General features: G+C 39.4%; 1 protein-coding gene and 1 long non-coding RNA gene across 2 annotated transcripts in view; both read right to left on the bottom strand.

The window, feature by feature from the left end:
* The window catches only part of LOC121976085 (protein SMAX1-LIKE 4-like), a 3,261-nt gene extending 716 nt beyond the window's left edge, over nt 1-2,545 (bottom strand). Inside the window, exons 1-3 of the mRNA XM_042528083.1 lie at nt 1,162-2,545; nt 839-1,067; nt 1-774 (exon numbers count right to left, since the gene is read on the bottom strand). The exon at nt 1-774 is cut by the window's left edge and continues 716 nt beyond it. Coding sequence (XP_042384017.1) covers nt 1-774; nt 839-1,067; nt 1,162-2,351 — 2,193 coding nt within the window. The 5' untranslated portion in view covers nt 2,352-2,545. The remainder of the gene's footprint in view (nt 775-838; nt 1,068-1,161) is intronic.
* A 49,516-nt stretch (nt 2,546-52,061) lies between these two features.
* LOC121977860 lies at nt 52,062-54,795 on the bottom strand. Its single transcript, XR_006111068.1, has 2 exons — nt 54,531-54,795; nt 52,062-52,323 (listed from the first exon to the last, which is right to left on the bottom strand). It is a non-coding gene; the product is annotated as an uncharacterized LOC121977860 (long non-coding RNA).
* Between the last annotated feature and the right edge of the window lie 17,294 nt (nt 54,796-72,089).

Raw genomic sequence — 72,089 nt, 5'->3', positions numbered from 1 at the left:
TCCGTAGTTTGATGTGGTCATGATGACGATGACGCCTTTGCCTTCCATCTTCAACACATCCGTGAGATATCTTGTGAAGCTCGAATCTGCTCGCTCAATTTCCTCAATGAGAATCACAACCTTTGCGCCCTTTTCTAAGGCTTCGACATTCGCCCATTTTCTCGAATTAATTTCTACTTTGGATCCCCCAAAATGCTCCAGAATTACTTGGGCGAGTCTCCTCTTAGAAATGCGATCGCTGCCTTCTAAAAGTATGCAGAGGCTCTTGTTTTGACATGATGAAGTATCAGTGAGTGATTCCACGATTGAGGGAATGATTTCTGACTGCCAAGGCATGTTTTCTTGCAGTTTCGAGCTTAGGCCTTCTTCTTGGTCCGCTGACACATCATCCTTGCTGGATGTAGCAGAATCTGCGAGCAAAGCACCACTGCCAAGGGAAAGAGTGATGTTGACATCTTCATTTCGAGGAGTTTTGAGTGAATTCAAGCCGACTTCAGAAAATCTTTGCTTTGTTTCATCTCTCCCAAGCCAGTTACAGATTCCAAACATTGGATCATGCTTCGCAGTGGCTTCAGAGGAGGACGAGGAGAAATGCGGTTGCCGCGAGTGTTTGCTTTGCTTGCTGTTAGACCACCATGAATATGAAGAACACAAGTTGCTGTCATTGGCAAAGGCGATCCCGTTCAAGAACGGGAGATATAGTTGATTCTGCCTAGAGCGATGGAGATTTCGGCACAGGCTATTCCATTTGCTTCTCAATTCCGACAGAGAATCCTGAAAGCATCATGAAGTTTTAGTCTAAATTAGGTAGAAATAATAACTCCCTTATTAGTTTTACCTTGTGATCATCTGGTCTGAGTTTTTGCAGCCACAGAGGTAACTGTGTTGAGCCATGGTGGGGCTCATTCTTCTCGAATTCGAAAACCGAAGCTTCTTTCTCAAAATTTGAAGTGCACTCGGAACAGCAGCTGAGCTTTTCATCATCCATGGAGCTGTAATTCTTTGAACCAAGAAATTGAAGTGGGTAATCAAAGAGTTTTGTCAATCTGGGTGGTTCCAGCCCATCACTGCAGAACATGCATGAAGGAAAACAATACAATCAACATCAAGCAATGCAGAATCCAGAGCAGCATAAAAAAGCCATGGCGGCCGCGAGCTCACCTGGTAGCTCGGAGGCTCAATGTAAGGCCGCCTGAAGGCACCACCACAGCTTGAAGACCCCACAGGGTCTCTAGAGATGGCTGCCTCGTCTGGCATCTCACGTAAGTCTGGTAGCTTGCAGTGGCCAACAGCCACACCTTGCCATTGCTGCTCCTGAGCGGAGACAGCAACCTGCCCAGCTCTTCAGCCATGTAGTCCACTGGCTTGAACCCACACCCGTCTCTTGCTTCCTCATCATCCACTGCCCACCTCAAGTCGCCTGCATGGATGATGACACCACGGCCGCCCTTGTCGGCTGCCAAAGCAGTAATCTTTTTCCTCAGGTGAGAAACCTTCGTGTCCACATCACTCTTGCCCATGAGCCGGAGGTGAACGTGGGAGAGGTGAAGCTTGACGAATTGAGCGTCCTTGATATCGTCAGGGACGTCGCCCCTCTCCACCTTCACCATGAGGTCAGCCACGAGGCCATCTGTTATGGTGACAGAGTCCCCCACCACCACCGCGTTGCTCCGCCTCCCTTGCTTTCTCAGCATCACCTCCATGACCGCGCTCAAGTCCTCTTTTTGGGAAGAAGAACGAGGTGGGGCTTGCCAGGAAGACAACTTGAAGAAGGGGTTGATAATGTCGTTGTGGGTGAGGGAGGAGGCACTAGCAGAGGTTTCCTCTTCGAGGTTGTTCTTGACGCAGGTGCTGGAGAAGCCGGCCTCGCGCATCACGCGACTCACGCTGGGGTCGTCCAAGATGGAGATGATGAGCTGCTCGAGCTCGACCTTGATGGCCAGAAGCGGCGAAGGCTGTTGGTGCAGGTTCTGGTGCTGCTGGATCTCCACGCAGCCGCGACGCTGATGGGCCTGAGCGCGCTTGAGGGCGGCGATCAAGGCGTTGGACAGGGAGGGGTGGAGAGAGGCGGAGCAAGGGGAGGCGGGCAGGCGGTTCAGGGCGACGTTGAAGCAGAGGTCTAGAGCGCGGCATTGGAGCGGGTGGGAAGCCGGGTGGCGAGGCTGCGATTTGACGCAGGCGCGGCGGAGAAGGGAGGAGGAAGTGGCGGTGGAGGACAGCAGGGTAGTGGCGACGTGCAGAGGGGTGACCTGGGCATGACCTCGTCGGCGTGCCAAGGCCAGGGAGAGCTTCAGGACGGTGGCGGCCTCGGCGGTGAGCGCCTGCTGTAGCGTGCAAGCTCCTGTTCGCATTACTTGAACCCCAACACCAACCCCCACACACCTTCTTCTTCTTCTTCTTCAAAACTCAAGATCTTCTTCTTCTTCTTCTTCAGCTGGTTATTTCATGCCTCTTTTAATCTTTGTTCTGCTCTACTTTTTAGCGCAGCCAGTGTTTGTGCCGCCTTTCACTTGGGCAAGCTTTATCGGGCTCACATTATTAATATCTAATACTCAAAACTTTCGCTTTGTTTGAATATGTTTTGAATCATAAAGTGTGATGGATAGGGACTAAACGAAATGATTGCTTCATGCAACTCATCCAACAATTGAAATACACACTCAAAAAGAAACAATCTTTATTATTCTCTTAATTAGCGTATAGATGTCTTCTCTCCACTTAACCAGAAGAGATCATCGTGATCATCATGCCTTGCATGTATGTTTCATGGAATTGTTCTCATGCGTATTTCAGAAAGACAGCAAGCAAAAGCAGAAGAACAAGGCAGGCAGCCATGAATGAAAAACTTTCAAGAAGAAGATAAATTAGTAGAGAATAAAAAAGAGGAAGGTGCGATAAAAGCATCATAGCAGTGCTAGGTGTACATTTAACTTTGTATGTATCACTTTTCTTTTTTGCTTTTGTAGAGGTACAGCCACATTGTGATGCATCTACTTGCCTCAAAAGAGAGAAAAGAAAAGGAAAAGATGGAGGAAAAAAGAAGAGAGAGATGATTCTTGCTTTCACCAATCCTGATGAAGACTGAGTGTTAATATTCCTTGCCTCCAAGTACATAAAAAAGCATGTTCGTGTCTGCACTCTTGTATAAAATCACTTCAGAAATTATCATTTAGTACTTAAGTCGCTGTAATACATTTGTGAATTCATTGGGTGCAACAAGCAGTAGTCTGCCAGTGGATATGCAGAACTTGTAGTGGAGCTTGTGTTGTGCTTCATCAATTAAAACTGATGAAGAAGAAAGCAGTCATAATGTAGGTTGGCACTACTTTATAATAAATATTAATTTCGTTAATTAAACAGTTCGGATGGATTGGATTATGCTTTTTATTTGTTTAATGGATTCTTTTCCTCAATCTCATGGCAGATCTTTTAGAATTTTTTGACCAGTCTTTAAGATCATGACCATATTGGAAGCTGTGAAGAGTAACCTCCTCCTTTTCTCTCTCTTCTCAGGCCTTTTTTTCCCATTGCTTTCGGCCTTTTAAGGATTCACCACCCCATCATATTCCACAAGCCATTATTCCTCTCACCCTTACATGCTAATGCAACCAAAATTTACAACCTCACCTAACATCGCTACAAAGCTTCCTCTACCCCCAGGGCATGGTGCGGTGACAAATAGTTTGATATTTCTTTTAAAGTGAGGAGGGTTCGATTCTCATGTAAGGTTCATTTATGACTATCAAATTTCTAATGATGCATGAGTGTCACATCGGAGCTATACCGCTTTCTGAATTTACTAGGTAGGTGAAATATGAGGATGAATCATTTATCCAGGATTAATCGGAATCTGAATGCTTTACATATATATAAAAAAATCTACAAAGCTTCCTCTCGCTCTTCCCATATATATAAAAAAAAAATGATAAATCTAATATCTAATTAGTCTAGATGACCGCTCTTCAAATGCTTAAGTTTCTAAGGGAGAGAAATTTTGAGAGAAAATGAAATGAAGAGAAAGAACTATAGAGAGAAAATGAGAGACCTCTCTTTATTATATCTATTTGTAGTTTTTTTTATATGATTACGATACAACAAATAAGATAGTGATTATTTTATGAATTATTGAATCGGTTAATTCTACAAAATAAGAAATAAACAGTACTATAAAAATATTATTAAATAAAAAACTTCACGTTACATCAACTCAAACTATTATTTATGGAAAAATTTACATGCAGTCCCCATTGGTAAACAAATCTTTGCATGCAGTCCTCATCCATTAAAATCTTTGTTTTCACTCCCCAGTCAAATATATTTACCTAATTGCCCATGATATTTTTAGGTACAAAAAGTCCAAAAATCAATATAAATCCTCTTAAATTCAGTATATTAAATTATAATCTAGTATATTTTCTATCAAATTGAGTACGCTTCTTTTTTCACCTCAAAATATACTCAATTTTAATTTAATGTGTTGAATTTAATAGGAATTATACTCATTTTTAGACTATTGTACCGAAAAATATGAGGATTAATTTCGATAGAAAATATACTAGATTCTAGTATAGAATACTAGATTATAGTGTAAAATGCTGAATTTAACAAGAATTATACTTATTTTTAGACTTTTTATACCTAAAAAATAAGAGGGACAATTTTGATAGAAAATATACTCGATTTTTAATATAAAATACTGACTTTAAGAAGAATTATACTTGTTTTTGGACTTTTTGTACTCAATTTTAGACTTTTTGTACCTAAAAAATTTGAGGGGCAATTTAGGTATCAATATTTGCATGAGGGAGTTGAAACGAATAATACTTTGCATGCACGGAGTGGAAACAAAGTTTTTTGGACATGGGGATTGTATACAAAGTTAACATTATGATTAGAGATTTTTCTCTAATTTACCGATTGTTTATATACACTCCAAAACTTAAAACACAAAGAAAGAAACATAATTTCTAACTTGTAAAAAAATAAAAAAATATCTTAACAGACGTACATTCTAAAATCCCTAAACGATTCAAAATCTAAAAATACAAAAAGATAAAAATAATAAAAAATATCCTAAATATCAAAAATATCTTAAATATTAAAAAAACTCAAAAATACTAAAAATAATATATTTTCTGTATTAATCCCCTATGTTGTAAAAACTCGTCATCGATTTTAAAATAGTGTCGGACAATAGTCTAGGAGGAAGATGCATCGATTTGACAATTATTTGTTGTGGACATGTAGATGCCTGCTAGCTAGATATAATCTATCACGTTTGACTACATATTCGCTTCAACATTGCTTAACTTGGGTTGTCTATCTGTTACGATGGAACACCTACTACACTCAACGTGATAACTTTAATTTGTTTTACAAAGGACGTGCGTCTTGGCAGTTAGATGATCCGTCACCAGAATCTGGCAAATCCTGTGAAGAAACCAATGACGGTTTAACCTCAACAACACAAGATATATCTGATCTGATCTCTGTCGGGATACACATGAGACTGACTATTCAACAATCCACATATCACCGATAGACTTACCACTCGGTACAACATCATCTACTTTGACACTAATCTCTGTTAGTTAGAATCCTAGAGTCAATCATTTGATGATTGTATTATGAACTTGTTATATCATATTCTTATATAAATAAAGACATTTGTTTTGGTTATTATACTTACTTGTATTGGTGCCAAATAAACTAAGTATAATAGCATCCTTGAGTAGAAGGTTCTCACCTATATCAATCGGTTAGTTGAACCGATAGTGAGATGATATAGAGAACACTACTCTTAATCATTCTTAGTCGAGTATTAACATTCAGGGATAATGTTAATGCAATAAAACTAGCATGTAGGTCAACTCGATGACTTGATCTCACAAGTCAAGGATATAGAGATATCAAGTTGACACATGGGTATGCATTGGAGAATGTATACTGAATGACCCGCCATGAGAAAGTATCATGGATCGTTATATGAGTGTCATATACTTTCTCATGTGGCTATTAGTATGACTACTAGTCCTTGGACCTGAAGTCACCATGGATCCCTACATAAGGAGTTATGTACTTTGGTTTCGTCAAACGTCACCCATAACTGGGTGGACTATAAAGGCGATTACTGGGTATATAACGAATTATGCAGAGAGATGTGAGTGATGTAGATGGGATCTATCCCTCCTATATGACGGGAGCGACATCGATATTCTTGATAGAGTGAGACCACGAAGTGCATGACCATGCCCAAATGAGTCAATATGAGATATTGAGCTCATTTGATTTAGTGAGTCTACTTGGAGATCAAGATTTAGATTGGTCAGAGGATGACACGGTCTATGCCTCACATTGATCAATCTAGATGTCTAGGATAGAAGGACACTTGTCATATTTTGTGAGGAGTCACAATTAATAGTCACAAGGTGATGTTGGATCTCAACATTCTTGTAACTTGGGTAGTAATGATGTGTTGCTAGATACCGCTCATTACTTATGCTCCTAAATGGGTTTAGGGCATTGCCAACGTTACAAGAACCTATAAGGTCACACACTAAGGACAATTAGATGGAGATTAGGTTCATATGATGAACCAAGAGGATTAGATTCATGTGATGAATCAAATTGGATTAAGAGTAATCCTAATTGGGCTAATTGAGTTGGACTCAAGTTGATTCATATGTTCAATGAGTCTAATTTAAATTATGACTCATTGAATCAATTTAATTAAATGAATTAGATTCATTATATTAAATTGACTTGAATTAAATGGTTGGATTAGATCAACCATGAGAGAGATTAAGTCAAGTTTGACTTGACTTGAGAGGAAGAGGAAGAGTCAAGTTTGACTTGACTTTATGCCACATCATTTGTGACTTGACATTAAGTGGCCAATGATGATGTGCCACATCATCATAGTTGACACATGTGTATGCCACCTAATGGAAGTTACAAATTCTCTTTGCTTTAATGTGGCCAGCCACATTAATGAGAGGAGTTACACTTGGTGTGGCCGACCACTAAGGGAATGAATGGTATTCATTTTCATTCAAGTGAATTTTGATTCCATCTTCTTCCTTGCTCTCTCTTCTTTCTCTTCCTCTCCTCATCTTGCCGAGACCTTCTTGGAGTGCTAGCACACTCTAAGGTTCTCCCTCCATCGAGTTGTTCGTGTGGATACGCATAGAGAGTTGTCTACCTTGACAACTTGAGATCCGACACCTTGGACGAGCGGGATTCACGAAAGGCACGCATCAAGGGTAAAAACTCGTACTCTAATGTAGATCTAGAGTTTATAAACTTGTACTCGTAAGTTTTTCGAAAGTTTTATTGTTCGCACGGATCCGGTGGCGGGGCTTTCGGGGTTTCCGCGACGCGAAAAAGCGATTTTCGCGGCCCGAAAAATCCAACAGTGATATCAGAGCCACGTGCGAAGCTTGTACGAGTTTAGTTTTTGTTTTTATAACAAAAATTCAGTACTATATTTTTCTATAAATTTCTGATTTTTATGGGTATTTTTCTCGTAGAAGCGAAGCACAAGTGTTTCGACACTTGTAGGCTTCGACTACCGAGAAGATTTTTTCGAAACGGCAAGGTTTCGCCCCAAAACTTTTTGGGACAGCGGACTAAGGCGCTGTAGGATCGCTTAGGGACACTCGCGATGGTTAGATCGCGGGTAGGGGCGTTGCCCTTGGCCCCACAAGGGGATTCGTTCCGTGATTACGCCCGAAAACCGCTAAACGGGACCGCTGGGAAATTTTACTCGTAAAAATTGTAAAAATTAGTATTAAAATTACAGAAAATTATGAAAATTACATAATTTAGAATTATGTATATTTTGTGCTAGTCATGGCCCAAAAAGACCCAATCTGATTGGATTTGTGTTGTCATTCATATTACGGCCTGCGCGCCGTCATTTGTGTTGTGTGTGTTGTATATTTGATACGCGACCTGCGCGTCGTGCCTTTCTCCATTTATTCTTGTTGTAAATTAGTTTAGACTTAAATGTAACTCGAGTTTCAAAATTATAATGTACAAAATTGGAGCCGTGGAAGGTCCACTCGAGACGGAGTTACGAGGAGGGCGCGAGCAACACAAGGTGGTCAAAGGGAGGAGCTTGAGAAGCTGTTGACCCTAGGTTGACCATCCGATCTTCTCATTGGCTTGAGAAGATCGTAGTAGGGCCATGACTAATCACAAATTAATTTAATTAATTTCTTGTGTGTATGTGATGTATGATTAGTAATTAATTAGTGCCTAACGATTAGATTAGATCTAAATCGTGTACAAGATGTACCCTCTCGATTAGATTAGATCTTAATCGCATCAACTCTAATGCCTACCGTGCCGTGATACCTATCATTACCTCGATCACATGTGTTGTTGAATCTGCCAAAGTAGATCAACACATATTATCTTGGTAGGGTACGGAGGGACAATCTTGGTCCCGCTTATCAACGCATGAGCGAGTACAAATTCAATTAGATTGAGTATTCCTAATTAACTCGGTTGGATCGAGTACAACTATAGGCATTCTTCCAACGGTTGGAAAGATAGGACATAAATCACATTTATATTAATTCTTGGGCATATTAGCCAAAGCTAACTCAAGTTTTAATATAACTGCGGATAATGATCCTATAAACAAGAGTTGCATAGAGATGTAATTAGTAAATCATTACCTACCGATCATACTAAGTCTTGGGCGATTTAGCCAAAGCTAACTCAAGGCGTAGTATGATGTGGATCTTGTCCTGCATGAATTATAGAATTTATTGGGAGCATCATTTAGTTAAAGACCTAATTAAATGATTTAAAAGAATATGATATTTATTTTCTGCATTTTTCTGTTGTAGATAACCATGACATCAAATACAAACTCTTTCTCCCTGCGTTCTGTCCTTGAGAAGGACAAACTCAATGGAGCAAATTTCCTGGACTGGTACAGGAACTTGAGAATAGTTCTCACCCAGGAACGTAAACTGTACGTTCTGGAGTAGCCCATTCCGGAGGCTCCTCTTGCCAATGCCCCGCGAGCTGACAAAGATGCTTATAAGAAGCATCAAGATGACGCATTAGATGTGTCCTATCTAATGCTCGCGACCATGAACTCTGGGCTTCAGAAGCAACACGAGTTGATGGGCACTTACGATATGGTTGAACATCTTCGTCAACTGTATCAAGGACAAGCGTGGAATGAGAGATTTGAGATCTCAAGGGCACTATTTCAGTGCAAGATGTCAGATGGGGCTCCCGTAGGCCCATATGTACTCAAAATGATTGGGTACATAGAAAACCTACAGAGGTTAGGATTCCCGCTTGGCCAAGAGTTGGCCACTGACCTGATCTTGCAATCCTTGCCGGATAGCTATAGTCAATTCGTTCTAAACTACAATATGAACGAAATTGACAAGCCACTGCCCGAGCTGCTTAGCATGTTAAGAACTGCTGAGCTGAACCTTAAGAAGGTTAAGCCCCACTCTGTTCTGATGGTTCAGAAACACAAGGGCAAGGGAAAGCCCAAAGCCAAGGGAAAGTCCCAAGCCAAGGGCAAAGGCAAGGCACTGAAGCCTAAAGGAGGGGTCGCCAAGGATGCTACCTGCTTCCACTGCGGTCAGACCGGGCACTGGAAGAGGAACTGCAAGGTGTACCTGGAAGATCTTAAGAAGAAACGAAGTGAGACTTCCACTTCAGGTATATATGTTATAGAAGTCAATCTATCTATTTCTTCATCATGGGTATTAGATACCGGATGTGCATCTCACATTTGTACTAATGTGCAGGCGTTGAGAAATAGCAGGGCATTGGCGAAGGGCGAGGTGGATCTACGCGTAGGCAATGGAGCACGGGTTGCTTCTGTTGCTGTAGGGACTTATTTTCTATCTCTGTCCTCTGGGCTTGTATTAGAGTTAGATGATTGTTGTTATGTGCCTGCATTAACTAAGAACATAATTTCAGTTTCTTGTTTGGACAAGAAAGGTTTCTCTTTTATAATTAAGGACAAATGTTGTTATGTTTATTTAAAAGATATGTTCTATTGTAGTGCACCTCTGATGAACGGACTATATATTCTAGACCTTGAGAGCCCTATCTATAACATAAATACCAAGAGGTTCAAGTCAAATGACATGAACCAAACCTACCTCTGGCACTGTCGCTTAGGTCATATAAATGACAAGCGCTTATCCCAGTTCCACAAGGATGGTTTGCTGGACTCATTTGATTTTGAATCATATGAGATATGCGAGTCATGCCTACGAGGCAAGATGACCAAGACTCCCTTTAGTGGGCACAGCGAGAGAGCGACTGATTTGTTAGGACTTATACATAGTGATGTATGTGGCCCTTTCAATGTCGCTGCTAGAGGTGGTTATAGGTACTTCATCACATTTACTGATGACTTCAGTAGATATGGTTATGTGTACTTGATGACACATAAGTCTGAATCCTTTGAAAAGTTCAAAGAATTCAAGAATGAAGTACAGAACCAGCTTGGCAAGAGTATTAAGATACTTCGATCAGATCGAGGTGGAGAATACCTTAGCCATGAGTTTCGTGAATATCTAGATGAGTGTGGGATTCTATCCCAACTCACTCCTCCTGGAACTCCACAGTGGAATGGTGTATCCAAAAGGAGGAATCGTACCCTATTAGATATGGTACGATCTATGATGAGTCACACAGATCTTCCGTCATTCCTTTGGGGCTATGCTCTAGATACGGCAGCTTTTATACTCAATCGAGTTCCATCCAAGGTCGTGATAAAGACACCATATAGGATATGGACTGGGAGAGATGCCCAGGTGTCTTTTATGAGGATTTGGGGTTGTGAGGCTTACGTTAGACATCAAGTCTCAGACAAATTAGGACCCAAATCCGACAAGTGCTACTTTATTGGATATCCCAAGGAAACTAAGGGATATTACTTCTACATTCCCAGTCAACACAAGGTAGTTGTGGCAAAGACTGGGGTCTTTCTAGAAAGGGACTTTGTTTCTAGAAAGACTAGTGGGAGTACGTTCGATCTTGAAGAAGTTCAAGATGCGAACCATAGCATTGAAGCCTCGATAGAAGTTGAACTGGAACCACAAAGTGTTGTGGATGATGTTGTTCCGCAAAGAGTTGAGGAACAACAACCAGTTCAAGTAGACATACCTCTTCGCAGGTCTGATAGGGTATGTCGTCAGCCTGAGAGATATTTATTTCTCTTGTCTGACCATGATGACGTTGTGCTCATAGAGGACGAGCCTACCACCTATCAGGAAGCTGTGATGAGACCAGATTCTGAGAAATGGCTAGAGGCTATGAGATCCGAAATGGAATCCATGTACACCAACCAAGTTTGGACTTTGGTTGATCCACCTGAAGGGGTAAAATCCATTGGGTGTAAGTGGGTCTTTAAGAGAAAGACTGACATGGATAGACTTATCTATAAGAGTCTCTTGGTAGCTAAAGGTTTCAAGAAGATTCATGGTATTGACTATGATGAAACATTTTCTCCAGTAGCGATGTTTAAGTCCATTCGGATCATGCTTGCTATTGCAGCATACCATGACTATGAGATATGACAGATGGATGTCAAAACCGCGTTTCTGAATGAAAACCTGCTCGAGGATGTGTACATGACACAACCTGAGGGTTTTGTAGATCCACAACATACTAGCAGAGTATGCAAGCTGTATAGGTCCATTTATGGACTAAAGCAAGCTTCTCGGAGCTGGAATCTTCGATTCGACGATGCGATCAAATATTTTGGTTTCATCAAGAATGAAGATGAACCTTGTGTCTACAAGAAGGTTGTAGAGGACATAGTTATCTTCCTCATATTGTATGTGGATGACATACTACTCATTGGGAAGGACATCCCTTTGCTTCAGTCTGTCAAGACCTGTCTAGGGAGTTGTTTCTCAATGAAGGACTTAGGTGAAGCATCTCGCATTCTAGGCATATAGATCTATAGAGATATATCTAAGAGATTGCTTGGCCTAAGTCAGAGTACATACATTGACAAGGTACTCCTTCGGTTTGCCATGTAGAACTCCAAGAAGGGATTTCTGCCGATGTCACATGGCGTGAGTGTTTCGAAGACTCAAGGTCCCTCTTCTAGAGAGGAGAGAGACCGCATGGATCAGATCCCTTATGCCTCAGCCATAGGATCTATCATGTACGCCATGCTATGTACTCATCTTGATGTCTCGTATGCTTTGAGCATGACGAGTAGATACCAGTCAGATCCAGGTGAAAGTCACTGGATAGCGGTCAAGAATATTCTTAAGTACTTAAGAAGGACTAAAGAATATTTCTTGATATATGGAGGCAATGATGAGCTAGCTGTAAAGGGTTACAGTGATGCCGACTTCCAGACCGACCAGGATGATTTTCGATTACAATCAGGGTTCATGTTTTACATTAATGGTGGTGCTATGAGCTGGAAGAGTTCGAAGCAGGACACAGTCGCTGATTCTACAACAGAGGCCGAGTACATTGCTGCATTAGAGGCAGCAAAGGAAATAGTTTGGATCCGCAAGTTCATCACTGAACTTGGGGTGGTTCCCAGTATCGCTGACCCTATTGAGATCTATTGTGACAACAATGGAGCTATAGCACAGGCGAAGGAACCTCGCTCATACCAGCGGAACAAACACATACTACGGCGCTTACATCTCATTCGAGAGATTATCGAGAGAGGAGATGTGAAGATTTGCAGAGTACCTACAGAGGCTAACATCGCAGATCCCTTGACCAAGGCTTTGGCACAGAGGAAGCATGATGGTCACACTAGGTCATTGGGGCTTAGAGCCTACACTGATTGGCACTAGTGCTAGTGGGAGATTGTTAGTTAGAGCCCTAGAGCCAATCATTTGATGATTGCATTATGGACTTGTTGTATCATATTCTTATATAAATAAAGGCATTTGTTTTGTTTATTATACTTACTTGTATTGGTGCCAAATAAACTAAGTATAATAGCGTCCTTGAGTAGAAGGTTCTCACCTATATCAATCGGTTAGTTGAACCGATAGTGAGATGATATAGGGAACACTAGTCTTAATCATTCCTAGTCGAGTATTAACATTAAAGGATAATGTTAATGCAATAAGACTAGCATGTAGGTCAACTCGATAACTTGATCTCACAAGTCATGGATATAGAGATATTAAGTTGACACATGAGTATGCATTGGAGAATGTATACTGAATGACTCGCCATGAGAAAGTATCATGGATCGTTATATGAGTGTCATATACTTTCTCATGTGGCTATTAGTATGACTACTAGTCCTTGGACCTGAAGTCACCATGGATCCCTACATAAGGAGTTATGTACTTTGGTTTCGTCAAACGTCACCCGTAACTGGGTGGACTATAAAGGCGATTACTGGGTATATAACGAATTATGCAGAGGGATGTGAGTGATGTAGATGAGATCTATCCCTCTTATATGGCGGGAGCGACATCGATATTCTTGATAGAGTGAGACCACGAAGTGCATGGCCATGGCCAAATGAGTCAATATGAGATATTGAGTTCATTTGATTTAGTGAGTGTACTTGGAGATCAAGATTTAGATTGGTCAGAGGATGACACGGTCTATGCCTCACATTGATCAATCTAGATGTCTAGGATAGAAGGATACTTGTCATATTTTGTGAGGAGTCACAATTAATAGTCACAAGGTGATGTTGGATCTCAACATTCTTGTAACTTGGGTAGTAATGATGTGTTGCTAGATACTGCTCATTACTTATGCTCCTAAATGGGTTTAGGGCATTGCCAACGTTACAAGAACCTATAGGGTCACACACTAAGGACAATTAGATGGAGATTAGGTTCATATGATGAACTAAGAGGATTAGATTCATGTGATGAATCAAATTGGATTAAGAGTAATCCTAATTGGGCTAATTGAGTTGGACTCAAGTTGATTCATATGTTCAATGAGTCTAATTTAGATTATGACTCATTGAATCAATTTAATTAAATGAATTAGATTCATTATATTAAATTCGTTTGAATTAAATGGTTGGATTAGATCAACCATGAGAGAGATTAAGTCAAGTTTGACTTGACTTGAGAGGAAGAGGAAGAGTCAAGTTTGACTTGACTTTATGCCACATCATTTGTGACTTGACATTAAGTGGCCAATGATGATGTGTCACATCATCATAGTTGACACATGTGTGTGCCACCTAATGGAAGTTACAAATTCTTTTTGCTTTAATGTGGCCGGCCACATTAATGAGAGGAGTTACACTTGGTGTGGCCGACCACTAAGGGAATGAATGGTATTCATTTTCATTCAAGTGAATTTTGATTCCATCTTCTTCCTTGCTCTCTCTTCTTGCTCTTCCTCTCCTCATCTTGCCGAGACCTTCTTGGAGTGCTAGCACACTCTAAGGTTCTCCCTCCATCGAGTTGTTCGTGTAGATACGCATAGAGAGTTGTCTACCTTGACAACTTGAGATCCGACACCTTGGACGAGCGGGATTCGCGAAAGGCACGCATCAAGGGTAAAATCTCGTACTCTAATGTAGATCTAGAGTTTATAAACTCGTACTTGTAAGTTTTTCGAAAGTTTTATTGTTCGCACGGATCCGGTGGCGGGGCTTTCGGGGTTTCCGCGATGCGAAAAAGTAATTTTCGCGGCCCGAAAAACCCAACAATCTCAAGTTCAGGAACATCCATGTGAGTTTCAAAAGATAGATTACCATCTACTGTATGTAAATTGGTTATTCTATTGGAAACTAATTGTGCCCTATTTTCTTCTAAATGTTCTTCTGACATAGGCTTGATAATATGCTCATTAACAACAGAACATTCATGAGGCCGGTTTCCTATATAACTAATTCCTCAAGCTTCTCTTCCTTTTGAACTTCGACAGGTGATACCAATTCACATTGGTTTCCAGCATATGTCCTTGAAGTCTGAGTCTCCTCAACTGATCCTTCAGTAGCTAATTCTAAAGTTTTTTGCTCTTTATTATCTGAAACTAGAGCTTCAGGAGCAAGCAGCTTTTCTTGGTCACGCTTGTTTGGTGCTGTAAGCACAGTCTGAGACTCTTCTGTTCCAAGCAATAAAACATTTATGTACCTATGTTCTTGGCTATCAACATCTTGTTTGTCAATTTCTATAACCAGAGCACTGCTATCTTTTCTTACTTCAACATTTGATTCCTCTTTTTCAAAGTCCATATCCTTGTCAACTTCTTCATCGTCATACATCGGCTCACTAATCGTCTCGATCTTATCTGTAAGTACCCCATGGTAGTTTTGATATGATCAACCAAGTTAAGTTAGATCCTGTTTATATTTGATATCTTGAGTCTTAGTGTGCAATAATTTAGGAGCACAAGAAGTCGAGTGGAAGACGCAACGGACGAGAAGGATGTTACGGGACAAGAGCCGACGTGTAACGACCCGACCCCTCAGCTCCTTGGGCGGCCCAACTGGCGACCCCTTATGTCGTCAATCGGCGACCCTCGGCCGTGCCGTTACTTACTATGTCTTCCCACCCCTGGCCAGTGGATTTTTGCCTTCCCCAGGATTCGAACTCTAGACCTCCAGGCTAAGTACTAGAGTTTATGAATCATAGTAGCCAAGTGAGCTTACTTAGCCTGGAGGTCTAGAGTTCGAATCCTGGGGAAGGCAAAAATCCACTGGCCAGGGGTGGGAAGACCTAGTGAGTAATGACAGGGCCGAGGGTCGTCGATTGACGACATAAGGGGTCACTAGTTGGGCCACCCAAGGGACCAGCAAGGGGCTGCCAAATGTGCCGCCAGTTGGGCCGACCAAGGGGCCGAGGGGCCGGGTTGTTACACGACTGGCTCGGTACATGTGAGGGACGAGGAGCTATGGAAGAGTACATCGGTGGACGAGAAGGACGTGAGCGACGTTTGTGGGACGAGAAGTTGGGGAGGAAGCCTGTTCGAGGAGAAGATCAGAGTTGAGTTCGGGGTGAGCTCAACTCCGGTTAACTAGAGCATCACCTAAGTGTACAAAGATCAGCTAAAAGGTTAATCTACCTCATGGAAGGCGCCTTAAATGGTTTGGAAGGTGCATCGCATAAACAATGTCAAAAGTGCCTTCCAGGTTGTTGAAGGTGCCTTCAAATGAGCATTAGACCAAGATAAAGTTTTATCTTCGATGATAAAACTTGTCTCATTACAGGTGCCTTGGACCACCTTAAAGGTGCCTTCAAGCTACAGATAACATTTTTCAGGAGCTATAAAAAGACCCCTGGACCTAGAAATTTAATAACAACTGAACTACAACAATTGTATTCAATTTCCTAGTGATTTCTGAGTTTAGAAAGTGTGTAAGAGGCTTCTCCGCCTTCAGCGAAGAAGTAACTTCTAGTGGAGCATTCTTCAATGCCTTGGATTAACAACCACTTAGGTTGTAACCAAGTAAACAACCGTCTTACTTTCTTTAGTCATTTATTTTATTTCTGTGTTATTTTAATTGTGCTATCTGAGTAAGTTGAAAGATCGGGAAAGAAGTTATTTTTATTTTGCAGACAATTCACCTCCCTCTTGCCGACCGCACGGGACCAACAAGTGGTATCAGAGTCAAACTGCTTCAGAAGGACTAATCGCCTCTAAAGCAATAAGACGATGGCCGATTCAAGTATTCATCCACTGAAGTTCGAGAGAGACTTCACACAATGGAAGCTCCAGATGGAGGTATTTTCCAAAACAGACTTTGAAATTCTTCTAATCATGAAATATAATTTTGTAGCCCCTAAGAATAACAAGGAGATGAAAAAGAAGAGTACTCATGAACAAAGAAAGAACAAACCAATTTAGTGGCGAACGACAAAACAAAGTTCTATCTGCTGAATGTTCTTCCGCCCCAGGAGGTCAATTGGATCGGTAGCTACGATTCCGCCAAAGAGTTATGGGAGAAATTCCTAGAACTATATGAATGTACTTCTGAAGCTAAGTTAGCAAAACGGGACATCCTCCGAACTCAGCTAACAAACCTCTTAATGAACAAGAGAGAGAAGATAACTCAACTCCAAACAAGGATAAAAAAACTCATCACTCAGCTCAACAATCTTGGAGAATCGGTAATGAATCGCGATTCTATTCAGTACACACTCAATGCTTTTCTGAGAACTCTTGAATGACCGTCCTTAGTAGATACATATTATATCACTAAGAACTTCGAGGTAAGTACACTAGAAAACTTATTTTTGACTTTCAAATATCATAAAACTCGATGTGCAAATCCCAAAGAAATTGAGAAGTCAAACCACAATCTTGCCCAAAAAGCCTAAAAGGATGAACAAGACTACGAAGCGTCAATCGATGAAGAGGAAGCGACCCTAATGGTAAAAAAATTTAGTAAGTTTATTAAATCTAATAAATTTAATAAGTCGCAGATGAAAAAGTACTTTCAGAGCAAAAGAAAGGTTCGATGCTACAACTGCCAAGAAGTAGGGCACATTAAGGATAACTATCCCCAACTGAAGAAGAAGGAGAAAGACAAAGGCAAAAGATCCAAGAACAAAGCATAAAAACTTGAAGGCGACGTGGGATGAATCATCGTCACCATAATCGGATCTAGAAGAGGATTAGCTCTAATGGCAGATTACTAGAGGGATGTCGAAAGTTCCTCATAGATGAGCATCGACAAAACAGGAGGATCCTCAAAGAAAAATAGCGACGAAAGGGGAGGATCTTCAAAAGAAAGTATCGATGAAGGGGAGGAATAAACTACGAGGTAAGTGAGGTACGCACATTATCTCTTAAAAAATCTTTTGAATTCATTAAGATGCTTTCTAAAAATATACTAAAATTAGAAAATAAAAATGCTAAGGTTAAATTAAACTTAACAAATTCATGCCACTTAGTTATGTATGATAATTTAAAAATAGAAAATAAAAACCTAAAAACAATAATAAAGAAAAAGGAAAATAACCATGCATGTTCAAATAATTTTCAAAAATTAAGATTTAGAAATTATGATAAAATCAATTAGTATATTATAAATCATCATGGATAGATTAGGAAAATCTCTAGGGATTATATACCATTGAAATTTTTAGTTAATTCAATAGGAAGGAACTTACATTGGGTTTCAAAATACTTTTTAGATTAAATTTGTCAAATTTTAATTTATTATGATAGAAATTATTTTCAATAGAAAAATACTTTTTGAGTAATTTTTTTCTGCTTGTATTCTTTTCTCAAAACTTTTATACTGATAGAACATTATACTTTTTGTTAAAATATTTTTTTTTTAATTTTTATAATCATATGTATTTCTCAAAGTTTTATTTGTGCAAAATGATAGTATTATCTACTAACAGAAAACTTTTAAAATATTTTTCCATTAAATTATTTTCTATAAATTTTCTTAATAAAAATCATAATTTAAAAACTAAAAATATTTTTCAGACTTATTTTAGAAATTTTTTATTTTTCTACTATAAAACTTGATGTTCTCTATCATAATAATTTTTTTTTGACATTTTTTTGAATATTATCTAAATTAGTACTAATTATTTTCTGAAAAGTTAATTTTTAATATTAAAACTTTAAGAAAATAGAAATTTGGAGATTCTCATTTTTTGACGTTAAACAATATGTTTTACATATCCAAGAAAATTAGAAGAATTTTAGAGTTAAAAATATATTTTTCAAAATATATTTTTGAAAAATAGGCTGTTCTAGTGAAATAAATTAGTTCTATTCAATTAAATAATATTCTAATGTGAAAATCTTTCTACTGATAAAGATTTTCTGTTTAAATTTGATAAAACTTTTCATTATTTTTTGAATTTGAAAAATAATTTTTAAATTATTTTTGTCAAAATAGAATATTAATTATTAAAAATAGAATATTTTTTAGAATTATTTTTGAAAAATATTAGCCTACTGGTAATTCCTATTATGTACTCCTAGAAAAATATTTCAAAATTTTATATCTGTAAATTTTATTTTTTCCAAATTTTTTGATGTGATTAAAGGGGAAGGAATATGTATAAGTTAAGGGGGAGATATGATATTTTTAGAATTTTTATCTTTGTACTTATTTTTTTTAAATTCTTAACTTAGTTAATTTATTGCATTACAATTTTTTTGTTATAATTGTAATTTACTTTACTTAATTATGTTATTGCATTTTGGTTTAATCCTAACTTTAACTTGGATTGATGCACATTAAAAAGGAGGAAATTATGTTGGTCCCTTGCGGCCGACAAGAGAGCGAGGGGTGAATAGCCCTACATGATAAAAATAAGAAATACCATTCTTGATCTTTTAACTTGATTAAAATAAACACTTGAACAAAAAATTAAGAAGCTAATTAACAAAAACAAAAAGGTACAGAGATTTACTTGGTTTACAATCAGGGAATTATAAATCCAAGACGTTGAAAGTTCACCATCAAATCTTTTTCTGGCAGAGAAGCCTCTTACAGTAGTTAAAGCACTAGATTATGAAGCTCAACAAAATGAAGATTGTTTTCAAGTGTTGTTTTTAGCTACTGGGATCAAGACTGTATTTATAGCCCTGATCCGGGCGTCTGGAAGGGTTCTGGGCGTCTGGGTGTGGATAAAACTTTATCCACGTTGTAACGGATCGTAACAGCTGGTGACTCGATAAAGTTTCTAGTTTGGGCGCCTGGACTAGGTCCAGCCGCCCAGACCGAGCTGAACTAGCCTCGACCAGGGCGTGAGCCCGGGGTGCCCTGGCTGCCTCGGGGGGTTCGGGCGCCCGGAATAGCTCTGGGTGCTCGAACCACAGTCAACTTCTGGTTGACGTTTTGTCCAAGTCTTCTGTTTCGACTTTACTTGCTTGAATGATTTTATCCATCCAGAATAGGGCTCACCCGAACCCATTTTCTGGCCTTCTCGAACAATCTTTCGCTCCGGCTTCTCGTTCTTCGGAAATGCTGCGTGCTTCCTTTTCGTCTGCTAGCGTACTCTTCTACAGTGCCTCATCCCTCGGACACACCGAACTCGTCGACCCTCTCCCGTGCCGTCCTTCTCACTAGTTGTGTCTTTTGCTAGACTTCTTGTGCTCCTAAGTTCCTACATACTTAGACATAAGGCATCAAAAGACAACAGGACCTAACTTTGACATGATTGATCATATCAAAACTACCACAGGGTACTTACAATATCCCCCTTTTTGATGTGAGCAACCCAAGTTAAGTTAGGGTAACAAAAAAAATAAATAACAGTAAGGTAACAAGTATAAATTTTATAATTAAAAAAAAATTATAGAAATAAAAAATGTACCCTCTATCTAGACTTAACCTATAATTCTCCCTGTTTGATCACATTTAAAGTAGGGGAATGTTATGAACATAACTTGAAATAAATTAAAAAGAGAGTCTAATAGATAAAAAGCCATAACAACTAGCATCCAGAAAATCATGAAGTTTTAAATTTTAAAAAATCTGGATTTTTACAATTTATAAATAATTTATGAAAAATAATGTGAAAAATATTTTTTTAATCATGAAAAAGATTCTAAATTTTTTTTATAACGGTAAAACAAATATAGTCAAAGCAGAGATAAAATTTTCACTCAAAATTTAAAATTAATCTAAACAGTAATAAATTCTTTTTTATATAAAGGCATATTTAAAAAAAAAACAAATTCTTAAAAATAGTTTTTAAGCTTGAAAAATCTTAATTTTTTTTTTAAGTGTGTATTATAGCAAGTCACTTTGTATAAAAAATTAAATTTTCAAAAAAATAACTTTTTGAGAATTTTTAATATTAAAAAGTAGCATTTGGATAAATAATTCATAGAAAATTCACTAACAGTAAAGCAATTTTAGAAAAAATTTTGAAGTTAGAGAGAATGATAAGGTTTCATAGAAAAAAATAAACTTCGCAAAAATAATCCTGAGAAGTATTTTTAATATAAAAATATGATTTTTGTTAGAAATTTCATAAAAAATAATATAATGACTAGAAAAAATTAAAATTTTTCCAACAAATAAGTGATGAAATTATCTTTCTTGAAAAAATTGAAGAAGACATTAATTTCTAACAGAAATTATATGAAACAATTTATTTAGACAATTCTAAGTAAATAAAAATTAAATTAATTTAAAGTATGACATGCATAAAAATTTAATTTAAGCACTATTTTAGAACCCAATATAGGTTTCTACCAATTGCATTAATCAAGAATTTTCTAGGAATATATTTCATGATAATTTTTTAATTTGGCCCTGATGGTATCTAAAATGTCAATTTAGTCCATTATGATTTTGAACTGTTGAATATGTGAGCATGTAAAATTCTTTAAATTTCTTATTTCTGTTTCCAATTTTTTATTTTTTATTTTTATCTTGTCAAAATCTTCTAATCGATAAGATGTTGCTAAGGTTAATTTTAACTCCTCATTTTCTTTTAATAATTTTTTATTATCATTTTCTAATTGACAGGAATTTTTTGATAAAATTTTAATAAATTTAAAAAACTCGTCAGGAGATAGAGACCGTACCTGACTTACCTTATCGATCTTTGATACTCCTCCTGTATGTTAGAACCTTCGGACGCGGCTAGAGAGGGGGGGTGTGAATAGCCGACCCCAAATTCACGTTTCTTCCTACAATTTTAGTTAGCGCAGCGGAAATAAAAGATAGAAACGAAACAGGAGAATATCAAACCTCAAACGCGACGATATAACGAGGTTCAGAGATGATACTCCTACTCCTCGGCGTGTCCGTAAGGTGGACGAATCCTATCAATCCGTTGGTGGATGAGACCCCGAAAAATCGGCTAATAAAAACTCCTTCTGGGTGGAGAAACCTCGCCACAATCTCTCTTGCAACAGCAAGATCAGAGTACAAAGATAAAGCAAGAAGCCAAGAACAATATGAATGTAAAAACACTAGTTTGCTTGCCTTCTCGTCGACTGGTGATGAAGCAACCACTTCACGGATGCCAACAACAGCAGCAATGGATCAGTTGGAGTCCAGCCGAGGGAAGCTCACACGAAGCTTCAGCAGTGGAGAGCTTAGCAAAGCTCAGATCGCAGGAGCAAGAAGAAGTCAGCCTCTTTGTAGAGGCCCTGCACCTCTTGATTTATATGAACTTGCGAAGAAGAAGACACATACACAGAAATCTAGCCGTTGTGACTCAACGGCTAGACCTGGACCGACCAGGCTCCACCCTGATCGATCCAGGACGGATCTGATCGGTCAGGGGACTGATCAGGCCCTAGGCTGATCGGTCCCCAGACCGATCCCAACTCTCACAGAGAGTTGGTTGCAGAACCCTGATCGGTCTGTGGATCGATCAGGCCATAGGTGGATCGGTCCACAGACCGATCCCTCCTATTCCTTCTCCCAATATGTTTGGTTACTAATCGGTCACCAGACCGATCAGATGACCCACAGTGAGAATCAGTGTATCACTGGATTGGTCAGCAGACCGATCCAGATACCCATAGTATCACTGGATCGGTCAGCAGACCGATCCAATTTCCCAGCCTTAAACCCTAAAGCCTTCCTGATATAGAGAACGAGCTACCGAGCCCTCTCTGACCTAGTCCGGAGAACGAGCTACCGAGCCCTCTCCGACTTCCACGTTCGGTCCAGAGAACGAGCTACCGAGCCCTCTCTGACCTAGTCCAGAGAACGAGCTACCGAGCCCTCTCGGACTTCCACGTCCGGTCCGGAGAACGAGCTACCGAGCCCTCTCGGACCTAGTCCGGAGAACGAGCTACCGAGCCCTCTCCGACTTCCACGTCCGGTCCAGAGAATGAGCTACCGAGCCCTCTCGGACCTAGTCCAGAGAACGAGCTACCGAGCCCTCTCCGACTTCGTCCGGTCCAGAGAACGAGCTACCGAGCCCTCTCTGACCTAGTCCGGAGAACGAGCTACCGAGCCCTCTCCGACTCTATCCAGTCCAGAGAAAGAGCTACCGAGCCCTCTCTGACCTAGTCTGGAGAACGAGCTACCGAGCCCTCTCTGACCTAGTCCGGAGAACGAGCTACTGAGCCCTCTCCGACTCCATCCAGTCCAGAGAACGAGCTACCGAGCCCTCTCCAACCTCCCATGCCAAGCTTCCATACTTGGACTTTTCCACGTGCTCCCGAATCAGGTCAACTCAAGTCTGGTCAACCAGGTCAACCTTGACCAAAGGTTGCACCCACAATCCCCCAAGTTCCTATTCTTGTCAAACATCAAAATACAACTTCTCTATTCTTGTCAAACATCAAAATATACCTCGAGTCATGTCAACTCGGGTCACCCAGGTCAACCTTGACCTAAGGTTGCACCAACAATCTCCCCCTTTTTGATCTTTGACAAAAACCATAATCAAGTTAGGTTAACCCGATAACCTAACTTAGGTTTTCCAATAGTTCTCCAATGTTCTTCCTTGAACATTCTCTGAACATTCTCCCCAAACTCCAATGTTCTTCCTTGAACATTCTCTGGACATTCTCCCCCTTTTTGACACACATCAAAAAGAGTGAATCAAGGTCAAGAGTTTCTTCCTAATGAAAGTCCCATACCTTTCATTGAAACCCTTAATATCCCCCTTGATACTAAAATCAACAATCAACTTAGTGATAATCACTTATAAAAAAAACTTGACGAGAAAAAATTTCCCCTAAAAGTCAACTCCTCCTTGACCATTAGGTAAAACTCCCCCTAAAGGTCAACTCCTCCTTGACCATTGCACCAACAATGTCTTGGAGAGTTTCAACCCATTAGAAATCTAAAGCACCAACTTCCATAGCTGAAATTTCAGACAACAGTCGAAAATCAGCATTTTGGCACACTCTGATCGGTCACTAGACCGATCAGGACTCCACTGGATCGGTGGATCCCTGGATCGGTCCAGTGACCGATCCAGACTTCCCTGGACCGATCAGGATCTTCTCTGATCGGTCCACAACTCTCTGATAAGAATTTCTGATTTTTCTCCCGAAATTCAGAAACCCCTAAAAAATTACAGAAAATTCCAAAAATTGTAAAATTTTGAGGATACATTCCTCATAACATATATTATCATGAAAAAATAGTTTTCTATGAAAATAACTCCCATTTTTAAATCTTGATACAGAGTTCGAAAGACTTTGAAATAGCTCAAGGTTAATCCATCTTTGTATCAACTTGCTCAATGATGAATGCTATCACTAGAAAAGCTTCATCAAGGTTTTTCAAATCAATTTTGAAATGATTTTAAACCATTAATTTAGGACCACAATCTTAGGGCTACATGACTTGTACGTAAGTTTTCCCTATGATCCTCAATTTCGAATTAGGCTCATCTAGGTACAAGAACTATGTACCTTGATCCTAACTCATCATCCTAATATCTCACACACATCTAAGGTGTATCAAACACATCCAAGTCAATTTTGATGTGAGATATGGGTTTAGGTCATCTTAAGCTAAGTTCTCATGCATTTTCTAACAACAATTAGATCTCCATATCAAATTATGTTTTTATCCTTAAATCAATTTAATTGATCATAAATGCAAAAGATGATGACATGACATAAAATAATATCATAAGTGGAAATATGTGCCAATGTCATGATGTCATGACATAAAGTATGAAACTTAAATAAGGCATGACATATAACTAACCTAAGTATTATCATGACATTTCAAATGATAATAAGTTAAATATGATGTCATGACATGGCATATGACAAACAATGTATGACAAATAACATATAAAGGTATAGAAAATACCTAATTCTAGTCTTAGTTGCTATTTTTGATAATTTTGATCATTTTACCATAAGTTCTATATTCCTAAGTGTAATAGACCTAAAATCATATACTAAAGATTTTTAGATCACTATGTGCCAATTAGATTGACCCTAGAAAACTCCTAAAATGTGGTTGGCACATCCTAATCACCTTAGGAATAATTTTTAATTTCATTTTCAAGGCTTGATTACACCTTGAAAATTCCTAAAATGCCACCTTTTGCCATGAGTAGGTTAACTACCTATCCAATTAAGGTTGGCACACCCTAAACCATCTAGCGTGAAGGAATCACGCTCCTAGGAACCCAATACCTATTTGAGCTCATTGGGTTCACTAAATATTCACTAGGGATGACTTACCTAGCAACCCTCCTAATGACCCTCCTGGGCTTTAAAGCCTTGGTCATTTGGGATTCATCAAGATCAACTCTAGGGGTGACTCCCCTTGTGACCTTGGTGATGGTCTTCTTAGCCCTAGGTCTTGTTCCATAATCGAATGGAACATTATGTTAAGCGGGCTTGACCACTTGAGACTTAGGTTTGTGACCCAAACCTCTCATGTCCTTGGGCTTTGATTTTTGACCCTTAGACCCTAGAGTTGACTTCTCCAAATTCTTAAGAGCCTTTTCTAAAGTGTCAAGTCTTGACCTCAAGACTTGATTTTCCTTCTTTAATACCTCAAGCTTTAATTTTCCATTTTTCTTTGAGGTATTCCTAGGCATATGTCTAGTTGTTTTGGGATTCCTATCTAGGTTTTCCTTAACCTTAGATGAGTTAACTCTAGGGTTGGCATTTCTAGCATTGTCCTTATCTAGGCTAACATGTTTGGCACCTAAGCACATGTATCGGTTTCTATGGTTATCATGCTTATCATTATTGACAATTGCAATAAAACTACTAGCATGTGTCTTATTAGAATTGCAAGAATGTGCCTTAAAGGATACCTTAGGGTTTGCCTTAGCTCCCCCCATAGATGTGCTTGGTCTCTTATCCTTGTGAGGTTGCCTCCCCCTTGGACATTGACTCCTATAATGCCCCCTTTGCTTGCATTGGAAGCACACCACGTGCTCCTTGCCCTTGCGTATCGGGACTCCGACTTCCTTAACTTTTGGTGCCTGTGGAGTCTTCCTAATCCTCTTTGGACATTTACTTTTGTAATGCCCATATTCCCTACACTCAAAGCACATTATATTGGTGCAGCGGAGACCGGCAAGAGGGGGGTTGAATTGCTGAAAACAAGAAGTAACTATACCCTCCTCGTACTTTCAACTCAGTTAGTGCAATAGTTAACAAAATAATAAAACAGTAAAAGAAAGACACAGAAGAATTAACCTGGTTACAACCAAGGAGGTTGTTAATCTAGGGCAATAGAAGCGCACTAAAAGAAACTCTCCTTTGCTGAAGGAGGAGAAGCCTTTTACACTTTCAAAAGCTCAGAACTATTGCTAGGAAACACTACAGATTGAATGCTTGAGTTGTTCTTGAATTCCTAGCTCCAGGGGCCTTTATATAGGCCCTGGAAATCCTATCCCGATGCTCCAAGGTGCCTCCAACGAGGGTCCAAGGCGCCTCCATGGGAGTCAGTGGATAAAACTTTATCCGCGCGCAGAACGGTCACTTTGACCTGTTGAAGGCGCCTTCAACAGGGTTGAAGGCGCCTTCATGATGGAGGCGCCTCCAAGCCTGCTGGAGGCGCCTCCAAGCTGGCAGCCTACTTTTTAGCCTGGTTTCTTCAGCTTCCGACGCTCCGTTCTTTTGGGTGATTGCGGCCAACCGGAATAGGGCTCACCCGAACCCAATTCCCGACCTTCTCCTCGAGCAGCCTTCCGTCCCGGCTTAACATCCCTCGAACACCGCGCACGCTCTTCACGCCCACCGGAGTACTCTTCCGCAGCTCTCTCGTCCTTCGGACGCACCGAGCCCGTCAGCTCCCTTCCCGTGCCGTCCTTCTCGCTAGCTGCGCCTTCCGCTCGACTTCCTGCGCTCCTAAGCTCCTGGACACTTAGACACAGGGATCAAATACAACGCAGGACCTAACCAACTTGGTTGATCACATCAAAACCACCATGGGGTCCAACAATCTCCCCCTTTTTGATGTGCATCAACCCAAGTTCAAGTTAGGGACAACATAGACATAAATAGTAATTTTAAAGGTAAATTACTAAACTGACAAGTTAAACATAATTTTTGCAATTAGTAAAATTGCAACACTTTTTATAAAAATAATAACAGAAATTTTAATTTTTTTCTAACTCCCCCTAAACTTGTACTTCTGTCTCCCTCTTTGATCACAACAAAAATGGGGTCTTAAGAATTTTCAAGTAAGATTGAAGTTTTTGAAAATTTTCTAAGTTAAAAATGAATTTTTTGAAAAAATTGCTAAGTTAACATAAATTTTCCAAAAAAAATTTCTAAAAAAAATCCTAAGTAAATGTTAAAAAAAATTTCTAAGTTAAGTGAAATGAACTTTTAGAATTAAAAAAAATTCTAACCCAAAAAAAATTAGAAAAATAATTTCTTAGGAATTTTTGTTTATTTTAACAAATATTTGATAAACTTTCAAAGCATTATTTAATACTTGTTTAATGCTTTTTCAGAAAGTTAATTAAACATTTTCTTTCAATATTTTAGCTTCCAGGTCGTGGCGAGGCACTAGACCTTCTTGGTTATTGGAGCAACAACCACTTCCTTAGACAAAGCTTCCATAAAGAATTTCAATGTTTAATTTTCTCACTGTAAGCTTTTTAATTTTTGAAAAATTAATTAAGCACAGATTTTGGAACCCAATAGAGGTTCCTTCCTACAGGATTATTCAAAAATCTAGGGGGTACATAGTTTCTTGGTATTTTTCTAAGTTGACCTTGATGCTTCCTTATATACCAATTTAATTTACCATAAATTCTTAATTTTGAATTTGGAAATTGATTTAAGCATGCATCAGATTTCAGTTTTTCAATTTCTAATTTCAAATTTTCATTTTCTGATTTTAGATGATCATACATTTCTAACGGGCATGCTCTTGCTAGGTTCAACTTTAGTTCAACATTCTCTTTTTCTAATTGATCTAACTCTTTAGAAAGAGACTTGATAAATTTAAAAGATTGAGTTGGGGTTAGATTGCGTACCTTACTTACCTGGTCTGGTGACGCTCCCCCTTCACTACAGCTTTCTTCTGACGTTCCTCCCCCTTCATCGATGCTCATCTCTGAGCTTGAGTCTTCTTCCGGTTGATGGTTCGCCAATAGCGCTAACCCTGAGAATTCTTCGATGTCCGACTCAGAGGTTGACGAATCTGACCAAGTAGCCTTCAGATTCTTGTGTTTGGAGGGTTCTGGCTTCTTGTATTTTGGCTTTTCCCTTTCTTTCTCCTTTCTCTTTAGCTTTGGGCAGTCATCTTTGATGTGCCCCTCTTCGTTGCAGTTATAGCAGCGAACCGTCCTCTTCTTTCGATGATGCCTCTGCGGTTTAAATTTATTAGTACTGAAAAACTTATTGAAGCGTCTTACCAGTAGTGCCGCTTCGGATTCGTCGACTGAGGCTTCGGAGTCAGAACTGTTCATCTTTGCCTTTAAGGCAATATTCTGACTTGTCTTCTCTGCTCCGTTGGGTTCTGAAACTCGAGACTCGTGAAGTTCGAAAGTGGAAAAAAATTGTTCTAACGTACTTACCTCGAGGTCCTTAGAGATGTAATACGCATCTACTAAGGAGGCCCACTCTGGAGTTCTCGGGAAGGCATTGAGCGCGTATCGGATAGAATCCCGGTTGGTTACCTCTTCTCCAAGGTTCATTAGTTGCGTTATCAGCTCCTTGATTCTCGCTTGGAGTTGCGCTACCTTCTCGCCTTGGTTCATCCGGAGGTTCGTTAACTGGTTCCGGAGGATGTCGCGCTTTGCTAGCTTCACTTCGGAAGTACCTTCGTGAAGCTCCAGGAATTTCTCCCAGAGATCTTTCGCTAAGTCTTAGCTTCCGATCCTATTTACCTCCTGCGGCTGTAGAACGCTGAGTAGGTGGAACTCAGCCTTTCCGTTGGCGACGAAATCGGCTTGCTCCTTCTTGCTCCATGTGTTTTCTTCTTTATCTTTCGGTGCTGCAAAACCATATTTCATTGTAATAAGAATATCAAAATCCGTTTTAAAAAATACCTCCATTTTGCGCTTCCATGTGGCGAAGTCTCCGTCGAACTTCGGGGGATGGATGTTCGCTCCGGCCATCGTCTTGATCGTAGTGCTTCAGTTGGCGGTTAGTCCTTCTGAGGCGATCAGGCTCTGATACCACTTGTTGGTGCAGCGGAGACCGGCAAGAGGGGGGTTGAATTGCTGAAAACAAGAAGTAACTATACCCTCCTCGTACTTTCAACTCAGTTAGTGCAATAGTTAACAAAATAATAAAACAGTAAAAGAAAGACACAGAAGAATTAACCTTGTCACGCCCCAGAGGAGTCTCTGTCCGAAGAAATTTCGACAGCATCTCCCCTGTACGACGGACAATCTGAAACTTTTCTACAAGCACTATATACCTCAGCCACATGCGGCTGGAATAATAACAATAAAAGAAAACAAACACCACGCAGTTAATATCAAATTCAGCCTCTGGCTGACACAACCACGCAGTAAAAAAAATAAAGCAGCCCACTCGGCTGTACCAAAACCAAAACACAAAACTGCTAGCCGGCTAGGCTTACACAACCAACAACAAATACAAAATACCACATAACGACATCAACACTCCAAAAACAAAACCGGAGTACAGAGCTAAACAAACTGATACATAAACAAACAAAACATACGTGAAATCGATAAGTCTTCTGATGTGACGTGGGGACCAGCAGACAGGATGCTCCAAGCGACACCATAAATAACCTGGTACCTGAAAAATATAGAGTCCACGGGGGTGAGTTCAACAACTCAGCGAATACCAATAGACATGCCTAGTAAGATATATCTAACAGCAATAAACATGGAATACAGCTTCCTAATCATATATCTAGGAAAGATGCAAAACTGAAAGGTAACTAAGGAAGCTGTACTCACCAGGAACTCCTATCCAAACAAAAGGGTCGTCAAACCGAAAGTGTCCTAAATCCTGTATGCATATCAAACATATGCATCCAACCAAATGCAGCAAACACAATCACAAGAAATAAATGCATCAATGCATATGATGTCAATGATGCGTCCTGGTCACCCCTGACGCCAGTCAGTCATCTCACACACAAATGGCGAGACCGAGTGGGTAGGGCTGTGACAACCGTGCACTCTGTCGTCACTGCTCCTGATGAGTGACCGAGTGGACGGGATGCTGTCGGAGTACTCCTGTCCTGTGACCCCAAATCATAAATGGGGGAGCTCAATGCTCTCAACTCCCGGTACACGATGACGGGGAGGAATCCCTACCGGCTAACACGTTGTGTCACACTACCCATGAGCGGACCAACGTAGCCAAACAAAGTCCCTGCTGCAACACACACTGCCTGAATCGACCACTAACCCATGAGTGGTGGTGTGTGCAGATCCATGTAACTGGCGATGTGCTCAACAACAATGGAGTCGACTATCGCACAACATGCAATCATGATGCATGACACTAAGCATGGCAAAAACTGATCAACATAACCATATCCATACATACAAAATGGGTACTGTAAAAGCGATGGTCACATACCAAGATCTAGAGTACACAGGTCAGATAGAATATCAAAAATCCTATGTCCTGAACATAATAAGTATGGAATATCCTGATCAGCATAGAAAAATCCATATATACATAATATGGGTACCACAGTATCAGTAAGTCAAATCCACGGATCTAGGGTATACAAGTCCTCTAAGGTATAACAACCTAGACCCAAATCATATCCCTCTTCCATAGCATATGTGCCAACAATATATACAGATCAAAGAATCAGGGTCTAAACACTCGAATCATATATGATATACAAATAGAGGTACACAAATCTGATATGGCCCAAAAACCTAAGTATCAGATAATCTAGATACAACAATCCAAATCCTAGTCCTAACCTCAGTAAGCATGGTATGTCACTCTAGAAACTAAGATACTCATGGTAACAAGATAATCATGGCAACAAATCACGAGATATAATTACGGATACATCACAGGTGACAAACCTAACATGCTATGGATATCAAACAGTGACATACCAAAGGCAAACATGTTCATTGCATGTAGTTATAAAATACTATACATATCCAATGACAATATCATAAAAGATAAGTCAAGAGGTACCCGCCTCAAATCGCAGGTCCAATCCAGTCAAATCCAACGTCTCGTCTCAAACCAAAGTCCTGTATCAATCACAGGATTATAATTTAGCTAATTATATATGCAAACAACTAGCTAAATCTCAACTTAACCTAATTAGGGAAAACCCTAATCAAATAACCCTTTAATCCTATAATTGATCATGTGACCTACTACATCATGTATCAAAATTTACTATACCATGCCTCAAGCTGCACAGATTAACAACCTCAATCCTGAAAATAAACCAATCCTCTGTTCATAATTAATACTTAAATTCTTAGAACACATAAACTAATGATCCACTTAACCAATCCAGTTCACTACCATCCACTACTAAGCATCATGAATCAACCTCAAAACTTACCCGAATTCAAATGGGTTGTTGATAGCTCACCATCAAAGGATGACTTTAGATCGGAAGGTTGGCTGAAGCCATGGATCGTCCACGAACAGCACAGCTAGAGCTGCAATGGCTAACAACACCTACAAAGATTCCAAAATAAGTCATTCCTTGAAATCCTCATTCCACATCAATTGAAATCAAAGCTGAATACCAACAATTCCAAACTTGTATCCCACAAACTCTGTTACCTCACTGGCACAACACTTGGCACCTTCTCCAGCAGTGATGAATCCATCCAACAACCAATTCATCTCAAGAAAGCCTGTACACTGTGGTAGGGATTTGGAAATCCAAAAAAATTTCTGATCTGATGATAAACTACAGCAACCACCGGCCAAGATCAGAACAAGGAGAGGTAAGGAAACAACCATACCTTCTTGGGCCAGAAGAGGCGATCGATGGCTGAGTTAGACTCGGAGCTAGGGCACGGCTGGGATGCTCAGGTGCTCGGCAATCGGCAGCAGTGGATCCGGAGGAGACTACGAGATTAGTACTCAACGATACCGATCAGTGCTAGGGCACGGCGACGGAAACTTGGTCGAGGGTGACAGCGGCGTTGCTCAAAGCTATGGCACAGGCGCTATGGCAGAAGAAAAATGTCGCGAAGAGGAGATCAGAGGCGCCTACAATCGGGGAGTCAGTGTCGGCGCAAGAAGAGAAGAAAGGAGACTCGGTCGGCGGTCGCTCGAGCATCGCCGGCGCTAGGGCACAAGGATGGGGCGCCGGCAAGGCACAGTGGCGTTGCTGGCGCAAATAGGAAGAAAGGTTCGGCTCGGGGAGGAAGTAGGAGAAGAGAGGAGGAGAAAACTGCTCGGCCGGCGGTTAGGGCACCGAAGGAGAAGGTGCGCGGCGGCGTCGGGAAGAAGGAAAGGGTGCGGGGTTTGCTCGGGTTCGGCGACAAAAGCAAAGGAAAGAAATAAAGAAATAAAAAGGAAAAAGATATATAAATATAATCTTTTCCTCGCTTAAATCGGGTAGCCTAAACAGGCTTTTCCGGACCCCGTTCTTGTCCCCGTTAACTCGTCCATACGAGCTCCGAAAAATTTCCGAAAAATTTCCAAAAATTCCGGAAAATTCCCTTATTAATATTTGCCTATTCTCGGTATTTTACATTCTCCCCCACTTATAAAAATTTGGTCCCCAAATTTCGTTATCTACCATCAGCAACAACAGATACAGAGTATAAATGCTGAACGGCAAATAAATCACATACCTCAAGTGAAAAGATGGGGATATCGAGCTCGGATAGTATCCTCGAGCTCCCAAGTAGCCTCCTCGTCCGAATAATACTACCATCCGACTTTAACCAGCCGAACAGTCTTGTTCCTCAACTGACTCTCTTTCCAGTCCAGAATCCGTACCAGAATCTCCTCATAAGTGACGTCAGGCTGAACTGAAACTAAGACATCTATCAGCACATGTGTCGGGTCAGGTACGTATCTACTCAGCATAGATACGTGGAATCTATCGTGCACGCCTACCAAGGACGGTGGTAGTGCTAGCCAGTATGCTACCGCTCCAATCCTCTCCAAGATCTAGAAAGGTCCAATATATCGCAGAGCTGGCTTACCTCTGAGGCCAATCTTTTCACCCCCTTTCGTGGGTGAAACTCGCAAAAAAAAAATATATATATGGTCGCCTCCAGAGAACTCTTAGAGTCTCCGACTCTGGTCTACCTAACTCTTTTGGCAGTCTTATACCTCTGACATCCTTTGTCTAATAGTACGGACCAACTCTGCCTCATGCTAGACTCTATGAGGTCCCAACAACTAGGCCTTCCCAACCTCATCCAGAGGGTGGGTGTCCGACAAGGCCTACCATACAACACTTCAACGGTGGCATTTGGATCGTCGAATGCAAACCATTGTTGTAGGCGAACTTTACCAATGGCAAATGGTCCTCCCAACTGCCTCCGAAAATCCAATACACAAGACTTCAGCAAATCCTCTAGAGTCTGAAAGGTCCACTCTGACTGTCCATCTGTCTGCGGATAGAAAACTGTACTGTAACAGAGCTCAGTGCCTAAAGGCTGCTGCAGACTCTGCCAGAAATGAGACGTGAACCGAAGGTCTCTATCCGAAATAATAGTCAACAGAACATCACGTGATCTGATGATCTCCCGGCAAAATAGATCTACCAATCGATCCAGGAAATCAATCTTCCGGATCGCTAACGAGTGCACGGATTTGGTTAATTAATCAACAATTACCCAAATCGCGTCATGTCCTCGTCGTGTCCTCGGCAACCCTATCACAAAGTCCATGGTAATGTGATCCCACTTCCACTCAGGAATAGAAATCCGTTGAAATAAACCGACAGGTCTCTGGTGCTCGGCCTTCACTTGCTGACAGACAAGACATCTAGCTACAAAATCCGCGATGTCTCCCTTCATGTCGTTCCACCAACAGAAACACCTCAAATTTCTGGGTACATACGGGTACCACCAGGGTGGACAGCAAATCATGAGCGATGAACCTCCGGAAGTAACTTCCATAAGACCGGATGAGACTGGAGTACGCATAATCTGCCTCGAAAGTGTATAACACCATCCTCGTCTCGTGTGAACTCGGTCTGCTGCTCGGAAACTATCCGGCTGCAAATAAACTATAAATACTGATAAGTAGCGTAGGGCTCTCTGATCCTGTTCTGATCGACGACTGAGCAACCCTGGTAACAATAATACCCTGCTCTGTCTGTCCCTTCTCCTCAAGGTCTAACTCGGAGAAGCCCTGAATCAAGTCTGTGACCACAACTCCGTGGCAAGCTAAAGTCCCTTTAGACTTCCGTCTAAGTACAACGACAACTACATTAGCTTTTCCCCAAATGATGGCTAATGGTACAATCAAAATCCTTCAGGAACTTCATCCACCTCCTCTGTCTGAGATTAGGTTCCTTCTAAGTAAAACAGATATTTGAGACTCTTATGGTCAGTGAGAATCTCAAATGTAACGTCATATAAATAATGTCGCCAAATCTTCATGGCAAAAATAATAGCGACAAGCTTCAGATCATGTACAGGGTAGTTCTTCTCATGCTTCTTCAACCGACGAGAAGCATAGGAGACTACTCTATCGTGCTGCATCAAAACAGCGTCCAAACCCAGTAGAGATGCGTCGGTATAGAGCACGAATTCATCCTCTCTAGAAGGTACAACCAAAAATCGGAACCAACACTAAACTCCGCTTCAGCTCCTATAAGCTGGTCTTGCAAACCTCAGTCCAAGTGAACTTCACGCCTTTCCTGATCAGGCGTGTAAGTAGCATAGCAATCCGTGAGAAACCCTCAACGTATCTCCAGAAATATCGAGCCAAACAAAGGAAGTTGCGAGCCTCTTATATCGACTCCGTCTACTCCCAACGGTAATAACCTCGATCTCCTGTGGAACCACGGTATACTTCTACTGGTGACCGTGTGTCTCAAACATCTCACAGAAGACAACCAAATCAGCACTACTGATAATCACATATAGATGTTCTCATCGAATCATCTCTAGATCTATGCAAAGGTAGTGTACGTGACTCACCTCGGATCCGAAATAGATCACATCATCGTCAACAAAGACAATGGAATTCGATCCAAACATCCTCGAAATACCAGAATCATCAAGTCTTTGAAAACATCTAAGGCACTGTAAGCCTATATGGCAAAACCAAGACACATAATGTCCGTATCACAGACATTCCTAACCATAAGATCCTCAACAATAAATAGATCTTATCACCAACGATATAAATCACCAAAGAATATATCCTCTAGTGTGAGAGCAATGCTCTATCACACGAAATATCACATATGTGGGAGCAACGCTCTACCACAAGAAATCCTCCATATGTGGGAGCAACGCTCCACCACAAATAATCCAAAATATGTATCCACAATAAATATGAGAGCAATGCTTCGCTACAAACAATCCGCAATATGTAGGAGCAACAAACCACTACAAAACAATCCCTAAATATGTGGGAATCCAGAATATGTGGAAGCTACGCTCTACCACAAACGATCCATAACATGTGGGTAATACATAAGTACCCAAGCACCTAACTATCTAGCTAGAGACTGCACAAGATCTCTCTACCACAGATCATTGTGGTTAGCCTAGGGTATAACAACCCAGTAAGCAAATCAAATCTATAGTCAACCCTATCAATATCATAGTGGGTCACCCGCTGATAAGAAAATGGGTTGACAAGGTAGTCCAACAAATGACATAATGCAGACATTCCACATCCTGCATCTAACATAACACCGATTTAATCAACATATTTTAAATCCAATCTACCACACAAACCCTACGCCACCTTCTAAGTTATCCTACAAGGTACTTACAGTCTAACTTTAAAGTAACCACGGAATAGGATAAATCAATCCTCTAAAGACTGACCAAACCAACAACGATATACGGTTAATTCAGTCTTTTCCCACGTCAGTAACAGTCATGTACTCCAATGTGCTCATAATATCCAACTAAGCACGAAAAATCAAAAGATTCGAACCTCTAAAAATAGAGTATAATTATCCTCTACTGATCAAACCAACAAAACTAAATCAATCATCTTCTAACTAATCAAGAATACCTTAATCCTCCACAAGCAACTAAGGTATATCAATATACGACTACCCAGATCAATAAGTGTAAATCAGACTCCTACTGACTGATCTAACAAGAGTAAATCAATATTTACTGATGAAATTAACTAAAATAACATGATATACTACTGGCTAGGTCAACATAAATAGGTAAATACTATCCACTACATAGCTAATAAAGAGGCTGGTATGTGCCTCAATCTGCTAACCAAATAGTAGTAACAGAAGCTAAAGCTACTAGGGGTATGATATGTAAAATCACCAAAGCCTATAATCCTTAATCTCTATTAAGGTCAATCAAGATCAGTGGATAACCCATCACATATAATATATGCTACAACAACCAGACAAGCACTAGTAAAGAGTGCTAATACATGCCATAGACTGTAATAATGAACAGGGCATAAACTAACCAAAAAGATAGGATAACATATACCAACATACCTCCTACAGCTTGGAGATGTCCTGCCGCTGCCAGGTCCCAAAATCCGAAAAGTCACATCGAGAAGACCAAAACACGAAATCCGAAACACCGGAAATAAGACTCGTAAGTCGATCTCTGATACCAAATAAATTGATATCAGATACATCTCGAAAATCCAGAACATATAGCAAGTATCGTATACCTGCTCTGATACCACTAAATTGTCACGCCCCAGAGGAGTCTCTGTCCGAAGAAATTTCGGCAGCATCTCCCCTGTACGGCGGACAATCTGAAACTTTTCTACAAGCACTATATACCTCAGCCACATGCGGCTGGAATAATAACAATAAAAGAAAACAAACACCACGCAGTTAATAATAAATTCAGCCTCTGGCTGACACAACCACGCAGTAAAAAAAATAAAGCAGCCCACTCGGCTGTACCAAAACCAAAACACAAAACTGCTAGCCGGCTAGGCTTACACAACCAACAACAAATACAAAATACCACATAACGACATCAACACTCCAAAAACAAAACCGGAGTACAGAGCTAAACAAACTGATACATAAACAAACAAAACATACGTGAAATCGATAAGTCCTCTGATGTGACGTGGGGACCAGCAGACAGGATACTCCAAGCGACACCATAAATAACCTGGTACCTGAAAAATATAGAGTCCACGGGGGTGAGTTCAACAACTCAGCGAATACCAATAGACATGCCTAGTAAGATATATCTAACAGCAATAAACATGGAATACAGCTTCCTAATCATATATCTAGGAAAGATGCAAAACTGAAAGGTAACTAAGGAAGCTGTACTCACCAGGAACTCCTATCCAAACAAAAGGGTCGTCAAACCGGAAGTGCCCTAAATCCTGTATGCATGTCAAACATATGCATCCAACCAAATGCAGCAAACACAATCACAAGAAATAAATGCATCAATGCATATGATGTCAATGATGCGTCCTGGTCACCCCTGACGCCAGTCAGTCATCTCACACACAAATGGCGAGACCGAGTGGGTAGGGCTGTGAGCACTTTGTCGTCACTGCTCCTGATGAGTGACCGAGTGGACGGGATGCTGTCGGAGTACTCCTGTCCTGTGACCCCAAATCATAAATGGGGGAGCTCAATGCTCTCAACTCCCGGTACACGATGACGGGGAGGAATCCCTGCCGGCTAACACGTTGTGTCACACTACCCATGAGCGGACCAACGTAGCCAAACAAAGTCCCTGCTGCAACACACACTGCCTGAATCGACCACTAACCCATGAGTGGTGGTGTGTGCAGATCCATGTAACTGGCGATGTGCTCAACAACAATGGAGTCGACTATCGCACAGCATGCAATCATGATGCATGACACTAAGCATGGCAAAAACTGATCAACATAACCATATCCATACATACAAAATGGGTACTGTAAAAGCGATGGTCACATACCAAGATCTAGAGTACACAGGTCAGATAGAATATCAAAAATCCTATGTCCTGAACATAATAAGTATGGAATATCCTGATCAGCATAGAAAAATCCATATATACATAATATGGGTACCACAGTATCAGTAAGTCAAATCCACGGATCTAGGGTATACAAGTCCTCTAAGGTATAACAACCTAGACCCAAATCATATCCCTCTTCCATAGCATATGTACCAACAATATACACAGATCAAAGAATCAGGGTCTAAACACCCGAATCATATATGATATACAAATAGAGGTACACAAATCTGATATGGCCCAAAAACCTAAGTATCAGATAATCTAGATACACAGGCCAGAAACAACAATCCAAATCCTAGTCCTAACCTCAGTAAGCATGGTATGTCACTCTAGAAACTAAGATACTCATGGTAACAAGATAATCATGGCAACAAATCACGAGATATAATTACGGATACATCACAGGTGACAAACCTAACATGCTATGGATATCAAACAGTGACATACCAAAGGCAAACATGTTCATTGCATGTAGTTATAAAATACTATACATATCCAATGACAATATCATAAAAGATAAGTCAAGAGGTATCCGCCTCAAATCGCAGGTCCAATCCAGTCAAATCCAACGTCTCGTCTCAAACCAAAGTCCTGTATCAATCACAGGATTATAATTTAGCTAATTATATATGCAAACAACTAGCTAAATCTCAACTTAACCTAATTAGGGGAAACCCTAATCAAATAACCCTTTAATCCTATAATTGATCATGTGACCTACTACATCATGTATCAAAATTTACTATACCATGCCTCAAGCTGCACAGATTAACAACCTCAATCCTGAAAATAAACCAATCCTCTGTTCATAATTAATACTTAAATTCTTAGAACATATAAACTAATGATCCACTTAACCAATCCAGTTCACTACCATCCACTACTAAGCATCATGAATCAACCTCAAAACTTACCCGAATTCAAATGGGTTGTTGATAGCTCACCATCAAAGGATGACTTTAGATCGGAAGGTTGGCCGAAGCCATGGATCGTCCACGAACAGCACAGCTAGAGCTGCAATGGCTAACAACACCTACAAAGATTCCAAAACAAGTCATTCCTTGAAATCCTCATTCCACATCAATTGAAATCAAAGCTGAATACCAACAATTCCAAACTTGTATCCCACAAACTCTGTTACCTCACTGGCACAACACTTGGCACCTTCTCCAGCAGTGATGAATCCATCCAACAACCAATTCATCTCAAGAAAGCCTGTACACTGTGGTAGGGATCTGGAAATCCAAAAAAATTTCTGATCTGATGATAAACTACAGCAACCACCGGCCAAGATCAGAACAAGGAGAGGTAAGGAAACAACCATACCTTCTTGGGCCAGAAGAGGCGATCGATGGCTGAGTTAGACTCGGAGCTAGGGCACGGCTGGGATGCTCAGGTGCTCGGCAATCGGCAGCAGTGGATCCGGAGGAGACTACGAGATTAGTACTCAACGATACCGATCAGTGCTAGGGCACGGCGACGGAAACTCGGTCGAGGGTGACAGCGGCGTTGCTCAAAGCTATGGCACAGGCGCTATGGCAGAAGAAAAATGTCGCGAAGAGGAGATCGGAGGCGCCTACAATCGGGGAGTCAGTGTCGGCGCAAGAAGAGAAGAAAGGAGACTCGGTCGGCGGTCGCTCGAGCATCGCCGGCGCTAGGGCACAAGGATGGGGCGCCGGCAAGGCACAGTGGCGTTGCTGGCGGCAGTGGGCGTCGCTGGCGCAAATAGGAAGAAAGGTTCGGCTCGGGGAGGAAGTAGGAGAAGAGAGGAGGAGAAAACTGCTCGGCCGGCGGTTAGGGCACCGAAGGAGAAGGTGCGCGGCGGCGTCGGGAAGAAGAAGGAAAGGGTGCGGGGTTTGCTCGGGTTCGGCGACAAAAGCAAAGGAAAGAAATAAAGAAATAAAAAGGAAAAAGATATATAAATATAATCTTTTCCTCGCTTAAATCGGGTAGCCTAAACAGGCTTTTCCGGACCCCGTTCTTGTCCCCGTTAACTCGTCCATACGAGCTCCGAAAAATTTCCGAAAATTCCGGAAAATTCCCTTATTAATATTCGCCTATTCTCGGTATTTTACAAACCTGGTTACAACCAAGGAGGTTGTTAATCCAGGGAAATAGAAGCGCACTAAAAGAAACTCTCCTTTGCTGAAGGCGGAGAAGCCTTTTACATTTTCAAAAGCTCAGAACTATTGCTAGGAAACACTACAGATTGAATGCTTGAGTTGTTCTTGAATTCCTAGCTCCAGGGGCCTTTATATAGGCCCTGGAAATCCTATCCCGATGCTCCAAGGCGCCTCCAACGAGGGTCCAAGGCGCCTCCATGGGAGTCAGTGGATAAAACTTTATCCGCGCGCAGAACGGTCACTTTGACCTGTTGAAGGCGCCTTCAACAGGGTTGAAGGCGCCTTCATGATGGAGGCGCCTCCAAGCCTGCTGGAGGCGCCTCCAAGCTGGCAGCCTACTTTTTAGCCTGGTTTCTTCAGCTTCCGACGCTCCGTTCTTTTGGGTGATTGCGGCCAACCGGAATAGGGCTCACCCGAACCCAATTCCCGGCCTTCCGTCCCGGCTTAACTTCCCTCGAACGCCGCACACGCTCTTCACGCCCACCGGAGTACTCTTCCGCAGCTCTCTCGTCCTTCGGACGCACCGAGCCCGTTAGCTCCCTTCCCGTGCCGTCCTTCTCGCTAGCTGCGTCTTCCGCTCGACTTCCTGCGCTCCTAAGTTCCTGCACACTTAGACACAGGGATCAAATACAACGCAGGACCTAACCAACTTGATTGATCACATCAAAACTACCATGGGGTCCAACACATTATATGTAATTTACTTGAAATTAAGTTGCTTGAGTTACCTAGGGTTGAGGATGGATATAAGCTCTCTCCTTCATCCCTTCCGGAGGTAGAGACTTCTTCTTCTTGCTCCAGTCTTGAAGAAGAACTCTCCTCCTCTTCTTCCTTAGATGTTGAGTAGCTCTCAACTTCTAATTCTATACCTCCATGATGTGAGCTACTTGGCTCACTTGACTCCTCTTCATGACTTGAATTGGAGCTCTCCTCATGGAACTTAGCCAAGTTGTTCCACAACTCCTTGGCATTGTTGTATCCACCTATCTTACACAAGATACCATTAGGTAACAAAAATTCAAAGATTTTCGTTACCTCGTCGTTGATTATGGATTGGTGAATTTGTTCCTTCGTCCACTTCTTCTCAAGAGGTTCTCCTTCTTTATCCACCGGAGGAATAAAACCTACTTGTACACAATTCCAATTTACTAGGTTAGTCATAAGAAAATACTTCATTCTTACCTTCCAATACGCGAAGTTGCCGCGATCGTAGAAGGGTGGAATCGTGACGTCTTCTCCAAGTTGATCCATTCTCTAGCTCGTGCTCCCCCGGGTGTTAATCCGACGAAGAGCGACCTCGCTCTAATACCACTTGTTAGAACCTTCGGACGCGGCTAGAGAGGGGGGGTGTGAATAGCCGACCCCAAATTCACGTTTTTTCCTACAATTTTAGTTAGCACAGCGGAAATAAAAGATAGAAACGAAACAGGAGAATATCAAACCTCAAACGCGATGATATAACGAGGTTCAGAGATGATACTCCTACTCCTCGGCATGTCCGTAAGGTGGACGAATCCTATCAATCCGTCGGTGGATGAGACCCTGGAAAATCGGCTAATAAAAACTCCTTCTGGGTGGAGAAACCTCGCCACAATCTCTTTTGCAACAGCAAGATCGGAGTACAAAGATAAAGCAAGAAGCCAAGAACAATATGAATGTAAAAACACTAGTTTGCTTGCCTTCTCGTCGACTGGTGATGAAGCAACCACTTCACGGATGCCAACAACAGCAGCAACTGATCAGTTGGAGTCCAGCCGAGGGAAGCTCACACGAATCTTTAGCAGTGGAGAGCTCAGCAAAGCTCAGATCGCAGGAGCAAGAAGAAGTCAGCTACTCTGTAGAGGCCCTCCACCTCTTGATTTATATGAACCTGCGAAGAAGATGACACAGACACAGAAATCTAGGCTGACTCAACGGCTGAGACTGGACCGATCAGCTCCACCCGATCGATCCAAGACGGATCTGATCGGTCAGGGGACCGATCAGGCACTGATCGGTCCCAGATCGATCCCAACTCCTGGAGTTGGTTCCCAGACCGATCAGTGATCGATCACAGAGAGTTGGTTACGAGCCCGAATTCCTCATATTCCTTCTCCCAATCTGTTTGGTTACTGATCGGTCACCAGACCGATCAGATGACCCACAGTGAGAATCAGTGTATCACTGGATCGGTCAGCAGACCGATCTAGATACCCATAGTATCACTGGATCGGTCAGCAGACCGATCCAATTTCCCAGCCTTAAACCCTAAAGCCTTCCTGATCTAGAGAACGAGCTACCGAGCCCTCTCTGACCTAGTCCGGAGAACGAGCTACCGAGCCCTCTCCGACTTCCACGTCCGGTCCAGAGAACGAGCTACCGAGCCCTCTCCGACTTCCACGTCCGGTCCAGAGAACGAGCTACCGAGCCCTCTCGGACCTAGTCCGGAGAACGAGCTACCGAGCCCTCTCGGACCTAGTCCGGAGAACGAGTTACCGAGCCCTCTCCGACTTCCACGTCCGGTCCAGAGAACGAGCTACCGAGCCCTCTCCGACTTCGTCCGGTCCAGAGAACGAGCTACCGAGCCCTCTCTAACCTAGTCCGGAGAATGAGCTACCGAGCCGTCTCCGACTCTATCCAGTCCAGAGAATGAGCTACCGAGCCCTCTCTGACCTAGTCCAGAGAACGAGCTACCGAGCCCTCTCTGACCTAGTCCGGAGAACGAGCTACCGAGCCCTCTTCGACTCCATCCAGTCCAGAGAACGAGCTACTGAGCCCTCTCCGACCTCCCATGCCAAGCTTCCATACTTGGACTTTTCCCCGTGCCAAGCTCCCTGCTTGGACTTTTCCCGTGCCAAGCTCCCTGCTTGGACTTTTCCGTGCCAAGTCTCTATACTTGGACTTTTCCCAAATCATGTCAACTCAAGTCGGGTCAACCAGGTCAACCTTGACCAAAGGTTGCACCCACAATCCCCCAAGTTCCTATTCTTGTCAAACATCAAAATACAACTTCTCTATTCTTGTCAAACATTAAAATATACCTCGAGTCAGGTCAACTCGAGTCGGGTCACCCAGGTCAACCTTGACCTAAGGTTGCACCAACACTGTAGAGCTGCTTTCTTTTGACGTTGCTCCTCCTTCATCGATGCTCTCGATGTTTATCTCTGATGAGCTTACTCCATCGTCTTCTTGGTGACTTGCATCAATGTAAGTCTGACATAGGCTATGACGTCTGAATCTGATGATGATGTTTCATCTCATGTTGCTTTTAAATTCTTGTGCTTCTTCTGGGTCTCCCTTTTGTCTTTTTATTTGTCCTTGTCATTGTTCTTCAGTTTTGGGCAGTTGTCTTTGATGTGCTCTTCTTCATTGCAATGGTAACATCTTACCTTTTTTTTCCTTCTTTTACCCTGCACTTGATTAAGCTTATTAGTTTTAATAAACTTTTTGAACTTTCTTACCATAAAAGTTGTTTCATCACCATCAAGAAACGTTTTAGATTCTGATTCGTCCATTTTTGCCCTTAAGGCAATGTTATGCTTAGGCTCCTTCTTTAGATCTGCACATATAGTTTCATACACTTCAAGTGTAGAAAATAATTCTTCTAATATACTTATTTCTAGATCCTTAGAGATGTAATATGCATCTACTAAGGTTGACCATTCAGGAGTTCTAGGAAAAGTATTAAGCGCGTACCTTAGTGAATCTCAGTTAGCTACTTTTTTTCGAGATTCATGAGTCTGGTGATGAGTTCTTTGATTCTTGAGTGGAGGTGTGCGATAGTTTCACCTTCTTCCAACCGAAGGTTGCTGATCTAGTTTCAGAGCATATCTAGTTTCGTGAGTTTGCCTCCGAGGTTCCTTCATGTAGTCCTAGAAATTTCTCCCAAAGCTCTTTGGCTGACTCATAAGCTCCGATCCGGTTGACTTCTTGTCGTGGTAAAACACTCAGCGGATGAAATTCTGCCTTTTTGTTTGCCACGAAGTTGGTTTGCTCCTTTTTAGTTCGCTGATGTTCTTCTTTGTCCTTTGGTGTTACAAAACCAAACTCATTATTAATAATAAATCAAAATCCGTTGTGCAAAATACCTCAATCTTCTTTTTTTAGTTCGCAAACTCCCTTTAGAACTTAGGTGGATAGATGCTCGGTTCGACCATTGTCTTGTTTGCTTCAGTCGGTGGTTAGTCCTTCTGAGGCGTTCTTGCTCTGATACCACTTGTTGGTCCCTTGCGACTGACAATAGAGGGGTGAATTGTCCTACATGATAAAAATAAAAAATACCTTTCTCAATATTTGAACTTAATTAAAATAAATACTTGAACAAAAGTTAAGAAGCTAATTAACAAAAAGAAAGAGGCACAAAGATTTACTTCGTTTACAATCAGGGGATTGCTAATCCAAGATGTTGAAAGCTCACTATCAAATTTTCTAATGACGGAGAAGCCTCTTACAGTGTTAAAACACTAGATTACGAACTTAAACAGAATGTAGATTGTTTTCAAGTGTTGCTTTTAGCTACTGGAATCAGGGTTGTATTTATAGTCCTGATTCGGGCGCCTGGAAGGGTTTCGGGCGCTTGGGCGTGGATAAAACTTTATCCACGTTGCAATGGATCACAACAGCTGGTGACTCGATAAATTTTCTGGTCCAGATGCCTGTACTAGGTCAGGGCGCTCGGACCGGGCTGAACCAGCCTCTACTAGGGCGTGATCCCGGGGGGTCTGGGTGCCCGGAATAGCTCTGGGCACCCGGACCACAGTCAACTTCTACTTGATTTTTTGTTTAGCTCTTCTGCTCCAGCTCCGCTTACTTGGATGATTTCAGTCATCCGAAATAGGATTCACCTGAATCAATTTTCTGGCCTTCTCGAGTAATCTTCTGCTCTGACTTCTCGTTCCTCAGAAACACCGCATGCTTTCTTCTCGTCTGCCAGCGTACTCTTCCGCAGCTCCTCGTCCCTCGAACGCACCGAGCCCGTTGACTCTCTCCTGTGTTGTCCTTCTCGCTAGTTGTGTCTTTTTCTCAACTTCCTGTACTCCTAAGTTCTTGTACACTTAGACACAAGGCATCAAAAGACCACAGGACCTAAATCTGACTTGATTGATCACATCAAAACTACTACTGATACTTACAGATTATAAGTATCTCGTAGTAGTTTTGATGTGGTCTACCAATTTAAGTTAAGTCTTGTTTGTGTTTGATGCCTTGTATCTAAGTGCTAAGGAACTTAGGAGTACAAGAAGTCAAGTGGAAGATGCAGCGGACGAGAAGGATGGCATGAGAAAGGAGCTGACGGGCTTAGTACATCCGAGGGATGAGGAGCTACGGAAGAGTAACCGATGGATGAGAAGGACATGCACGACTTTCAAGGGATGAGAAGTCAGGGAGGAAGCCTACTTAAGGAGAAGGTTAGAGTTGAGTTTGGGTGAGCTCAACTTCGGTTAACCGGAGCATCACCTAAGTAAACAAAGATCAGCTAAAAGGTTGATCTACCTCATAGAAGGGCATGAATAGTGTCGAAAGCGCCTTCCAGCCTATTGAAGGCACTTTCAAATGACCATTAGCCAAGGATAAAGTTTTATCTTCGATGACAAGTCTTGTTGAAGGCACCTTGGACCACCTTGAAGGTGCCTTCAAGCTATGGATAATATTTTTCAAGAGCTATAAAAAAGTTCCTGGACCTAGGAATTCAACAACTAAACTACAACAATTGTATTCACTTTCCTAGTGATTTCTGAGCTTAAAAAGTGTGTAAGAGGCTTCTCCGCCTTTAGAAAAGGAGTAACTTCTAGTGGAGCAATCTTCAACATCTTGGTTTAACAACCACCTAGGTTGTAACCAAGTAAACAACCATCTTATTTTCTTTAGTCGTTCGGTTTATTTTTGCATTATTTTAATTGTGCTATATAACTAAGTTGAAAGATTGAGAAAGGGGTTATTTTTATTTTATAGGCAATTCATCTCCATTTTGTCGGCCACACGAAACCAACATCATCTTCCATGTCTTCCTCAATCAACAAGTAAAACTCCTTCATAGAGTCATCAACTTATCTCACACCCTGCCTCAACATCTAACGTCATTGAAACAAAGTATGAGTGTAGTCGAAAGGAAGAAAGTGGCTCTTCATCTTGTTTTTCATTTTCTCTCAATCAGTAATCTTGGCTTTGTCCTTTCTATCTCATGAGCATCACAATTGCTCCAACCACGCTCATGATAGGCCCTTGAGTTTGATGATAGCCAATTTCACTTCCATACGATTGGATACTTCCTCATAATAAAGTCTAAGTGATTAAGGTTTCACAAACAAATTCCTAGCTGGAGGTTAGGTAAATCAAATCCAAATGATTAAGGCTTAGCAGACAAATTCCTAACTGTAGGTTAGGTGAATCAAGTTTAGGTGGAGTTAACTGGGAGTTGAAGGCTTGATAAATAAGCATGATCTAAGTCTTGCATACAAAAAAGGGGCATTTTGCGATGATTTTTTTTTTAAAAATCATTGCAAATGAATTTGCAATGAAAAACTTTTCATCGTGAATAAGTCATCGCCAAATTTTATGACGAAATAATGTAAATTCGTCACAACATCTATGACAAATTTTTTTTCGTCGTAAAATTTGTTACAAATTTATGGCGAAAAAGAATTCATTGTAAAATTTCATGATCTCAAATCTATGATGAAAAGGGATATTCGTCGTAAATCTGCGATAAAAAAAATTCATCATAGATTTACGACGAAAAGGGATATTTATCACAAATCTACAATGAAAAAAGTTCATCATAGATTTGTGACGAATAAAGATTCATCGCACATCCGTGACAATCTAGGGTTCATTGCAGATATGGAAAATCTTTGACAAATTTTTTTCGTTGCCATAATGGTTGTATTTTTGCGTGGAAAAATATCAAATCTACGACAAAAAGGGTTATTCGTCGCAGATTCTGTGATGAAAGAGCACAGATCTCCTGGACCACTTTTTTGTGGTCCAGGGGATGTGCCACTCGTATTTGCGGCCGGATCATGGCCGCGATCCAGCCGCAAATGGTTGCGATCCTTTCCTGGGTTCACCGTCCCCACCAAGTTATAATTTTTGTTCAGAGCGGACGACCAGAGGCCACCCGGAGGCCTCCGGTGATGGATAAGTGGCCAGGTTACTAGATGCAGAGCGAGGGTGTCCTCTGGGCGGCCTCCGCCCGCCCGCTCCGAACAAAAACTATAACTTGATGGGGACGGTGAACCCAAGAAGGGATCACAACCATTTACGGCCGGATCGCGACCATGATCCGACTACAAATACGAGTGACACATCCCCTGGACCATAAAAAGTGGTCTAGGAGATCCTGCCTCATGATGAAATCCCTTTTTGGTTATAGAATCTAAGACGAAAATCTATTTTGGTCATAGAATTTGTGACGGAATCCCTTTTCCTCACAGAATATGCAATGAAATCCCTTTTCGTCGCAAAATTTGCAATGAAATTCCTTTTTCCTCACAGAATCTGTGACGAAAACCTCTTTTCGTCATAGAATTTGTGATGAAAAAAAAGGAATTTCATCGCAGAATTGCAATACACAGTGTAACATTATGATAAGTTTGTGACAAAAAGTTTCATCGCAAAACATAAAATTTTTCCATAGAACCTACCCATTTGTGCATTTTATTGTGTATAAAAATTATATTCAAAAATGTTTTTATATAAACACAACAATAAACATTTTAACATATCTTACACAAAAATTAAACAATCTAACACCATATATATACAATTCATTCAAACAAGTCATATTCATACAAGTCTTTTCATTGAACATTTACCATAGTTTTAACGTTGACTGACAATTTAATGTAACCCTCCTTCTTTATCCGAGCTTGAGATCGACCATAACTGGGTCATCATTGGAGGAGTTGCATACAATTCTAAATATCCAAAATGAAATCATACAAAAACAAATCAAAACAAACATATTCATTCAAGTCATATGCTTACAACAACCCATCATATCCATAAATATATGGATATCATAGTTTAATAAGTCTCATACCAAACGGTATCAAAAGGATGGAAAGATACAAACAGAAATTATGGTCCTCTTTTGCCTCGGCATACACTTCCTTCTCCTTCTTGCATTCTTCGTCTTTTCTGGCATCAAAAAACGAACAAATTGAAAGTAACATTTATGTCTGACTTATCAATTGTATCTATATGTCAACAAACAATTTCATCATTTTGTATCTATGTGTCTTGATACATAAACAAGTTAATCTTATGGTTCTTGTAAGATATAATCAAGGTTCTGACCTTGGATGCCAAAAGATGACATTCATCCTTAATTGCATAAAACATATACGTACAAGAAACTTGTAACTAAGCATAACAACAAACAAAAAATGTACAAGTCATGTAATAAGAAATACATGTATCAAATGCTCCGTGATATATAATAAAAGCATCGAAACATATAGCTAAAATTGCATGGATTAGTAGCAGGCAAGTCACAAACATGCAAAACATAACATGACATGCAAAGAATCAAAGTAAGATTAAAACATAGAAGCAACTGTAACATGACATGACATGTAAAAAAATCCTAATACAAAACTTAATATATAAAGACTTACTTTCTAGGACATGGATTTACAATTACCACCACCTTCTTTGGCTGTACAAACCCTATTCAAAACAAATTAATAGTACTAATCAAAATATATAAAAAAAATAAACTCAATCAAATAATAGTAATTATGAGGCAAATAACATTCATACAAAATAAATTCATGAGAACCATCACCATCACCATCATCATTGTTGCCATATAACCGGAATTAGGAGTAATCTAACTTGGAGCGGAGCTTAACTAAAGATGTCGCATAATAAAGTTCTATTGTCGGCACATTTCTCTTATTTCCCGTTCTCTTTCCAATATTATGTCCTTCAAATGAATAACCTCTTCAGTTAAGTTATGTGTTTATGCCATTACTGCTGGTGGGGTGGAAAAAGATGTATGAGCAACTCCATGGGTTCTACTCAAAGAATCCATTTCCAATATCCTTCCTCCCCCATTCGGTCTCCCACTCACATCCAACCATAAATTTAAATTATTACCAATAGATGACTCATACTCATTATCATCACTAGTACATGAACTTCTTTGTGTTGGCTCGAGCTCATCATATTTATCTTGTATTGTAATAAGAAAAAATAAAATAAATTTATGATAACAATATTTTAGAAACTCATATAATCTTAATTAGATATAATATAGATGCAAATAATATAAAGTTAGATCAGGTACATAACTAATAGAATATAAGTTATAAATTAAGATCTAAAATTAATCCAAACCTTAATTGATTTAGCTCTATCCCCACTCTAAGTCTTGTCTTTTTTTGTAAATGTGTGGGTGAAAGTATCTATGAATGCATGCTCCTTGCCCATTTCCTTGATTTAAAAAAACACAGTTAGAAATAATGAAATAGTCTGAAATAATTAAAAAATTAGTGGGAGAGTTTAAAAATTACTAATCTATGCATATGCTCATTAATATTGATAGAACCTCTCACATATGTCGCAGATGAATCTCTAGAATTATAAGCTTGATTTGTTTTATTCTCTTGACTCTTTTGTTTACTCTCCTCAAATGCCCAAAAATTGGAGATTCTAATCCAACTTTCTTGGTGACGTAAGGTGGGGTTTTCCCCTTGTCTTAGCCTGATTCAATACATGTTGAATGTGATCGTCATTTTTTTCTTGAAAATCCTCTTTTATTTCCAATTCATCACTAGGGTCCCAAGTGAATGACCACTGTAATGGAAAAAATAATTGATTATATATTCATTTTTATTTCAGATATAAAATAAATGAGATATATTCTAAACTCACTCCATCAGAACTCTTTTGTGGGTGATGGAGTGCTTGTATAAGTCATTGAATCCCCTCTCCAATGGTTATTCACTATTATATTAATCTTGTGAATAACACGTACAAAATTCTCAACCTATCATAAAGTTACAAATAAATAATGTTAAATAATTAACATAGTTGAAAAAATAAAATATTTTTTTTGTACTTATAAATCTTGGTAAGGGACTATAGACTCTCAAGTGTTTTGCATCTTAACAATCGAGTGTCTAGAAGGAACTTACGTGGGTAATGACGACTGAAGTGATGAAGGTACTAACGAAGGTGAATGGGAAGGTACTGGTGGCTGTGCATGGGATGACAGAACATAACCCCCACTATTCATTGTAGTCTTCCTCATTCCATATTTTTTAGTATGAAAAATTATATCTATTTATGAAATATGCTAGCCAAGTGCATTATTCCAATGCTTTTGGACCCCGTGATATATGGATTAACAAATCATGTTCAAGGTTTGCTTGATAATCATGAACCTAAAGTCAAATATGCCAATTGTTAAAAGTCTGCATATGTGTAAACCAAATTTAAATTGTCTATTTACATATGATTTGAACTATGATAGAAATTCCTTTTCGTATAAGAAATCAAACTCTTATGTCTATAATTCAGAATATAAGTTTTGGAAAATCCTACCATAAAAAAATTATAATACAAACAATTTATGACATAAGAAATATAAAAAATTGAAAATATATACTAACACTACAATAAATTTGACTTTCCGCAGTGCACAATTATTCTATATATTCGAAGCGCGTATCGCATTCTGCACAACTGAAAGCTGTTGAAGTCATAAGACAATGACAGTGCATACCGCGCGTTGTGGTTAAGAGTATTCACAATGCTTGCCACGCCTTGTGGTTAATAACATTCGCAGCACGCGCCACACGGTGTGGTTAACAACATTCGCAGCTTGCACCACACGCTACAATTAATAGCATTCACAACACACGATACTTGCTACAGTTAAAATAATATATAGTTATCATTAATATTTATTAAAATATATAATCTAAATTTAAAATTTAGACATTATCATAATTCATCCCGTCGCTAAATTAGACCCTTTTGATATGCTTGAACATTGATATGCAATAATAAGAATACAAGTTTGAACTTAGAATTACTCATGAAAAGACAATAAGAATATAACCCTTTGATATGCAACAATAATGATGAAAATAAGGTATTACTTATTAAATGATAGTGTTGTACACAACAAATTACAAATATCTCATTACACTAACCCATATATGTAAGTTAAAAACCTATTAAATATGTTTGTCTAACCACAATAGGAACTGCAGATTGACACCATTTCACTAACTTCCTGTTCTTGTAAGTCCAACATTTCAGTTTGGTCCATAGGTGATCCATGTTCAATGTATCTGTCAAAACTATTGAACTTGCATGTAATGAAAACCAAATTTTAGATCAACAGATTAAAAAGTTCAAGCATAGTTACAACATATTAAAAAGTTTATTAAATTTGTTGAAAAGAAATTACCTTGAGCTGCTTACAGGTAACATGCCATGTTTGTGATCTCAAATGCTAGTAATTATGTGTATCATAATCATATTGGGTAAGTTTGCTCTTGTTGTGCAAATGCATGGAAAAGGCAAAGTATAAGGATCAAAAGGAAAATAGTTGAGCAGGTAATGCATGTAGGATCATTGCGTTAGAGGGGGGGGGGGGTGAATAACGCTCGTGACTTTCACATTCATTTAAAAATGTTCAAGTAAAACACAGTGGAATAAGAAAGAGAAGATAGAAAGAAACAAAGCAATCATGAACACCAAGAGTTACTTGGTTCAGAGCTTGTAGACGACTCCTACTCCAAGGCCTGCACGTGAGAGTACTTTCGATGGGTAATCCACTATCAATTTTGAATAAGTACAAGTATGAAATGTAACGACCACCCTTCTTACTACTACTACTACTCTCTAAGAGTGACCGTTACTTAACTACTAACTCTACTTAACCGGTATAATTAAAAATCTCTAGGAAAACCCTACCGAAAAATTTCGACAGAATCTCCCCTGTACCGGTGACCAAATCAACAATACAAACGGTGTATACTCAGCCACAGGCGGCTGGAACATATAATCACACGACCACGCAGTATAATAACTCAAATAAAAAGAAGGAACTACTCTAACAATAGCAAACAACTATATCACTCCAACAATAGGACCCAACTACAAGTGCGGAATAAACTTAATTACAATCTCAACTCATAATAACATTTAAAGAGAACTAGAACATAAACTGAGACTCTAAACAGGTAAATCCTGAACATATGCTAGCAAACTCTGGATCTCTCCATAGTCCAGTCATCACACACCTTCATCACCACCACCTTGTCGCCTTCCTTGCTAAATCTTTTCCTTTCCTTTATCTGCAGTAGGAGGAAGTGCAGTCTATAAGCATAAAGCTTAGTGAGCGCTATCTACTCACAAAAACTCGATATGCATGTATATAAATAAAAACATGCTAAAACTGAATGCTAACATGTAAAGCTACTCATGCTCATAAATAGTAAAGGAATCATACTATCTGGAATACTAAACATGTATAGCTAATCATGCTCATAATCCAATAAAGGAATCATACTAACTGAAATACTAAACATGTATAGCTAATCATGCTCATAATCCAATAAAAGAATCATACTAACTGAAAATACTAAACATGTATAGCTAATCATGCTCATAATCCAATAAAGGAATCATACTAACTGAAAAGCTAACATGTAAAGCTACTCATGTTGTACAAGAATAAAACTATAACTGCATGCTGAAAGGCAAATAAAGATAATCATGCTAAATAATCTAATAGCAAGAAATCAACTGAATGATAAGACATATAGTCATGCTAAAATAAACTCATAAGGAAGCAAATGAAAACTGATACTGCATGCTTCAAATAACAAGAAGCTAAACTTTCTAATTCTAAACATATTTGATGTTTGTTTCATTTGTTTCTAAAAACTTTTACTTTTATACTTCAAAATAATAATCAACTTCTCTTGGGCCCGGCATTGTACCACTTTGCGCGCATTCTTAATAAGAATCGAGGTAGCTAATCCCGAAACTACTAAGATACTTCTAGGCCTTGTGCCTAGGGGCAACTTGGAGCCCATCCCTTGGACCTTGTGTCCGGTACATGCCCTTTAAAAGTAAAATACTTTTTATCTTTAAATACTTCTTATAATAAAATGCCTTGGCATTTATTTAAGCACCTTGTGTGCCAAAATCCCTAAAGTCTCGACTTTAGGATCTACTTAAGGCCTTGGCCTTTTCTTTCTTTTCTTTAGCTTTCTTATACTTGTTAATACTTCTAAAAGAATACTTCTTTTAAAAGAAACTGAAATGTTTAAGCAAATTCTAACTTTGAAATGCTTAAACCAAAAATCTGCATACTATGCTAATAAAATTCTGCAATATTAATGCTCAACAGAAATCTGCACTAATACTTAATAAAAATCTGCACACTAATGATTAATAAAATCTGCACACTAATGCTTAATAAAATTCTGCATATTAAGCTTAATAAAAATCTGTTCTAAGATTGGGGTTCTGCATGCAATACTTATCAAAAATCTGCATGTTATACTTATAAAAATCTGCACTTAATGCTTAACAGAAAACTAAAATTGAGGCTCATGGCAGCATAACAAAGAAATCTAAATCAGGAAATCTCTATCTGAAATGCTAACTATAAGGCTGTTCAAACTTAAATCTAACATCAATAAAGAAAACTAACTACATGCTCAAAATTTAATCAAGCTATCTTATGTTCATTGCTTATTAAAACCAACCCAAAACTGATAAAACTTGTAAAGGAAACATAAGCATTCTGAGCACAGTATCACCATCTCATCAACCTCTTTAAACTCTGATTAAGGCTTTAATATTGTTATCTACTAAAAAGAATGCTGCTGCTATCAAAAATTGATGCATGAACATTAGAACATATAAGGAACCAAAACATAATTCAATGCAAAATAATTCCTTAAACTACTCCTTTAATTCCAAACTATCCTAATGTTGTTCAAAACTTAAGCAAGGAAACCAAGCCATTAAAAGAAAACCAACAGCACTCCCAAATAAGAGTGATCTACACCCATTGCATGACACAAACCCAAATCTGATTTACTCAACAATAAAATGATCCCATAATCAACCTAGCAAATTCGGATTTAATGATCATAGCAGCAACTACTACAAGCAACCCGAAACCACAGAAAACTACACCACATGGCAAATACAGATGGTTCTTTATAGATTAGAGATCATTAATTTTGTATTAAGCTTTTGTTAAGTCTAACAGAAGGACTCTTCACAGATTAAGGTTCACAGAAGGATTTTGTCAAGCTTTTTAAGGTACACGGCAGCAAACCTTAACCATCAAACTTCACAGGTTAACTCGAAATCAGGAATAAGCTAAATCCAAAAATCTAATCCAAACAAAAACCTCTTCATCTTCCTTAACCCTCTCGGCAGAAAACAAAATCCCTGATCATGCTTCCCAGTAAAACTCGAACAAACAAGAAAACACCAAACGAATCGGAACTACTCCTACTGCAGGTGAGAAGCAACTCACCGAGCGTTCTTGGACTTACAACCGAAGAAAAGGGTTGCTAGGATTCGGCGAGACTCGAAATCACAGCACCTTCTACGCGTCCACGGGCTCTCCACGTCGGGGAGATCACGAGGATGAGAAGGATTCTCGGAAAAAACCCCTCGCCGGCCGCCGGAGGAAGAACCCTAACCTTGCTGCGTTTCCGCCCGAGACCGTCGCGCGCCGTCGCAAGAGAAAGAAAGGGCGAATAGGGTTTTCGGCGAGAAAGGGAAAACTTAATCCCTTTATAACTAGGTTTTCTATTACTAACTATACCTTAAATATAATCCGTTCTTTCCTTAATTAACAAAACTCGCTGGCACAGTTGGTTGGCTGTGTTTTGCTTAAAGCGCGGCTCGCAGGTTCAAGTCTCGGCTGCAACTATTTTTTTCTTCCTATTTATTCTCTATTCACTAACTACTGCTTAAATATTATTCACTCCATATAAGGTTAACAAAACCGTGTATCTTAGCTGGTTGGGTCGTGTCCGGTTGGGTCAGTCCGACCCGAGGTCGTGGGTTCGAATCTCACCTTCAACGTTATTTTTTTAAAACTTCTTTCTTTTTGTAACCCTACTAAACGACCTCCAAAAATTACATAAAAATACTCTAAAAATTCCTAAAAATCTCTAGAATATTTTAAAAGTATTTCCAAATATTTTTATGGACTTTTAGAACTTGAAATAGGGAAAATTGGGTCGTTACATGAAATTACAATATTAAAACAACTTGTAAAATAAAGAATACTGACAACTACAGATCTGAAGTATTAAGCATTCGATTGTCGGAGTAGCGTCTGAGCATCGAGGAAGTGTTTTCTGAGCAGCATGCAAGAGCAGAAGTCTTTTTTAACATTGTTGTTTAGCCCCTGGTTAAATGTTGCTTATATAAGCCGTTCTGGGTGCCTGGAACCCCTCCGGGTGCCTAGACCATGTGTCTCGGCCAATCAACGAGCTCCACATCAGTTTGTGGATGACTTTTGTAGTCCAGGCCCCTAGACAAACTGCGAGCACCCGGATCGCCAAGGCGCCCCAGTCTCGTCCAGACCGCTTCCAGGCACCTGGACCAACTTTTTCTGCCACTTGATTTTCTGCAAAACAAAGTTAGTCTAGGTAATAAATAATATATAAAATATGAATTTGACATCCTCTAATTGTCAGGTTCTGACTTTGAGTTTTGCTGAAACTCTAGGTCAAACCGACACTTACTGTTCCCTCTTCGGGGGAACTCGTCCCCACCTACTCCTCTTAGGAGAGTTTACCTTTTGTCAGACCGGTCCTCCAGACCATCTGGACTTTTGCTTAGCGTCTAAGACTTTAGGTCTTCATGCTGAACGTCCGCTCCATGACCTGTCCAGACTTCCACCTGATTCGTGGCCACCAGGATTTTCACCTAGAGTCCCCGACTCTAGGATTTCACCCAAAGTGCTCGACCCGCCAAGACTTCACCTTGCCTAACAGCAGTTAGGACTTTCCACCACCTAGGGTTACCTCCTCCTATGACCTACGGTTACCTCCTCCTAGGGATTTCCACCTGCCTAGAATCCACTAGGACTTTTGCCAAAGAATACTTAAGACTTTTCTGCAAGCTCATTTATACTTATTAGACAACAAGTAATCTTAACTTTGGACCCTTTGCCATAATCAAAACTTAGGTTCGATCATTTAGTGCTCCCTGCACCAATAATCTCGCCCTTTTTGATTATGACAACTTGGTTCAAAGTTAAGTAAAACATAACAATAAAGTATAGAACTTAAGCAAGAACATTAGTGAAATTAAAAAAACTTATGCATAAGTGGTAAAATAATTTGACAAAAAAATCTCCCTTATGCTCTCCCTTAATCAAAACTTAACTTTATCTTTCTAACATTTAAAAATAATTTGACAAAAAAAATCTTCCTTATGCTCCCCCTTAATCAAAGGTTATATGTTTAACTTAACTTTAACCTTTTTCTTCCCCTTTGACATACATCAAAAGATACTAAGTTAGAGAGAAAAATTGATTTGTAAAAAAATACTAACTTTTAATTTCTTTCAAAATTTAAATTTGAAGTTTCCTTTGAATTTATCACTATAAACACTTAGCTTAAAATGGATTTAAAATACTTAGCTTTTGAAAAATTTTCTAAAAAAATTTAACTAAATACTTAGCTTTAGAAATATTTTAAAAAAAAATTATCTAAATACTTAGCTTTAGAAATATTTCTTTAAAAAAGTTTAGCTAAACACTTAGCTTTTTCAAAAAACTTGGATAAATGAAAATTTCTTAGCTTTAAAAAATTCCTTGTAAAAATACTTAGCTAAGAAAATGATTTCAAATGCTTAAAATACTTTATCAAATACTTAGTTTTATCAAAACTTAGTTAAGTACTTAGCTTTTTGAAAAAAAAAACTTAGTTAAGTACATAAAAACTTAGTTAAAGGTACGTTTTCACAAACTTATTTTTCCAGATAGAAATATTTGAACTTCCTTTTTTAAAAATATTTAAAGTTAGTTTTTAAAAATGGCTAGACTTTATTTTTTAAAAATAGTTAAAAAAATACTGAACTTTATTTTAAAAATACTTTGAACTTTTTAAAGAACTCTATTTTGAAATTTTGAAAAGAATACTTCAAATTTTGAGAAAATATTTAATTTAACTTGACTTCTTTCACTCTCCCTTGATCAATGCCAAAAAAAAATTTAAGAAAATTATTTAAGTTTTGAGGGTCCTAGAGTCCAAGCAAATAAAATAAGATAAAAGTAATTACATATTTTCCTGATTTTCCATCTCATCGTTTCTAGGTTATCAAACATATGAATCTTATGAGTTTATGTGAGATAGAGTTAATCTTTATATCTGAATTTTGAAAAATATTTAAGTCTAAGGGGAATAATTTAATTTTAAATATCAAAACGTCAAATTTGAGTTTTTAAGTTTAAATTTTGAAGAATAACTAAGTTTAGATTATGAAAATTTAATTGTGTTTTAAAAATAAGTAAGTTTATTAAAGTTTATTTTGAAATTAATTATATTTTTGAAATTAATTAAGAATTTAAAATTAATTAGAATTTTGAAATTAATTAGGAATTTAAAATTAATTATATTTTTGAAATTAATTAAGAATTTAAAATTAATTAAACTTTTGAAATTAATTAGGAATTTAAAATTAATTATACTTTTGAAATTAATTAAGAATTTGAGTTTGGTTAACTACTTTTTATTTTAAGCCTAGGTCCATCTCACATTTTTCTAGATTTTCAATCAAAGAACCTTATAAGTTTTGTGAGATAGTTAATTTAATCTTTAATTTAAATTTAAATCTAAGCATTGATTTACATTTAAGTTGGATTAAGGTTTAACAGTTAGTTAAATAAATATTTATTTCAATAATTGACTTCAACCACTTCTAAACAAAGTCTTTTAAAGAAATTAAATATTTAATTTCCTTTTTGAAAATTCTAGGTCTAACTAGTCAAGTGTAGATCAAGCCTAAGTCCTTATCTATCCTAATCTAGGCATACATAAGAGAAAAATAGTAAAACAAGCATCAATCAGGTTTATTTAATGATAAAAATGGTCTTTCTATTGGCTCCCTTTGGATTATAGCCTCGATAGGGTTTATCAAGGTAGTGAATTTGATCTTTGGGGATCCAATATTGACCAATTCCATCTTGATTAATCAAGTTAGACTTGGGGACCCATGCTTGGACTATTCTTCTATTGGTATGATTAATAAGAGATAAATATGATTTAAATTTGTGTTTAGCCTTATATCCAAGTCCAGATTGATTGTATACGGCTCTTTATTTTCCAATAATCAAATCAAGATTCTTGGAACCCAAGGTGAACCATTCAATGTTTCCTTTAGTTCCTTGAATTCACTTTTCAGTTTGGAATTTTCTTCCTCAAGTTGTTGGACTTGAGTTAAAGTTCCAGTTTGAACAGGTTTAGTTAAGGAGCTTGGATTAGTCACTTCCTTAAGGGTTGCTACCTCCTTTTGGAGTGACTTGACCCGGACGTTGAACTTGACTAACTTGCGCATGAGATAATTTACTAAGTTATGTAGTTTATCTATTTGAGAAGAACTTACAGTGGGATTAGGACCTTCGAAAATGGATACAGATCCGTGGCTTCTCTCAAACTTTGTTTTCGACTCGCTCTAGATTTTAGATTCGTCGATTTGTTCTCGGGCCATAAGTGCAAGGAAGCTCGTTTGTTCAACATCTTCGTCAGAATCTTCTAAGGAGGATTCATCCCACGTCGCTTGCAGTGCCTTCTTCTTCCATTGCTTCTTCATTTCCTTCTGGTTTGGACAGTTAGCTTTAATGTGTCCCTTTTTGTTACAACCATAGCAGGTTACTTTGGACTTGACTTTTGAACTTGGTTGCACTATTTTTGACTAGATCACCTTCTTGATCTCCTTTTTGGTGAATCCTTTCTTCTTCTTGTAGAGTTTTTGTACAAGGTTGATGAGCTTAGCTGTGATCTCATCGTCGTCGTCTTCTGAGTTTGGTTCATCTTCGGGCTCGTGTTCGGTCTGGTGCTTTGTTTTTGGTTCCCGCGTTTTAGTTGTACATATGACCAAAGCAATACCTTTCTCGACTGACAGTGCATTAGTTTATTCATGAAGTTCAAATTTAGAAAATAATTCATCTAATTTAATTTGCAAGAGATCCTTAGACACTTTGCAAGCATATACCATGGATGCCCACAAAGTGTTCCTCAGAAATGCATTGAGTGCATACCTGATGAAGTCGCAATTTTCCTGTAATACCCCGGTTCTGAGATTCTAGTTAAGTATGACTTAAAAGGTTGGATGGTACTATCCATATCACCAAGGTGCACCTTCCTTTTCGGAAGCCCAAACTTAAGAATTCCAAAGTTAAGCGTGCTTGGCTTGGAGAAATCTTAGGATGGGTGACCTCCTGGGAAGTTTTCCCAGGAGTGTGCGAGTGAGGACAAAGCACGCTGAAAGGACCTTCGGTGGTTTGTGGAGCTAGTCGTCAACCCGATGGGCAATTCTAGTGTCGTTCCCGATTCGGCTCGGGTGGGGCCCGCTCAGGCCGGGGTGTTACAGATGGTATCAGAGCGTCCTTGCGACCGTGAGTGCGCTTGTGGCAGGAGCACCCAGGGTACCACTTAGCGAGGGAGATTCTGGGATTTGTCTATGGTGTGATTTGTAGTTACACAACGAGGACGTTGTGTCTTTAAGTGGGGGTGATTCACTAAATTGTCACGCCCCAGAGGAGTCCCTGTCCGAGAAAATTTCGGCAGCATCTCCCCTGTACGGCGGACAATCAAAAATTTTCTACAAGCACTAAATACTCAGCCACAGGCGGCTGGAATCATAACAATAATAAAAATCAATCACCACGCAGTTTATCTATATATTCAGCCTCTGGTTGACACAACCACGCAGTAATAATACTCTGACTCAAAAACCACCCTACTCAACTACACTCGTAAAGTTCAAAACCGACGAACTCACCTCTTCTGCCATCCAGGCAGGCATGTAGTAGAAATAAAACCAAATCCAAACCCATCAATATAATAAAATCTATATCATGTCCATAAGCAAATAATCCAGAACATAACGAGTTCAAACAGTCTAGAACAGAAAGAAACCAAAGAAAACCAAACATATCCTGGAGGTCTGCAGGACCAGCACTATGTGCAGTGAGGACTAGCGACTGGAACTCCCTCCTGACAGCATCAACCTGAAAATATCAACAATGGAGGCGGGGTGAGTCCAACACTCAGCAGGTACAATTGATATGCAAAGTAAAGAAATAACACCTAACACTAATCATGCGTACAGTCTCCTGATAAGAAAGATAAGAATGCATCTGAAATAAACAGGAGAATACTGTACTAACCAGGTCCTGAGTATAAGGTCAAACAGTCCGAGTGGTATAGGGATCCTGTATGCATGTCAAACATAGGTATCCAAACAATATGCAGCATATAAATGCAGCAACCACAAACACAAGCAATAAATGCATCATGCATATGATGCCAATGATGCGTCCTGGTCACCCCTGACGCCAGTCGATCATCTCATACAAAAGTGAGGCCGAGTGGGTAGGGCTGTGACAACCGTGCACTCTGTCGTCACTACTCCTGATGAGTGACCGAGTGGACGGGATGCTGTCGGAGTACACCTATCCTCCTACCCCAAATCATAGATGGGGGAGCGCAATGCTCTCAACTCCCGGTACACGATGACGGGGAGGAATCCCTGCCGGATAACACGTTGTGTCACACTACCCATGAGCGGACCAACGGTGCCTAACAGAGTCCCTGCTGCAACACACTCTGCCTGAATCGACCACTAACCCATGAGTGGTGGTGTGTGCAGATCCATGTAACTGGCGATGTGCTCAACAATAATGGAGCGGACTATCGCACAGCATGCAATCATGCAAATGATGCATGGCAATAACCATATAAACATCCTGACCTAATCCATATATATAGAAAAGTGCACCCTAGGTCAACGAATCATATCGAATCAAAGGTACACAGAAGGTATAAAAACCTAGGTCCTGAACATGGTGAAACATGGTATATCACTACCCCTATAAGCATGTATAGACAGGTAAAGTATACATGGGATGCAAAACAAATCAATCAATCAAACATGTATCAATATTTGGGTAGTGATTAACCGAAACAGATAAGAAACACAATTGATGCAATATGTTAATTTCATTACTAAGCATATCAAAGACAAAAAGTCAAAAGTACCCGCCTCCAATCGAAATGGTCCAAATCTGACTCTGAGATACTCGTCTCACGTCAAAGTCCTGTGTCACCAATGTATACATTTTTATTTAGCTAAAAATTTAAATGAATAGCTAAATAAAATCCTTAATAACAATTTAGGACAAAACCCTAAACTATAAACCTCAACCTACCTAAACAAAGTCTAACGATAAATTAGGGTTAGTTACCTAATCCCTAATCCACCATTAGATCAAGAATCCAAACTTAATTCCATTTACACATGATTAATCATCTATATAATCAATCACCTAATTCCATTTATACAAATCATGAAAACTACATCACACCTAATTCAAATACATAAACAATTATGTATGTACCAATTCCTTCCTAAATCAACATGTATCATAATCATGTTCCTTACCTAGATTCACATGATCATCTAACCAAATCCTCCAATTCGGAACATGATCTACAATAAATATTCAAATACACCTAATCCTTACCTTAATTCTGCCGCTGTTGGAACTCAAGGGTTGCTGTTGGACAAAGTATTGTTGGAAGACCCTCCTCATTGCCCGGATCAAAAGAATATCATAAATCAACCTAAAAATCCATTCACAACTTCAATCCAGCCACAAAAAGAAATATTTTTCCCTTACCCTTCTCTGGATTTGGTGAAAGTCTAGAATCCTTTGGCATGGCAGAAGACAATCGACTGGAGACCCCACACAGACGGCGGCTGAGGAACTAGGGCAGAGGAAAGGTCGGCATCAGTAGATGTCGGCGGTGCTAGAGTGACGGCGAGAAGACATCGGCGGTGAGCGGCACACAGTGGCGACAGTGCGCAACAAATCAGAAGAGGGCGAAGGCTTAACCGACGGTGGCTCGTGCTGGAGTTTGTCTAGGGCAGAGGAAGAGAGGGGTTCGGCTCGGGCAGGCGGTCGGGTGGCGCCGGGTGGCTAGGGCACCGAGGGGTGCGGCTCAGGAGGAAGAAAAGGAGAAGAAGAAAGTGGCCGATTGCGTCGCCGGCGGCTAGGGCTTCGGCAAGGGATCGGCTGCCGGCGTTCGGGAAGAAGCAACCGCTAGCCGGCGGTTAGGGCCGAGAGGAGGAGAAGGCTCGGCGGCGTCGGGGAGAAAAGAGGGAACGGCGAGAATGAGAGGAAATAAAAGAAAATAAGATAATAAATAAGAAAAGGAAAAAGAGATAAATAAATAAATCTTTTCCTCTCTTAAATGGGTAGCCCAAACAGGCTTTCTCGGGGCCCCGTTTTTATCCCCGTGAACTCGTCCGTACAAGCTCCGAAAAATTCCCGAAAAATGTCCAAAAATTCCGGAAAATTCCCTTATTAATATTCGCCTATTTTCTGTATTTTACATTTCCACCTTTTGTCCAATTGCGTGGAGACCATTGAGAAGGTCTTGGATGCGCGCGTGAAGTTGGCTCACTGATTCACCTTCCTGTATTTTTATATTATAAAGTTTATTTAATATCAAATCATGTTTGCTTACCTTCATGTCAGAAGTTCCTTCGTGCAGCTCGATCAACTTTTCCCATAGCTCCTTTGCGCTTGAGAATGGGCTAACTTGGTTCAGCTCTTCGTTTGTCAGGTTGCATTGAAGAGTCTGAGTAGCTTTGGCATCAACCTCGATCTTCTTTCTAGTTGGTGCATCCCATTTGTCGAATGGGACGAGGACTCTATCTTCAGTGGGATATGTGAATCCCATCTAGATGATTATTCACATCTTGACTTGTGTCTTGAGGTGGTACTCCATTCGACTCTTCCAATAGCCAAAGTCTTCACAGGAGAAGAGGGGAGGGTGTGCAGTGCTATACCCTTCTTGATGGGTCATTTGAAAGAATATTCTTGCACAAAAAATAGAACTCGTCTCAAGACTAGGTCTTGGCTTAGTAGTGCGAAATAAAGTATTAATCAAATAAACGAACTTGAATGGTGTTGCATTAGTTTAGAGAAGAAAACTCAATTGCGATAAAACTGATTGGAATGAGGCAACTGTACTAATTCTGATAGACTCTAAAAAATTTAAAAACTAATACCATGGAAATTTTTTTTGCTTGAATGGTGGTTTCACCGATTCGAAGTGCCCCCGCTCTAATACCAATTGTAGGATCATTGCGTTAGAGGGGGGTGAATAGCGCTTGTGACTTTCACGTTTATTTAAAAACGTTCGAGTAAATGCAGTGGAATAAGAAAGAGAAGACAGAAAGAAATAAAGCAATCGCAAACACCAAGAGTTACTTGGTTCGGAGCCTGTGGCAACTCCTACTCCAAGGCCCGCACGTGAGAGTGCTTTCAATGGACAATCCACTATCAATTCTGAATAAGTACAAGTATGGAATTACAATATTAAAACAACTTGTAAAATAAAGAATACCAACAACTACAGATCTAAAGTATTAAGCCTTCGGCCATCGGAGTAGCGTCTGAGCATCGAGGAAGTTTTTTCTGAGCAGCGCGTAACAGCAGAAGTCATTCCGAATATTGTTTAGCTCCTGGTCAAATGTTGCTTATATAAGCTATTTTGGGAGCCTGGAACCCCTCCGAGCGCTTGGACCATGTGTCTCGGCCAATCGATGCGCTCCATATAAGCTTGTGGATGACTTTTGCGGTCCGGGTGCCTGGACCGACTCCGGGTGTCTGGATCACCAAGGCACCCAGGCTTGCCCTGGCCGAGGTTGGTCTGGGCACCCGGACCCCTTCCGGGTACCCAGACCAACTTTTTCAGCCACTTAATTTTCTGTAAAACAAAGTTAGTTCAGGCAATAAATAATATATAAAATATGAATTTGACAACCTTTGACTGTCCGATTTTGACTTTGAGTTGAGCTAAAACTCTAGGTCAAATCGACGCTTACTGTTCTCTTTTCAGGAGAACTCGTCCTCACCTACTCTTCTTAGGAGAGTTTACCTTTTGCTAGACCGGTCCTTTATACCGTCTGGACTTTTGCTCAGCGTCTGAAACTTCAGGTCTTCATATTGAACATCCGCTCCATGACCCGTCCAGACTTCCACCTGGTCCGTGACCACCAGGATTTTCACCTAGAGTCTCCGACTCTAGGATTTCGCCTAAAGTGCTCGACCTGCCAAGACTTCGCCTTGTCTAACCGCAGTTAGGACTTTTCACTACCTAGGGTTATCTCCCCTTAGGACTTAGGGTTACCTCCCCCTAGGATTTCACCTGCCTAGAATCCACTAGAACTTTTACCTAAGAACACTTAGGACTTTCCTGCAAGCTCATTCATACTTGTTAGACAACAAGTAATCTTAACTTCGGACCCTTTGTCATAATCAAAACTTATGTTCGATCGTCTGATGCTTCCTTCACTAACAATGCCATCTTTACATGAATTGCTACTATTCTAAAATACAAAAAGAATAAGAAATAGAAATTGAACACCATGAACAATAATGGATAAATGTTCTTCACCACAAAATATTAAATTATTGAGAAAGAAAGGGTAAAGAAATGAAAAGTATAGAAAGACAATGTTTTCTAACACAATGGAGATGATAAATACAAAGGAAGAAAGAACTAAAGGAATCAAAAGGTCAGAGCATCTAAACTTGGCATTCCTAACACTGTGTAAAACCTTTCTAATAGGCTCACATATGCTCATCTGTTTATCCACAAATTGGTTTCTAATAGGTTTTCCCCGCATGATGGTAAAGAACTAACAAAATATTCTTTTAGCATCTTCAAAAACTATCAAAATAAATAAGAATAATTCAATCTACAAACTTTGATCATACAATCAATTTAAGAACTGACAAAATATGCTTAAATTTGTATGAAAGAGAAATAACTCATGATTTGATCTACGGAGGCCTTCAAAATAAGTCTTCAGCTTATTTTATATGGTATGTATAGTTTCACATTTGAGCTCATCGGGTCTTTAGGTTTTCATGGTCAACTTCTGAGTTGACTATCTTCTGACTCCACTCGCTTGGATGATGCTCTGGTCGTCTGGAGTTGATCTCACCCGAACCCAACTCTGATCTTCTCCTAAAGCAAGCTTCCTCTCTGGCTTCTCATTCCTCAGACGCTCCACGTCCGTCCTTCTTGCTTCACGGATGTCCTCTTCCACAGCTTCTCATCCCTCGGATGCACCAAGCCCGTTGACTCCCTTCCCATGCCATCCTTCTCACTCACTACATTTTCTGCTCGACTTCATATGTTCCTAAGTCCCTGTACACTCAGATACAAGATATCAAATACACATGGTTTAACTTAACTTGATTGATCACATCAAAACTAACTCGGGGTACTTACAATCTCTCCCTTTTTGATTTGTATCAACCCTAGTTAAGATTTGGGCAAGCAACATGTAAATTAATTTAAAACAAGTAAAAATTTGCAATCAATCTCCCCCTTAACATAACCCCCATAATCTCTCTCTTTTATCACAACAAAAATAGTGTAAATAAAATGAGAGAACAAGATAGAAAAAATCTAAAATCTTTTCTAGGGGTTGTACATATAATAAACAAGTCTCTATATTTTTCAAAGAATTATTTTTCAAATATATGAATTTCTTGGATTAAATACCAGATTTTTCAAAAATAAATTTGAAAAATATTTTTAACCTTCAAAAATTCTGAAAATTTTTATCAATATAAAACATAAACAATTTGATCATAAAAAAAATTATCATTAGAAAATGATTTTTTAAAAGTGAGAAACTAGTTTTCTTTACAGAAATATAAAGTCTTGAAATTAAATATTTAAAAATAGATTTTTACTCTAAAAAATCATGCTAATTTTTTTAACACTAAAAATATAATAATTATTTGCATAAAAAATAAAATTTTAAAAAATTAATTTTCAAAATTTTTTAATTTTAAAGTTTACTTTTTTTATTAAAATATTCATAAATAATTATATAATGGACAAAATATTTCAAAACTCTTTTTACTAAAAGATAATATTTTTTTCTATCACAAAAATATTTAAAATGAATTAAAATATAACAATATATTTGTGAATTTTTTTTTTCAAATAAATACTAAATACTAGCAATTATATAAAAAAAATCTAATATGTCATAATAGATTTAGGAATTTAAAATAAATTTATACCTACTGGATTTATCAGATATTTTCTAGGAATATGAATTTTTAGTACCTTTATAATTTGACCCCTGTGATTTCTAATATACTAATTAAACCCCCATTGTATCTAAAGTTTCTTTTTGGAGCTTGTAAAAAATTTGAGCATGTACAGTTATTTTCCAACATTTATTTTTACTCTTTTAATTTAGCATTTTCAACCTTAAGTTTATTCAAATCCTCTAGTAGGCATACATAGTTTTTCTTTGAAATTATATATTTTGTCCTAGTTTTACATAAGGATCTACTTAGCATTTTAATCACATCATACATTTTATCAAAGGATAAGAATCGTACCTCACTTATGGTGTCGAACTCGTAGGTAGATCCTCCCCCTTCATCAATGTTCTCTTTCGAAGTGACTTCATTGTCTTCTTCTTGGTGATTTTCCATTAGTACTTGTCTGATGTATGCCTAGGTCTTGGACTCTTCTGATGATGACTCACTTCATATTGCTTTGAGGTTCTTCTACTTGGATCCTTTTCTTTTCTCTTTTCCCTTTTTAATTTGGGGCAATAGTCTTTGATATGCCCTTCTTCATTGCAGTTGTAACACCTTACTTTTCTTTTCTCCTTTCTTCGTAGAAGCTTTGTGGCCTATCTCTTATCAAAGTTGTTTGTTTAAAAAAATTTATACATTTTCCTTACCAGATAAACTTCTTGATATTCATCAAGAGATGTGTTTGAATCTGGTTCATTCTACTTCTCTTGTAGTGCTAGGTTCTGATTCAAGTCCTTTTCTTTTCTTAGTCCTGTACAATGAGACTCGTGTACTTCGAAAGTCAAAAACAAACTTTCTAAGCTACTTACGTCGAGGTCCTTGGCGATGTAGTAGGAGTCTACTATAAATACCCAATCTAGAGTCTTGGGAAATGCATTTAATGCATATCAAAGCACACCCCAATTTGGGACTGTTTCTTCGAGGTTGTTGAGTCCAATGATGAGCTCCTTTAACTTGGCATGTAGTTGTGTTACTTTTTCTCCCTTTTCTAACCGGCAGTTGCTGAGTTGATTTTTGAGTAGATCTCTTCTTGCTAGCTTGGCCTCTATGGTTCCTTCATATAACTCTAGGAATTTTCCTAGACTTCTTTGGTTGACTCATAGGATGCCGATCTGGTTGACTTCTTGAGGCGGTAGTACACTCAGAATGAGGAGCTTGGCTTTACTATTTGCCATGAACTGAGTTTGTTGCTTCTTATTCCAGTGAAACTCTTATTTTTCTTCTCCATTCTTATCTTTGGGTGCTTCAAAACCATATTTAATTGTTAGAAAAAAAATATTAAAGTTGATTTTAAAAAATACCTCCACTTTGCACTTCTAAAGCACAAATTTCCCCCTTGAACTTTAGTGGATGAATGCTCAATCCAACCATCTTTTTGTTGCTTTAGTTAATGATTAGTCCTTCTAAGGTGTCCGGGCTCTAATATCATTTGTTGGATTAGGTGAACCAGCTAAAGGAGGGTGAATAGACAACTTGTAATTTAAAACTACAATTTCTCTTAGTTGTATCTTAGTAAGGACACACAAATTAATTAAGCAAAAATAACATAAAAGAAATAAGAGGTCAGGAATTACTTGGTTACAACCTGGGTAATTGTTAATTCAGAACAATAGAAAGCTCACTAAAAAAACTCTTTCTTTGATTAAGATCGAAGGTGGAGTAGTCCCTTACAACAGTTGAATGTACAAGAAATGAATACAAAAGTTTAAGAACAGGTGTACCTTTTATAACTAGCTTCAGAGCTCTATTTATAGCTCAATAGTCAAAGTGACTATTTTACAGATGTGGTAGTTCGGGGCACCTTGAACAGTTGGAGGTACCTCCAAGTGGATACAATTTTATCCATGCAATGTTAAAAAATCTGATCTGATGGCATCGAAGGTGCCTCGGTTCATCGGAGGCACCTTAGTTGTTACTGACGTGGATTCCCACTTCTTATTTGTGTCGTAATGGTTCTAGTCATCAGAGGCGCCTCCAAATGATTTGAGGTGCCTCGTCTACTATTAATCCGAGGTGCCTCCAATCAACTTAGGTGCCTCAAGTCTCTTCTGTGGAACCTATTCTACTGGGCATCCATGCCTTCAATCAACTGAGCCACCTCGGGTCTTCAGGTCTTTATGGTTAACTTCTGAGTTGACCATCTTCTGACTCCGCTTTCTTGGGTGATGCTCCGGCCATTTAGAGTTGAGCTCACCTGAGCCCAACTCTGACCTTCTCCTTGAGTAGGCTTCCTCCCGACTTCTCATCCCTCGGTTGCTCCATGCACATCCTTCTCACTCTATAGCTATACTTTTCCATAACTCATCATCCCTTGGATGCACTGAGCCCGTCGACTCCCTTTCCATGCCATCTTTCTCACTTGCTGCATCTTCCTCTCGACTTCTTGTGTTCCTAAGTCCCTACACACTCAGAAACAAGACATCAAATACACAGGATCTAATTTAACTTGGTTGATCACATTAAAACTAACTCAGGGTACTTACAGAAATATCTTTTCCAAATTATACAAAATGATTGGAATGTCTCTTTCTAACATCTCCCTATGTGCATATCTAAAAATTATCAGCAAATTTTATATAGGAAAATGCTTAACTCCATAATAGAACCCCATACAAAATTTAATAAGAGTTTCTTAAAAGCAATAGGAATGAGCTTTTGCATGAATATATGGTAGTTATGAATTTTAAACCAATCAATTTGCATTCCTTCATATCAACAACTATTCCAAGATTAAAGACATAACCATCTAAAAATTTCAATGATCTCATCCATTCACAAATAACACGTTTCTAATTGTTAATCAATGTATAAACTACCTTTGGCTTTGATCCCCTACTATTTTCATCAACATCAAGAGTGAGTCTTTTACAAAGGAGTCACATATCTTTTCTTGTATTTAGATTATTTTTGGTTTTTTCTGTTGATATCCATCATTGTATTATCAAATTATCAAAAACATTCTTCTTAATATGCATTACATTGAAATTATGATGAATCAAATGACTAAACTAATATGGTAAATCCCCAAATATAATCTGTTTAGTTCATTTATGTGTACTTCCATATTCATATATTGTACCATGTTACTCTTCAATAACAAATGGAAAGTTAAACACTTTAAACCAAATTTGTTTACCTGCTAATCTCAATGGTGGAAGTGTGCTTTTAGGTTACGTTTGGTAGGATGTAATCCACCTTGTAATGTAATTAAGATTACATTACAAAATTAATTACTTTGTTTGGTACAGTTTTAAAGCTATAATGTAATATAATCTGGATTACAAAAAGTAATAAAGTTTTGTAATCTAGATTACAATACAAACACCATGTAATCCAATTATATTATGAAGTCATTGTTTAACTAAAATTTAAATACCAAATATACCCCTAGTTCATTTTTGGCATCAACTGATCATCGACGGTCACTTTTGCTGCCGTGGTCGTCGGCCGGTCGGCTGCCGCCGCCTCCGGTCGGCTGCCGCCGCCTCCGGTCGGCTGCCGCCGCCTCCGGTCGTCGCCCGGTAGCCGTCGCTGGTTGCCGGTCAACCGCTGTCGACCACCTTCGGGCACCACCGTCGGCCACGACCGCCGACCACCTCCTCCTGTAGAGGTATGGCGGTGATCTCCGGTAGAGGTCGTAAGATATTTTTATCATTTTATAATAATACGAATTACATACCTTTTAAAAAATATTAGATATCAAATAAAAGAATGTAAACACCATTATAATCAAAGATTGCATACATTGTATTACCAATTGTAGCAATGTAATCCAGATTACATTACATTATATTACAAAGTTTATTACATTACAAGCTTGATTATATTACCCCCAACCAAATGTAATCTTAATTCTATTCATAGTGAATTTGTCACGCCCCAGGTAGTCCCTGTCCGAAGAAATTTCGGCAGCATCTCCCCTGTACGGGTGACAATATGAAGCTCAGTATACATATATCTATACCTCGGCCACACTCGGCCGAAACAATACATACAAATTGTAAACAATCCACGCAGTTATATTCAACATTTCTACACAGATATAATATGAACAATCCATGCAGTTATATAAAGAAAAGATGATATAGAAATCAACGAAGATATACGTACACATCCTACTCCACTACGATGAAGAAACGAAATCCACGAAGTAATGAAATATTCGCAGCGGAAAACAAAAGTAGTAAACCCAATGTGCGTCATAAAGTCCACAATACAAACCCACATCACGAGTATACGTATAAAAGCGAATACAGAAAACGATATCTAGAAATCCTCGCGGCCAAGGGGCTAGCGACTGGAATCTCTCCTGACGGCCTCAACCTGAAAAATAGTAACAACGGGGTGAGTTCAAAGAACTCAGCAGGTAATCCAATAGATATGTACAACAACATATAACTACCAGCAACAATCCTACGGTATAGCATCCTAACAGTATACATATATAGTACAGTCTGCTAAGTATAACAGGTATGCATAACTAAATAAACTGTAGTAACCAACAATAAGCATGAAATACAATCTACTGCAAGAATATAAGAAGTGCATAACTGAAATAAACTGTACTCACCTGCGAGGCTTGGGCGAATGACTATGGACATACACAGATAAAGATAGTCAGAGCAAATACGCATGTATCTTGTATGCATGTCAATCATATGCAGTCACCCAAGTGCACCATCCAATATGCAACAATCACAATAAATGCAATCTGTGCATATGATGCAATATGACATGGTCACCCCTGACGCCAGTCAGCATCTCACACACAATGGTGAGACCGCGTGGGTAGGGCTGTGACACCGTGCACTCTGCCGTCACTACCCCTGAAGAGTGACCGAGTGGACGGGATGCACCGGAGTACACCTATCCTCCAACCTCAACTATAGGAGGGAGCGCAATGCTCTCATCTCCCGGTACACAATGACGGGGAGGGACCCCGGTGTGCTACCACGCTGCCTATCACACTACCCATGAGTGGAGCCTCCAGCGGAGCACCACCGAGCAACCTACACACCCTGTGTGCTGTGCCACTACCCATGCAGTGGTCACGTGGTGCGCAGGTCAATGTAGTCGGCCGACGAGCTCAACAATAATGGAGTCGTCAATCGCCCAGCATGCAATCATGCGATATAGTGCATGCGGCTACAATATGTCATACCTGAACATATCCTCCATATGTGTAGATGCTAAACAGACAAATACATATATAACAACTAATAAACAGCATGAATCCAATATCACATATCCAACATATCTATCATCTAGTCCAGTATAGAGGGAAGCACAATAAATACATCTATCTCTATGAACACAGATAAGCATAGCAAGAAAGAAAAGCATTCTACACTAAGGTATAGCAACTATCAGTAGAAGCATATATCAGGTATCAACTGCACTGACCAGGGAAGTACTAACTACTAACACTAGTAAGTATATATAAACTGCACATATCATAAGACACTATCAAGAGATAAGTCAAAGGGTACCCGCCTCAAATAGAAGGTACAATCCCAAATCCGAAGTCAATGCCGAGACGCCTGTCTCGAATCAGAATCCTGCGTCAATCAACATATATATATTTTATTTAGCTAAATTCAAATGAAATAGCTAAATAAAATTCCCAAAACTAAATTAGGGCAGATCGTAATCACCACAATCACAACTTACCAATTTAAATCTAATGGTCGATTAGGGTTAGTT

The sequence above is a fragment of the Zingiber officinale genome, chromosome 4B (genome assembly GCF_018446385.1).
Source record: "Zingiber officinale cultivar Zhangliang chromosome 4B, Zo_v1.1, whole genome shotgun sequence".
Classification (NCBI taxonomy): domain Eukaryota; kingdom Viridiplantae; phylum Streptophyta; class Magnoliopsida; order Zingiberales; family Zingiberaceae; genus Zingiber; species Zingiber officinale.
The sequence above is the reverse complement of the archived record's forward strand: the minus strand, read 5'-3'. Positions and strand labels throughout refer to the sequence as shown.